This window comes from Amblyraja radiata, chromosome 1 (genome assembly GCF_010909765.2).
Source record: "Amblyraja radiata isolate CabotCenter1 chromosome 1, sAmbRad1.1.pri, whole genome shotgun sequence".
NCBI classification, from domain to species: domain Eukaryota; kingdom Metazoa; phylum Chordata; class Chondrichthyes; order Rajiformes; family Rajidae; genus Amblyraja; species Amblyraja radiata.
The window spans coordinates 130,438,176-130,509,218 of record NC_045956.1 but is presented as its reverse complement, the minus strand read 5'-3'; the positions used below and the strand labels follow the sequence as shown (position 1 = coordinate 130,509,218).

At 42.4% G+C, this 71,043-nt stretch overlaps 1 long non-coding RNA gene across 1 annotated transcript; it reads left to right on the top strand.

The window, feature by feature from the left end:
- Window positions 1–15,175: 15,175 nt before the first annotated feature.
- On the top strand, window positions 15,176–61,747 carry LOC116979369. Its single transcript, XR_004413687.1, has 3 exons — window positions 15,176–15,447; window positions 30,149–30,229; window positions 61,572–61,747. It is a non-coding gene; the product is annotated as an uncharacterized LOC116979369 (long non-coding RNA).
- The last annotated feature ends 9,296 nt before the right edge of the window (window positions 61,748–71,043 follow it).

Below are 71,043 nucleotides of genomic sequence, written 5' to 3'. Positions count from 1 at the left end.
TGCGCACGCGCGGTTTTTACAATTTTTAAACCTCGCTAACTTTTACAATATATCACTGATCTGAATGAAACTTGTTGCACTCGCAGCATAGGAGAATGGTGAGTGAGCTGGCAAAAAATCATAGCGCTGTCGAGTACCGTTTTTGCGCAAATAGAAAAATTGCACAAACCAGAAGAGCACAAGATCAGAGCTTTAGTTATGTACAGATAGGTGGATATGGATTAGTTTAGTTTAGACACATTGTCATGTATACCGAGGTACAGTGAAAAGCTTTGTCTGCGTGCTATCCAGTCAAAGAAAAATCTGTACATCAAGCCATCCACAGTGTACAGATAAAGGATAAAGGGTACAACCCTTAGTTGATGAAATATTACAGTATATTAAACTTTTTTTTTTAAAGTGATTGTCTACTGGGGGGGGGGGGGGGGGGGGGGGGGGTCGTATACTGGGGGGGGGGTAAAATATTGTCCTTATTTGACCATGTTAAAAGTGAATTACACTGGCAGCTGTGTTTTGTTCTCCATTTCCAAAATTTGACTCCACTGCATTTCAGAGGAAGGAAAACCATTGCAGCCACTATAATGTGTGTTTGGTGCAAGCAATGAAGCATTCATTTATTTTCATGCCTTGCATCTGCCAAGTAAACATGACTATATCCAAAACTGTTTATAAAATTGGTCCGATAAAGTAAAACTCACAGTTTTATTGAATGTTATGCAATAAGCATGGCTGCTCATGTTACCACTTAGCACTGAACATCTCATATTGCAACAAGAGGCTAGCATTGAATTTCCCGGCACCATCTGGTGCAATAGATCACAGAGCTTAAATATTTTGTTTGATTAGGTGGATACAACACAGGCAGAAGGCAGTTGTTGGATGGTTTCTTGCTGAACTGCCACGTGATTTATCACATGTGAAGAGGGGACGGATTGAGATCAGGATTTAGTTATCACTGTCACTTTGTTTTATCTTATAATCAGTCATGGAAGTTGCATGTTGAATCTGTGCCTATTAATGAGTCAGCACTAAAGGCGATTGTAGCATTCCTTTCTTTTAACAGTTGTATCAAATAAATAGATCCAAAGATTTACTAGTAATAGAAAACCCACAGACAGCAGGCACTTGAAACCTGAAATAAAGATTCTAAAGGAAAGATCATTCACATGAAAATGATTGAAAGATACAATATAGAAATAGGCCATTCGGACCATCAAGTCCACGCCGGTCATCGTTCAATCATTCACATTAGTTCAATGTGATTTCATTTTCACATCCACTTCCTACACACTAGGGGCAATATACAGAGGACGATTAACTTACTAACACGCCATCTTTGGGATGTGGGAGGAAATCGGAAACCCACGTGTTCACAGGGAGAACGTGCGAACTTCACATGGACAGCACCTGTCAGGATCGAACCGCGGTCTCTGACTCGGCAAGACTGCTGCTTTACCAGCTGCGCCACTGTTCTTCCTCAATGTTAATACTTTTGCACTCTCTTCATATTCTGCCTGACCAGTTATTTCTTTCATTATCTTGCTTCATTCCAATGTGTTAACATTTGTGACAGTGCATGTATTAGGGTTAAAGTACATTTCGCAGGGAAATAGATTTATGTTCAAAACAAGCTATGATTGTACAAAGCCTGCTTGCCATTCTTTATACTAATCTTAGCTGGGTTGTTATTTCATATGCTTGTTTAGTATATTTCAGATCACTTTACACATCCTTCTTTATCTTCCCAGCACTGTAAAAGCTCTTTAAAGTCCCAATGCCATTGTGCTTTAGGTCAGCCTATTTATAGGTATGGATACTATGGAGACATAATAAAAAGGACATGTAATTCACAATAATTGCTTGTCTCTATCATAGGGTTGGCTTATGTGCGAGATAATGGGAGCATCCAGCATGTACCTTACAACAGGGCCATTCTATCTGATTCGCATTATCCTTCGCGTGTGTTTTATTTTGCTCTAAGGTCTGCCTTTGAAATAGTTCAATCTCTACCTTTCCATTCTTGGCAAATATTATTTGTCAAAGGGATATTCTCTTTTGTTTGTCATCAATGCATAGCATAGAAATCGAGTTAAAATTCAATTTTATCTGTAACTGGATTCTTTTTTTTAAGAACCCAGTATTTTACGGTTTTTTTCTTTTAGATAAAGCACATGCAGACACTCAAGTATGAAAGGCATTTAGCTTGGATATTGCAATTTCCTGACCTTCTTGCACAATAGCAATAACTTTCACAAAGGACTGGTAGCATGAAATGTGGACATTACATTGGTTAAGAGACAGAAAGTAGAACGTAATAGTGCACTTGTATTATCAGACAATAGAAGCATAGACGGATATCTCTCAGTGATCAAAAATGGGACCACTATTATTTTTAATATTGATATATGCTTAGACCTCGTAAGAAAGTGAATAATGTTCATGATTACAGGTAAACAGTGAAGACATAAACAGTCCAGACATAAAAAGCAGTTAAACAACAGGTGTGGGACAGGAGTGTTCACTGGGATTCCTCTTCTTTGTATTGATAACCTGAACATGAAGAAGATAATTTTAAAGTTTGTAGGTGACACAAGGGTCAGGAACTTCACATAGCTCATGGTGTCTACCTATGTGCGTTAAACAACCTAATAGCTTGTTGGCTTGCTAGATACTTTTGAAACAAAACTTACATTACATTCTATTCATCATCCCATTATTTCTATAGACGATGAAGTAGTAACATTTAGTAAAATGTACTAAGATTTTAAAAGCAATGCACAGATTCATATGTTGATCACAAAAGTGGAGGTGCTAACTATACCATGGTTTGCATATATTGACAGAATGATTGTGGATGAATGTTGTGTTGGATCTTGTAGGTGGTTATGCATGCAACCAAATATGTAGCTGCCTCATTACCATTTGACACTCCCACCTTAGGTAGTATAACTGTAGTATCTGCATGCACCCTCCTTCTCTTGGTTCCAGTACGTGGTAGACCAGTTGTGGTCAGTGCTGGGACGTGTGGATGTAGTGTCTTAATAAAGACTTAGTGAAGGATTAAGGACCACGTCTAAATACATCTACAGATCTAATTCAACATGATTATAAATCAATCATTACAGTAATGCACATTTCATATCATAGACACCACACGGCAGGGAAGATATTAAGAATAGTAGTCAATGAACTCACACAATAATAAGAGAATAATAATTAGATAGAATCAGGGAACAGATAATTTGAAGCGGTTATAGGTTATTGGAATTTAAAATGGGAACCACTGATCATGGAAGGCAGAGAGGAATCTGGTCTTCCATGGGATTTTGCTAATCCTCATTACCTCACGCATTCTATCTGTAAAACTCGATAGTGAACATGAGTTGCTCCAACTTGGCTTTTTCCTTTTTAGCCTGTCAAAATAGTCTGTCAGATTCAGTTTAGTTTATTGTCAAGTGTACTGAGGTACAGTGAAAAGCTTTTGTTTCGTGCTAACCAGTCAGCAGAAAGCTAATACATGATTACCTTCACATCCACAAAATCAAACAGTGGTTGGATTTTATTTGGCTCTTCTCCCTATGTGAAGTCAGACTAACACCCTTTCAGCAATATTAGTCCATGTCCTCTGATATGGTCATATATCTGACCAGTAGCATGTTGTTTCCTGTTGAATTCATAGCTCTCATACAGGACATTCTTGAAAGAAAAAAGACACAAAGTGCTAGAGTAGCACAACAAGGTCAGGCAGCATCTCTGGAGACCATGGACAGGTGACATTGGGGGTCGGGATCCATAAAAAGCCAGAGGAAGGAATATAGAGGAAGGGGATGGTGGGAAAAGGGAGAAATTGGTGTGCATCTCAAGAGACAATAGACAATAGACAATAGGTGCAGGAGTAGGCCATTCAGCCCTTCGAGCCAGCACCGCCATTCAATGTGATCATGGCTGATCATCCCCAATCAGTACCATGTTTCTGCCTTCTCCCCATATCCCCTGATTCCACTATCTTTAAGACCCCTATCTAGCTCTCCCTTGAAAGTATCCAGAGAACCGGCCTCCACCGCCCTCTGAGGCAGAGAATTCCACAGACTCACAACTCTCTGTGAGAAAAAGTGTTTCCTCGTCTCCATTCTAAATGGCTTACCCCTTATTCTTAAACTGTGGCCTCTGGTTCTGGACTGTCCCAACATTGGGAACATGTTTCCTGCCTCTAGTGGGTCCAAACCCTTAACAATCTTATATGTTTCAATAAGAATCCCTCTCATCCTTCAAAACTCCAGAGTGTACAAGCACAGCTGCTCCATTCTCTCAGTATATGACAGTCCCGCCACCCCAGGAATTAACCTTCTAAACCTACGCTGCACTCTCTCAATAGCAAGAATGTCCTTCCACAAATTAGGGGACCAAAACTGCACACAATACTCCAGGTGTGGACTCACTAGGGCTCTGTACAACTGCAGAAGGACCTCTTTCCTCCTATAGGTAGACAAAAGTTCTGGAGAAACTCAGAGGGTGCCGCAGCATCTATGGAGCCAAGGAAATAGGCCAAAACCCTTCTTCAGACCAGCCTATACCAGACCAGACATTCTTTGCTCCTATACTTGACTCCTCTTGTTATAAAGGCCAACATGCCATTTGCTTTCTTCACTGCCTGCTGTACCTGCATGCTTACTTTCATAGACTGATGAACAAGGACCCCCCAGATCCTGTTGTACTTCCCCTTTTCCCAACTTGACACCATTTAGATAGTAATCTGCCTTCCGGTTTTTGCTACCAAAGTGGTTAACCTCACATTTATCCGCATTAAACTTCATCTGCCATGCATCTGCCCGCTCTCCCAAGCTGTCCAGGTCACCCTGCATTCTCATAGCATCCTCCTCACAGTTCACACTGCCACCCAGCTTTGTGTCATCTGCAAATTTGCTAATGTTACTTGAATCCCTTCATACAAATCATTGATGTATATTGTAAACAGCTGCTGTCCCAGCACCGAGCCTTGCGGTACCGCCCTAGTCACTGCCTGCCATTCTTAAAGGGAACCGTTAATCCCTACTCTCTGTTTCCTGTCTGCCAACCAATTTTCTATCCATGTCAGCACTCTACCCCCAATACCATGTGCCCTAATTTTGCCCACTAATCTCCTATGCGGGACCTTATCAAATGCTTTCTGAAAGTCCAGGTAAACTACATCCTCTGGCTCTCCCTTGTCCATTTTCCTAGTTACAAAAAATTCCAGAAGAGTAGTCAAGCATGATTTCCCCCTCGTAAATCCATGCTGACTCGGACTGATCCTGTTACTGCCACCCAAATGTGCGGCTATCTCATCTTTTATAATTGACTCCAGCATCTTCCCCACCACTGATGTCAGCCTAACTCTGTTTTCTCTCTCCCGCCTTTCTTAAAAAGTGGGATAACATTTGGCTGCCCTCCAATCCACAGGAACTGATCCTGAGTTTATAGAACATAGGAAAATTATCACCAATGCATCCACGATTTCTAGAGACACTTCCTTTAGTACCCTAGGATGCAGACCATCAGACCCTGGGGATTTATCAGCCTTCAGTCCCATCAGTCTATCCAACACCATTTCCTGCCTAATGTGGATTTCCTTCAGTTCCTCCATCACCCCAGATCCTCTGGCCACTACTATATCAGGAAGATTGTTTGTGTCCTCCTTAGTCAAGACGGATCAAAGTACCTGTTCAACTCATCTGCCATTTCCTTATTCCCCATAATAAATTCAAATTTTTCGGTCTTCAAGGGTCCAACTTACGTCTTAACTAATTTTTTCCTCTTCACATACCTAAAGAAGCTTTACTATCCTCCTTTATCTTCTTGGCTAGCTTATCTTCGTACCTCATCTTTTCTCCCCGTATTGGCTTTTTAGTTATCTTCTGCTGCTCTTTAAATATTACCCAATCCTCGTGCTTCCCGCTCATCTTTGCTATGTTGTACTTCTCTTTTATTTTTATACTGTCCCTGACGTCCCTTGTCAGCCACGGTCGCCCCTTACTCCCCTTGGAATCTTTCTTCTTCCTAGGAATGAACTGATCCTGCACCTTTTGTATTTTTCCTAGAAATACCTGCCATTGTTGTTCCACTGTCATCCCTGCTAGGGTATCTTTCCAGTCAACTTTGGCGAGTCCCTCCCTCATGGCCCCATAGCCCCCTTCATTCAACTGTAACACTGACACCCCCGATCTACCCTTCTCCCTCTACAATTGTACATTAAACCTGACCATGTTATGGTCACTGCCTCCAAATGACTCATTAACCTCAAGTTCCTTTATCAAATCCGGTTCACTAAATCCAGAATTGCCTTCTCCCTGGTAGGCTCCAATACAAGCTGCTCTAAGAATCCATCAGAAAGGCACTCTACAAAGTCCCTTTCTTAGGGTCCAGTACCAACCTGATTTCCAAGTCTACCTGCATGTTGAAATCTCCCATAACAACCACATCATTACCTTTGCTACATGCCAATTTGAATTCCTGATTCAACTGTTTGAAATGTCAAATAAAAAGGGAGAATGCTGGAAACATGCAGCAAGGCAGGCTGTGTATGCAAATAAATAATGTTTAGGTTTTGTGATCTTTCATCAAAACTGGAAAAGTGAGGAAACAGATGTGTTTTAAGTTGCAATGAAGTTGGAGTGGTGGATAGACCAGAACTCTATTCTGTTCTATCCAGAGACATTTAGTCTCTGTGACAGTGGGCCCAAGGGAGTCATTCTGAATGACATGGATAGTGTCATTGGAAAGAAATCAATAAGGGCGTGTTAACCATTGTAGATCTGTCTGCTGAAGATATAACTGAAAGAAGATAAATGATGACAGAAGATAAAAAAATAGTATTTGAAATTCAAACTCAACTGTTGTCAAAAATCTGAAATAAAAGAAAAAGCACTTAGATGGCAATAATATGACCATGAGGGCAGTGATTATGAACTATGCTAAACATTTCAAATTACGTATGACTTGAGTTAATGCAACATTAGCTTTTATCATATTATTAATTTTATTATTACAAATATTAATTACTGTTTTTATTGAAACTGCTTAAAGCGATAGCATATGAACATGCAAATTAGGAGCAGGAAAGGGCAAAAGGCCCACCATATTTGATAAGATTAAAGATAATCCTCAAACTCATTTCCACTTGTCTGCCTAGTCTGTAAATCCTTTGTTTCACACTCAATATCACATTATTCACAGCACCTTGAGCATGAAATCCCTTTGATTCACAACACCTTAAGTGAACAAATTACTCTTAGTTCAGTCCTACATTTGATCAAGAGGCCACATCCCCAGTCTGGACTCCCCAGCCTCAATCCAATTAAATAATTCCTTTTAGCATTTTGCCTGTTCACTGTTTTCACAGCTCGTTATTTTTTTTAAACTCTATGCTTTCTACCAATGTGAATAACCTTACATTCCTCAACGTCATTAATCTCCTAATTGCCATATTGTTGCCCAGTCGCTGAACCGGTCTATATCTGTTTGTAGCTAATTGAGGACCAATGCAACATTATACCAATAGAACATAGAACTATTATACTATTAGCATTGCAACATAGAACGGTATAAAACAGCAACAGGGACCTTCATCCCACAATGTCCATGGTGAACATAATGATAAATTAAACTAATCTCTCCTCTGCTTGGATACGGTATTGCATTGAATTTCATTATTAACTAATTATGAATTTCTCTAAACATTGAGTGTAATTCACATTCATTTTTCTTTTACTGATCATCTTTTTATTCTTATAAATCCAGATTTTGCGACAATCCTGTGTCCATATTCCACATGCAAAACCCTTGTCAACATTCTAACTAAAACAGCCAACTGATTACACTTCTCTTTTGACCAATCATACATTTGGGTTGTCATTGTTCAGAGGATTTAAAGAACAATCACACTTACATTACCCCTTTCATAATTCTTATCAAATGGAACATTACAGCACAGAAATAGGTCCTTTGGCCAAAATGTATGTTTTGAACATAATATCAAGACCAACTCTTATCTGCCTCCACATAATTCATATCCCTCCAATCCCTGCATGTCCATGTGCCAAAAGTCCCTTAAATGCCACTATGGTATTTCCCACTACCATCACACTGGCAGCACATTCCAGACACTCACCATCTTCTTTATCTTTCCTGTAATGGGGCAACCAGAACTGCACACAATATTCCAAATGCATCTGAACCAAAGTCCTGCAGTTGATGTACATTCAACCTCACAAAGTGCAACATCTCACACTTGCTCAGATTAAACTCCATCTGCCATTTCTCTACCCATTTCTGTATAGAGGTCCCCATTGGGTGGCACCATCGGGTATAGCAACTTTCATCCTTTCACCCTTTTTGTTATTTTTAGTGTGTCAAAAAGTATGCTCTAAAGGTTTCTTAGTCATTTTTATGTGGGGGGTGGTAGGGAGGGTGGAATAGGGGGAAACCATTTCCCAGTCACTTACCTGGATGGAGATGTATCTTTTCTCCGAGTCGCACCTTCACCCACCACCCTCGCAGCCTACCAACTGGATTGGCGCGGCCTTTCCTGCCGGAGACAGGCCAGAGCTTCAGCAGCGGTACTGAATTCCATCGCGGAGAAGGGGCGATGTCTTGCCGGGGATTGCCTGTGTTGAAGCTCCGGGGTGTTGAGCCTGCTGACTTTAACACCGTGGAGCTGTGGTTTGCGAAGCTTCAGGCTGCGAGCAGCGCTGACATTAACATCGCGGAGTCCTGGGATCCCTTGCCGGGGATCACCAGTGTTGGAGCTCTGCCCAGCGGGGCCTGTGGACTCGGAAGCGGCTGATTCGGAAACTCCAAGCCGCTGAGTGTGTTCTTGCATTCCGACGCCGGAGCCTCGATCATCCTGGCGAGAGGGCCTGAACATCGGGCCGTCCGTAGCAGTGACTGCGGAGGGCTCAAAGGCCCCGACCACGGGTGAACAAAGAGGAAGATGACTGAACTTTATTGCCTTCACTCACAGTGGGAAACGTTGATTCTGCTGTGGGGGATGTTCATATTTAATTCTATCGTGTATTGTGTTCTTTTTATTCGTATGGCTGTATGGTAACTCAAATCTCACTGTACCAATTGGTACATGTGACAATAAATGGAACTTGAACTTGAACTTGAACTTAACCGATCTATATCCCACTGTATACTTTGACAGCCTTCATCACAGTTTGTGACCCTAGCAATCTTGGTATCATCTGTAAACTTACTGACCAACACATCTATGTCTATGTCTAAAGCCCCTGTCCCACTTACGTGCCCTTGGCATGCTAATTACGCGACCTCATGGTCGCGTTGAGGCACGACGGTCCCGCGAAGGTCGCACGCGATTTCATGCTCCCGCAGAGCCGTCTGGAGCGCGTGACGTCATTTGAAGATGGACATGTCGTGTCGAGACTCTTCTTCAGTCTGAAAGAAGGGTCTTGACCTGAAACATCACTCCAGAGATGCTGCCGGTCCCACTGAGTTACTCCAGCATTTTGTGTCTATCTTCAATTTTCTTGGCCTCACTCTGGGAGTAGGAGTGAGGGCAGATCCGGACTGCACGGCCGGGAGCCCCAGGCCGAGTTCAGCGATCGTTTGCCTGCTTCTGCTGCTGTTGGAGGTGAGACGTTGCGTCCCGCCAGGGTCTTGGGCCTGTCCCACTCTGGCCGTCAGTTACGCGACAGGCCGTTGGCGCGCGAAGATTTTGTTCGCTACAAAAATTTTGGAACCTCGCGCGATGTCGCGCACAACTACATACCCCTCCGCGTTTCTCAGTGTGGCCAGCCCCGTGCGGCCATACGATGCCCGTGCGCCTCAACGCGACGACGAGGTTGCTTAATTTGCGTGCCAAGGACACACGTAAGTGGGACATGCCCTTAAATCTTTTATATATATCACAAACAACAGAGGTCATGGCACAGATCCCTGCAGAATTCCACCGGTCACAGATCTCCACCCTGAACATTGATCTTCCACCACTACCTTAAACTAGTTCTGAATCCATTTGACTAAGTTACTGTTAATCCCTTATATCTTAATCTTCTGGATCAGCCTACCATGGGGGTCTTATTAAAATCCACATAGACAACGTCCACCACCCTACCCTCATAGATCACCTTTGTTATCTCCTCAAAAAACTTGATCAAGTTAGCAAGACAACACCTACCATTTACAAAGCCTTGCTGACTGTCCCGACTTAACCTATTTTCTTTCAAACGGGAGTAATTCCTATCCCGAAGAATGCTCCCCAATAGCTTCCCTACCTATGACATGAGGCTCACCAGCCTATAATTCCCTGGATTCTCTCCATTTCTTAAATAAAATAACAATGTTAGCTACTCTCCAGTCCTCTGTGGCTAGAGAAGATGCAAAGATCCTCATCAAGGCTCCAACAATCATCTCTCTCCTGCTTACTATTGTTGAAATTTCTATTACTCCAACTTCATACAAGACATCCATTTTTAAAACAATCTTTAGAATTTATGGAGTTGTGATCTCTATCTGTAAAATGCTTTTCATCTGGAACACCAGTCACTTGGTCAGGCTCATTTCACAACATAACGTTCAGTATTGACTCCATTTATACCTCACACTGCCTCAGCATGGCCAGCAGTGTAATCAAGGGTGAGTCGCACCTTGGCCACTCCCTCTTCTCCCCTCTCCTATCAGGCAAATGTTATACGTGTGAAAATGCACACCACCAGATTCAGAGACAGTTTCTTCCCAGCTGTTATCAGGCAACTGAATCATCGTACCTCAACCAGAGAGCAGTGCTGGAATACTATCAACCTCTTTGATGACCCTTGGACTATCCTTGATCGGACTTTGCTGGATTTACCTTGCACTAAACGTTATTCCCTTATCCTGTATCGTACACTGTAAATTGATCGATTGTAATCATGTATTGTCTTTCTGCTGACTAGTTAGCACACAACAAAAGCTTTTCACTGTACTTTGGTACATGTGACAATAAACGTAACAGAACTTGTGCAAAGTCAGCATCCTAGCTTACTGTTGGGTTGCATTGCAGCTTTACCTTTTACCCTTATCATGTATCTATACACTGTAAATGGCTCGATTGTAATTATGTATTGCCTTTCCACTGACGGGATAGCACACAACAAAAGCTTTTCACTGTACCTCGGTACACGTACCAATAAACTAAACTGAAATCACTATATAAATCAGAATCAGACTGCATTTTGTGTGATCTTCCTATATTATTAGTCTTTGACCACCTATAGTAAGTGTTTTCATTGTCAGATTAAGTAAAGAATTTACTGTAGCAAAATCTACAGTGCTGGAGTAACTTAGCAGGTCAGGCAACATCTCTGCAAAACATTAATGGGTGGCATATCGAGTCCTGATCCAAAACATCACTTATTCCTGTTCCCTAGAAATACTGCCTGATCACTGAGTTACTCCCGCACTTTACGATTTTTCTTTGTATATATTGCCTGACCATCTGCAGTTCCCAGTGTCTCAAGTATTTATTGTCATAAGCACAACAGTCAGGAATAGGTGTAGCAACATCATAAGCACATGGATTCAGACAAAACACCAAAAATCAAAGACAGCTAAAAGAAAAAGACTGTAAAAAGTATTGCGAGAAAAAGGCCCATGATGCAACCTGTCAGAATACGTTACACGGTGCATCTGTTATCGTTTGTTAGAGTATTTGGTGACATGCAGAATCTCTTCAAACGTCTAAGGAAGTGGACCTTCTTAGAGATGACATCTATGTGCTGGACTTAGCACATGTGGAGATGTTAATGTGGCAGGAATTTGGAACTGCTAACTTTCCTTCACTGCCACTTAACGCACCAATGAATACAGACACATATTCTCCTGACATTCCCTTTCTGAAATTAGCAGTTAGTTCCTTGGTTTGTTGACATTGAGTGTACTTTTATAACCAATTTTTTATGTTGCTATGGTTCTTTGGTAATGAGAGAGAAAGTATTCAAATTTAAAGGTGGGAAGTCTAACATGTGTAGGACCTACACAGAGAATGGTAGGGCTTTGGGGAGCATTAAGGGCCTGTCCCACTTGGTGACTTTTTCAGCGACTGCTGGAGTCATATCAGTGTCGCCAAAAGATTTTGAGCATTTAAATATCCAGCGGCGACAAAAAAAATGTTGCGACACTTGAAAAAACACCGTGCGTCAAATGTCATCACACCGCGTCACCGCCGCATCACGCCGCAAATATTTTGGTGACCTATATGTCAGTCAATTATGCCGGCAGTCGCCGAAAATATCGCCAAGTGAGACAGGCCCTTTATAGAGCAGAGGGATCTAGGAGGGCAGGTACATAATTCCTTGCATGACTTGGGGACATGACTTGAGAATTAAGGGACTGAAGTTTAGGGGTAACATGAGGGGGAACTTCTTTACTCAGAGAGTGGTAGCTGTGTGGAATGAGCTTCCAGTGAAGGTGGTGGAGGCAGGTTCGTTTTTATCATTTAAAAATAAATTGGATAGTTATATGGATGGGAAAGGAATGGAGGGTTATGGTCTGAGCGCAGGTATATGGGACTAGGGGAGATTATGTGTTCGGCACGGACTAGAAGGGTCGAGATGGCCTGTTTCCGTGCTGTAATTGTTATATGGTTATATGGTTATATGGTTACAGATAAATAGGATGGTCAAAAATGCTTTTGGCTCATTGGCCTTCATCAGTCAGAGTATTGAGTATAGAAGTTGGGAGATCATGTTGCAGTTGTATAAGATGTTGGTGAGGCTGCATTTAGAGTATTGTGTTCAGTTCTGGGCACCATCTTATGGGAAAGATGTTTTCAAGCTGGAAAAAGTTCAGAGAAGATTTACGAGGATGTTGCCAGGACTCAAGGATCTGAGGTATAGGGAGAGGTTGAGCAGGCTGGGACTCCATTGCTTGAAGCGCAGGTGGATGAGGGGTGATCTTATAGAGGTGCATAAAATCATGAGAGGAATAGATTGGGTAGATGCACAGAGTGTCTTGCCTAGAGTAGAGGAGTCGAGGACCAGAGGTCATAGGTTCAAGGTGAAGGGGGAAAGATTTAATAGGAATCAGAAGGGTAACATTTTCACACAAAGGGTGGTGGGTGTATGGAACAAGCTGCCAGAGGAGGTAGTTGAGGCTGGGACTATCACAATGTTTACGAAGCAGTTGGACAAGTACATAGATAAGACAGGTTTGGAGGGATATGGGGGGCTCATGTTGTCGACCTCCCCGTGGTGAGCCCTGTCAACTGAGCTCAGTCAGGCGAACGACAACAAACAGATACAGCAGCAGCGCCGCAGCTTGGCGCCAACCTGGAGCATGCGCCCTTTTTAGGGCGGCACCTACGGATGTCAAACCGGATGGCTTCACCCTGCTGCAGACATTGGCTGCCTCAAAAGCAGGAAGAAGAGGGATATGGGCCAAATGCAGGCAGGTGGGACGAGTGTAGTTGGGACATGTTGGCCAGTGTGGGCAAGTTGGGCCAAAGGGCCTGTTTCCACACTGTATCACTCCATGACTCTATGATGGTGTTCTAGCTAGTAGGACCACTGCCCCGGAGCTCCAGCGAGCAGGATTAGATATTCACTTCAAGTGGTGTCCGTATACAGTTTGCTTGTTCTCCCTGTGATTGTGTGGGTTTCCTCTGTATCCTTGAGCTTCCTCCCATTTTTCATAGATATGTTGGTGCTTGGTAGGTCATGAGGCCACTTTAATTGTCCCTGGGGTGTATTTGAGTGGTTGAATTGGGGTGGGGATGTGAATGTGGGGACTGGGGAGAATAAGACGTGCGGGAATGAGTGCAAATAGATGTTTGATCGTCGTGCCGAGTTGGCGAGCTGAAGGATCTGTTTCTGTGCTGTATGTCTGCCTGAACTTTTAACTTAGCATTTTTACTTTAATAATTAAACATTTGGTTTATACGACAAACCATGTCGTTGCGAACTTTAAAGGTTTAGCAGGTATTTTATTTTACTGTTAGGTGCATCCGAAAGCTATAATTTCCTACCGTGTAAAAATGCTTTTACAGAGTCGTAATACCGAGCTTGTCCTGCAGAAGGAACTAAACCAATTAACCGACGACCCCAATCACAAGTTAAACTGTCAACGATGCTCATTTATAAATTGTTCTAAGTAACTGCAGAAAAAATTGAGGTGATATCGAAAATATAATGTAGAAATCGAAGACAAAGAAATGCTTGATAAATGAAAAGCAGTCGACTCGTGTGTAAAATACGTAGCACATTTGCTATGTTCAGAATGAATTCTTCAGAATGTATCAAATGCACAACACTATAAAGCTAGAAGATAGACACGAAATGCTGGAGTATCTCAGGGGGCCGGGCCAGGTAGCATCTCTGGAGAGAAGGAATGGGTGATGAATAGGAAACCGTTTTTCAGACCCGAAACGGCACCTCTTCCTTTTCTCTAGAGATGCTGCCTGATCCGCTTAGTTACTCCAGAATGTTGTGTCTATCTTCGGAGTAAACCAGCACCTGCAGTTCCTTCCTGCACACTATAAAGCTAGAGTTGTTATCAAGTTGTTATAGGGATTCGCAATGTATTGGCGTCACTAGTATTTTCGGAGCGCCTTCGATATGCAACCAAGGGGGATTCCTGTTTTTAAACAGGGCAGCATTAGGGGGCGTCATTAGACCGCAGAAAATCTCCTTTGGTTGAACACAAGTGTGCACCTTTTGTTTGGCTCACTAGATGGCGAGTTTGTTCCGGTGGAGAGACCGTTTCCGAGGATGCTTGTGTGCTGTTGAGGTAAAGTTAAATCCAGCAATGTTTTGGAACGAATTGCCTGTTCTAACTCTAACCCTCTGTCTGAAGGGAAATACAAGGCAAGGTTTAGTATGTTTAATATTAAACCATTAGAATATAGTGTTGTAAGAAAACAACTAAAGCGTCGCTGCAAAGATGAGTGAATGATGCTATAATACTCAGATTCGTCTGTCTTTCTACTAAAGATTCTGCAGTCTGGTTAGTAGAGGACGCGACTGTTTTCCTTTTAGAAGCGGCATTGACGGATATATTTTGTAGCTATTAAACATTTTTTTGTAATGTTAAATATAGTCTTACTAGCTCATGCACATTAACCTGAATGTTTATATTTTGGGATTAAAGCAATGTCCCTTGCAACTGTGCGACAACAAAAGACGAAAAGACTATATGCTAATCACTCCATTTTGACACTGCTTTTTGATTTTGATCTTAATAATACGGTGCGTAGAGTAACTTAAAATTAATTATATGGTACTTGACTATAAGGGAGGCCGCGCTTTTGAAAAGAATCAGTGTTGGTGCAGCCGGCCACCTGCACTGGGTCGTATTAGGCAGCAAAGAACAGAATAAATTGCCGAAGATTTCTTAATCAGGGGAAGTTCAACTCAAATGTTGGGCCTGAGGACGGTTTGGAACTATGAAGGAAATGTTTATTTTGCAGAGAAGGTATGCTGCATATCTGAATTAGTAACCGACAACTTTGCAACAAAATACCTTGATCATTTTTGTAACGTTAGGAACATAGTACACGGAAATAATGTAAATAGTGTTTTTATTCCGCTTTGAATGGGATGTAAATATTAGAAATGTAAATATATTGTGAGGTTATTTTTGCTTTAATTTCACGATATTTACTTTTCAAGTTGTGTCAATATCGGAATGGGGGAAAAAACAGTATATAGAATTGTATTATTTCATTACGTTGTTTTCGTGGTATAATATTGAAATACAATTAGACATCTATAAAATAACAACAGTTTGACATTCATAAATGAATGAATAGTATTATGTTTCTAATCTGTTTATTTATTTTCACTATACATTGTGAGAAACGTTTATGCATGTCATTGAATTAAAAAAAACTGAAATCAATGTTATTGTTTTATTTTTAATTGTGCTGTTGACGCGAGGTTGCTAGAATAGCGGGGACACCTCATATTTTCTGTTGCTGTTTTGTTTACAAATGATGGCTGAAACTTTTTCAGTGCCCGGTAATGGCAAAAGTCACTGAGCGGGGTGATTGTTTCGGTAACGACGACGGACGTTTCGTTGCATTTCGCTTGATGAAATTTCAATCGTGGTGTGCGACTCCAATCCGTGGTTACTGTAACTTGGTCCTCTTCATCTTCACAAAAATAGATTGACAGATGCCGCTCTGAATTCGAAAAACAAAACGAATGAGTCGCGTAGGAAATAAAATCAGTGAATGTAAAAATCGAGGAGAGGATTGAAGCTCCATCGCTTTGTCAGCAGTTAACAAACCACTCGGGGAGCTAGGACGAATTTCTATTCTTTATTTAATGCGCCATTGTAATTTGAAAATAAGAATGTAATTTTTAAAACAGTTTACACCTATAATATATGATTTAGAAGTAAATTTTAAGAATTGATACATTTCTGGCTTTTCCAATTTCAAAAAACTATTGCTCATCTATCTATCTATCTATCTATCTATCTATCTATCTATCTATCTATCTATCTATCTATCTATCTATCTATCTATCTATCTAAAATTTTAACTTCTCTCCAACGTTATCGTGTACAGTTAATCTGTTTTTTTAAGCTGAGGATTACATGATTTGTACACGACAACAGAATTGTAACAACTGCAGTTTAAGATAGTTGTTATGCAAAATGGAATGGAAGGATATACGAGTTCCAACATTTTGTCTGATTTATACCTGGACATATCTGTGATTAATGACACATAATTGGCTAATCTCAAAGCAATTTTTCAAGCCTGCGGCTATTGAGTTTTAAGGGAACTCTGAGTGAAGGCGAATCTGGAGCGGGTTGGAGAAGGGGTGGCCCGCTATTAATGCTGTGGTAAAAGTAAGGGGGTGGGGAGGAAGGATACCTGATTTGACCGCTATTTTACTAGCCTTTCGCGTAAGTAAAAAATTTAAAAAAATCAATAACGCGCTGAATTATTTATTTATTTATACTTATTTAGAATCTGTAAAACACGCTTACTTCAACCCAGAGAGAAGGTTATTATTTAATGCCGGGCAATTTTCTCTTTATTATACGGAATTTATCAATTGAATAATTCGCGTTGTTTTGTATTTCCCCTTTTTTTTTAATTCAAAAAGAGTCAGCTTCGATGCTTGTCAAGAAATGGGTTCTTTGTTCGATTTCGCCGCCTTAATGTTGTTGTTTTTTAAATTATGTATAGAAAAAAACTACTGGAGCTCGTGGGATGTATTTGATATCAAAGAACACATCTTCGTCAATAATAACAACAGCAAACAGCAACTTGTTCTCACTAAAGTAAGAACATTAAAATGCTAAATGAGACCACGTCCCTTAAATAAGTCAAGCCGCCAGTCCTCTTTGTGAAGGTACGATCGCTGCCGTCGTTTACAAATCGGCGAGTTCTCTATTAAAACACAAAAGCTCAGCCATACGCAGAATGTTTGGTTTGTTTTTGACAAAAACAATTAATTTTATGATGATGACAGCGACAAAATAATTTCCCATGTAAAATATTTCTGATTTATATGCATCAGCATTTCGTATTATTTGTGTGGGTAGGATTCTAAGCTTTGTCCATTTGCTCGGCAGTCGTCAGTTCCGATATTGTCAGTTCCTTCTCAATTATTAATGGACATCGGATTTTTGATTAGCTAATAATAAAAGCGTGGATTAGATTTATCACTGTACTTGGATTTCAGTTCTGGTGTCTTTAAAACATCGCGTTATGACAGGCGGGTGCACACGGGGTGCTGTGTTCGGCTGCCCTCCCCACCTTCAATGAAAAATATATATACATGTTGGAGTCACTTCTACCTTCTGACAAGCATTTTCAGAGTGTTCTATGCATTAAATATCGCCCAATATATACGAGAAGCCGGTAAACATGTTTATGGGCATCATGTTTACGGCACAATAGAAGAAGAATCAAAAATGCAAGGAGCTTTGTGTGGAGTTATTCAAAAGCGCGGAGATCATTATCTCCAATGACAATTTTTGTAAACAGACCAACTCAAATAACCATAATGAAAGAGATATGTGTATGATAGACCGTGCACAAACATTTCGTAATGAAAAGACATCAGAAGTTAATGTTGATTGCAGACTTAATGAGGGAAGAAATGGTTAGCAGGTATATGTAGCAGAAATATCCCTCTCACAAACATACACGTAACACGAACATATTCACACAGTCATAGATCAACACAAATGCGTTCATACACAGGCACACAATTCACGCTCGCATGAGCGATCCAAGAGACTACTTCTTTAACGATTGTTAGAAAAGACATTTGCGAAAACGGGTTGTATTCTGCTTTGACCTTTTCCTTTGCTAACATCTGCCAGTTCTCTACGACAAATACGCCGGGTCCATGATGGTTCGTCTTTGTATCGATGAAGATTAAAACGTACCTCTAATACCTCTACCTCTGTAATGTGGACGTAACATACAGCAGATTAGTGGTGGGATCTGATAGATTTCTTACTCGATTTTTCAGTGCGACTGGAAATAAACACATCTCTTGAGTAATGATTTCAGTTATAATTGCTGGGCGTACTTTATGTGGAAATCCGATGAGAAAGAAAACGCCATAATATTAATAATACAAATGATTGACAGTAGACGGTTGTAATGCCTGTTATTTTATATGAGATGGTGTTATTTATAATTCTAACCGGTCATTGCAAGGAATTTGTTTTACTTTACAATTAATGAACCTGTAAATACCCAAATCGGTTACAATGTGTTTGTCATATTTTCTGTTGTTTGAAAATAGTTTATTGATTGTAATAACAGACGCGATATTTTGATCTGTGCTGACATAATGGGTGATTTATGGATTCGTTTGATATTGATTTCGCCGCGTTAACTATTCACATGGAAATGACAGATGAAACCTTAATAACTTCTGTTCTGAACAAAAATGTAAAGAAACATAGAAACATAGTTGGTTTACCGAGTTTACCGTTCCCTGTATCAATTATTTGTTTAAATGTTTCATGCAATGCATGTTAAATAGCTCATTGCTTCTGAAATATTCACTGGAATTTAGAAGAATGAGAGGGGATCATAGGAACTTATAAAATTCTTGAAGGATTGGACAGGCTTGATGCAGGAAAAATGTTCCCGATGTTAGGGGAGTCCACAACCAGGGGGTCACAGTTGAAGAAGAAGAAGGGGTAGGCCATTTAGGACTGAGATGAGTAAAAATCGTTTTCACCCAGACAGCTGTGAATCTGTGGAATTCTCTGCCACAGAAGGCAGTGGAGGCCAATTCACTGGATGTTTTCAAGAGAGAGTTAGATTTAGCTCTTAGGGCTAAAGGAATGAAGGGATATGGGGAAAAGCATGAACGGGGTACTGATTTTAGATGATCAGCCATGATCATATTGAATGGTGGTGCTGGCTCGAAGGGCCAAATGGCCCACTGTCTATTTTTTCTATGTTTCTATGTAGTCGATTGAAGATAAAACTGAAAAAAAATGAAACAAATACGATAATATAATTTGAGTTTATTGTTAGCTCATTGTTGCATGTGGAAAGAGGGATTTACTAATGTGTTAAAATAGACGGAATATTCTCGTTTGGTTCACCACTCAAGTGATTAAGCGAGGATGTCCAGACAAGTAGTGCGCGGTTTGAGACCGGACACCACACAAAGAACCATTGTCCATGGAGGGGCCGCCGTGCGCCGGGGAACCGCACTGAGCGCAGTCTGTCATCATTCACATCATCCTCATATTTATATAATCCGAATTTGGAACAAATAACAACAGAAAAGGCGATTAAATAAAGAAAGTCGTGCTTGAAACATCTAGTATCTCATCTGCTAAAACTAAGACAATCCGTTCAGCATTAGCCGAATAAAATCAAACTGATTATCCAGCCCTCGTCTGCCCTTTTGGTCAACTCCGTGCATTTTGCATTTTGAAAATAGTATATACAGTATAACATTTGCTTTGTGTAAACATGATCTATATTTCCATAACATTAGGTTAAAGCTGGTTGACTTGAACAATTTTGACATATCGCATATTTAGACAATAAACTTTACCTATGAAATTTAATGCGGGATTATTGCCAGCGAAACTGTGTAATTTGCAGAGCGGGGAGACGGAATTAAGGAAAATAAAACGGACAGGATTGTGGAATAATTATGCTGTCAACAATGAACAGCGATTTTAAAAGAATCGCTACGTCCTGAAATGTTGCGGTTGATGTGAATGTTGTCCTATAAATTGTGAGTGAGTGGAAGTGGTCTCCGTGCTTTAGGAAACAAACAGCCAGGTTGTGGATGCTGCTGGGCCGGAGAGCAAAATGAGTTGTTTGCAATTAATACAAGTGAAAGTATTACTAGCAATCCGATTTAAGAGGAGGCATCTGTCTAATGCAGCCAATAAGAGCTATGCATTAGTGTTATTGGAGGCGAGAAGCGAGCGCGGCAAATCGCGGTGAGATTAAAGAATTCACAATCGGATCAGAGTATGGCAACGCAAACTCTTACATCCAAGACAACAGAATGGTTGACAGACTGCTCCAGATTCACTCCCGGCGTAATCCGATTAAAGTAAAACCAAGCAAGCTACTCTGGTTCGAGTTCACGTGCAATAGATCAATAATATTTCAGGCAAACTGCTGCAGTCGAACCAAAGCTACTAGAGGAGTATCCTCTATAGGAGAGGAGTATCCTCGAGTATCTTTGAGTCGGACTTCCTGTATAAGCATGTCAGTTTGAAAACAGGTAGATTAATTTAGATCGTTCCTGCCCCTATTCTCACCAGTCCAATAAATAGTCTTCCTCCCGACGGGCAAATCAGACTTCGTGTTCAGTAAAAAGGAACGGATTGTAAAAGAGGAAGTACAATTTCACTCCCTGCAAGTAAGCCGTCACTGAGTCCGGTAGCCTAGACCAAAGATACTGGCCAAGACCCTTCTAGCCTGCGCGCACCGGTTTCCAAATCCAACAGATTGCTATTAGCAACGCACAACTGTCGCTGTTTGAGTGACATGCTGTTAAAAGCCAGAGCAGCGTCTTTCAGGGTACTCCTCAACAAGGAAACGAGCGCTATGTTTCAGTCCTAACTATTTTCTTTGGAAACACCGTATTGTTGTTATTAACCTCTTCGAATCAATAAATCGCCGCAGAGAAATAGGCGGACTCGATTCCTGCCTATTAAGAGCGAAAAATACGGAACAAAACAAAAATACTTCAATTAGTCAGTCTGCTGAAGGCGGAATCGTCTTCTGTCAATTTCCCCCCACAATGCTGCTTGAGTCGCTGAGTTCCTCCAGCACTTTATGTTTGTTCAATTACATAGCGCCTTTTACGTAACCACCCGGAAAAAGCCCATGCCCCCTTTATATTATATATATTTTTAACATGGCAATTTAACATGTAATATGGCAAATTGGAGGAAATCTGGCGGAGTTCATACCATGGAAGATTCAATAAATTGCAGCACGCAGATAATGTTTCAGTATTGCTTGTGAGGGATGCGTATTGGCTTAGAAACATAGAAGGAACATAGAAAAATAGGTGCAGGAGTAGGCCATTCGGCCCTTCAAGCCAGCACTACCATTCAATATGATCATGGCTGATCATTTAAAATCAGTACCTTGTTCCTGCTTTCCCCCCACATCCATTGATTCATTTAGCCCTAAGAGTTAAATCTAACTCAGCGCCAGTGACCAATTCCAGTGCTCAACTTCAGAATAGACACAAAGTGCTGGAAGTGCTGAGTCTGAAGAAAGGTCTCGACCTGAAACGTCACCCAGTCCTTCTCTCCAGATAATCTGCCTGTCCCGCTGAGTTACTCCAGCATTTTGTGTCCATCATCGGTGCTGGAATAACTCATTCAGCTGGTCAAGCAGCGCCTTTGGAGAAAAAGGATGGGCCCTTCTATAGTCCCGACCCAACAAACGTCACCCATCACATACAGTGCTCCCCATAATGTTTGGGACAAAGTCTCATCATTTATTTATTTGCCTCTGTACTCCACAATTTGAGATTTGTAATATAATAAATCACATGTGGTTAAAGTGCACATTGTCAGATTTAAATAAAGGCCATTTTTATACATTTTGGTTTCACCATGTAGAAATTACAGCAGTGTTTATACATAGTCCCCCCATTTCAGGGCACCATAATGTTTGGGACACATGGCTTCACAGATGTTTGTAATTGCTCAGGTGTGTTTAATTGCCTCCTTCATGCAGGTATAAGAGAGCTCTCAGCACCTAGTCTTTCCTCCACTTTCCATCACCTTTTGAAACGTTTATTGCTGTTTATCAACACGGGGACCAAAGTTGTGCCAATGAAAGTCAAATGAACCATTATGAGACTGAGAAACAAGAATAAAACTGTTAGAGGCATGAGCCAAACATTAGGCTTACCAAAATCAACTGTTTGGAACATCATCAAGAAGAAAGAGAGCACTGGTGAGCTTACTAATCGCAAATGGACTGGCAGGCCAAGGAAGACCTCCACAACTGACGTCAGAAGAATTCTCTCTATAATAAAGAAAAATCCCCAAACACCTGTCCGACAGATCATAAACACTCTTTCAGGAGGCAGGTGTGGATTTGTCAATGACCACTGTCTGTAGAAGACTTCGTGAACTGAAATACAGACGCTATACTGCAAGATGCAAACCACTGGTTAACCGCAAACATAGGATGGTCAGAGTACAGTTGGCCAAGAAGTACTTAAAAGAGCAACCACAGTTCTGGATAAAGGTCTTGTGGACAGATGAGATGAAGATTAACTTATATCAGAATGACGGCTAGAGCAATGTATGGAGGAGAGAAGGAACTGCCCAAGATCCAAAGCATACCACCTCATCTGTGAAATATGGTGGTGAGGGCGTTATGGCCTGGGGTCTTCGTTGATGATACAACTGCTGATGGTAATAGCATAATGAATTCCGGTGTATAGACACATCCTAGCTGCTCAAGTTCAAACAAATGCCTCAAAACTCATTGGTCAGCGGTTAATTCTACAGCAAGACAACGATCCCAAACATACTGCCAAAGCAACAAAGGAGATTTTCAAAGCTAAAAAAATGGTAAATTCTTGAGTGACCAAGTTAATCACCCGATCTGAACCCAATTGAGAATGCCTTTTAGATGCTGAAGAGAAAACTGAAGGGGATTATCCTCCAAAACTAGCATAAACTAAAGATGGCTGCAATACAGGCCTGGCAGAGCATCACCAGAGAAGACACCGAGCAACTGGTGGTGTCCATGAATCGCAGACTTCAAGCAGTCATTGCATGCAAAGGATATGCAACAAAATAGTAAACATTACTACTTTCATTTACATCCTGACTACGGGTATTGTCTGTGCAGCATTTGTACGTGGGTTTCCTCCGGATGTCCCGGTTACAACACACACTCCAAAGACATATAGGTTTGTGACATATAGATTTGTATGTTAATTGGCTTCAGTAAAATTGTAAATTGTGTAAGTAGGATAGTGTTAGTGTTAGTGTGTGGCGATTGCTGCCCGGAATGGACTCGGTGGGCAGAAGGGCCTGTTTCTACATTGTATCTCCAAAACCAAAACTAAAAAGTAAACTGAAGTTGTATCACTGCCTGTTTGGCAATTCAAACACTGAAGAATGAAAGGGGTTGCAGAAAGTGGTGGAGATTGCCCAGTCCATCTCATAGGTACATAAGTGGTAGGAGCAGAATTAGGCCATTCGGCCCATCAAGTCTACTCCGCCATTCAATCATGGCTGATTTGTCTCCCCGTCCTAACCCAATTCTCCTGCTTTCTCCTCATAAATACTGCCACCCGCTGGTACTGACTTCCCCGACATTGAAGGAATCTACATGAAACGCTGCCTCAAGAAGTCTGCTGAGATGGTCAAAGACCCACAACGAGCCCAGCCATGCTCTCATCTCACTGCTGCAATTGGAATGGAAATACAGGAGCCTGAAAACCGTTATCGCTAGGTTCAAGAACAGCTTCTTCCATCAGTTTCTTGAACCACACTGCACAATACCTCAGCACTGGGCCGCTTTGGACTTTGCTTGACTATGGTCGCTCTACATACTATTTTTTCTCTTTCATGGTCTAGTTTGTGCGGAATAATTTATTGAGTATTATTATTCTGTCTAATGCGCGTGTAACGCTTCAACATGCAAGACATTCCTTGTTCAGGTTCACATACGGTGCATGTAAACAATGAATACTCCTGATTCTAATTTCTCTTTATAATACCGTCATTAATAATATAACTTCAATTCACTGCGTTTAATGGTCCCGACTGTTGAAATGCTCTTTGGATCTCTTCGGGTCAGGTACTAATCTGATTATGCACATTTCTCCAAGACAGTACGAGCAATTGGCCCACCATTCAGCTCTTTATTCTGCAACACTCTAGCAACATTAAAAAAAATGTTTTGTGAGATGAATGCTAATAGATGGTAAAGAAAAGTTGTTTTAAAGTTATCAAAAAGAAAAGGGATGCGTTTTGTATCTCGCACAATGTGAGATTAAAACAGTCATAAATCTGCTTTAAATTGTTTTTATACGCGGTTTATCCCTCATTGAAAAAAAAGAGAAAAATCCGTATTTTCCATCAGGATATCCCATGGATATCAGATTACCCACCCCCCCCCCCCCCATGTCAGATGGGCTTTAACTGTGCAATCTTCACCATTTTATTTTGCTGGATATCTCCCTTTAAACAAAGTGGGACAACGACTCACTCTGCTCTATGAGTAAGGGCTGGCTCAAAGCTCACATTATGATTTTCCTCCGAGTTTTATTTTCTTTCCTTTCAAACAGGCTTCCTGTTTAGAAGTCTTGGTGTTCAGCCCAGCTCCGGTCACCCACTTTCGCGGTCCAGGAAATGCCACAGTTAGATCGCTGGATTTACTAAAAAAAAAATCATATCTGCATTCTAAATACTTTGCGTCAACTCGGCCGTCGCCCAAAATGTCATGCTTTGCGGAGTTTACCGACTCCGTTGCGATAGTCAGTTGAATTGACGAGAATAAGGTGAAGGGAGAGAGAAAATTGGAAGCGGACGGTGTGTGTAATGGTCAGCTGGAGCAGAGCTGGGCTAAGAGGGATTTAATGAAGGCGGGGTGCAGCACTGGGGCTAGGAACACGGAGAGAGACACTGTGCCCACTGAAGGCAGGAGCGTATAGCACCGAGACAAAAGGAACTGCAGATGCTGGAACCTCGAACAAAACACCAGGTGCTAGAAAAACTCAACGTGCCATCCGTGGAGGGATAGTATTCAATAGTGTTATCACCTATCTTTAAACGGTTAAACAAAACACCCTTGCCACATATGCCCCCCTGGGTGATATTTATTCCCACGTTTGAGGGATGTCCCCACTAGACCAAGCCTCTCAATGCCCAGCAGACCCTAGACTGTGCTCCTCTCCCACAGAGCCTTGGCGTTGGCTGCACCAAGCTTCAGTTCACCCCACGGAATTTGCCATCCCAGTCTGCAATGGGCAACATTCCCTGATGGACATCTCGCTGTGCGGGCAGATCATCTGTGGAGGGAATGGACAGACACGTTTCTGGATGGGACTCTTCTTCAGACTGTACTATATATTCAGGGACTGAATGTGGAGAAAGATGAAGCCACTGCATAGGTGAGAAGAGTCAGGATGGCAAAAGAGATATGATTCTGCACATAGTCATAGATTCATAGATACTGAACAGGGCTTTCAACCTCTCGAGTCTTTGCTGCCAAAACAACATCCAATTACACTATTTCTATATTTGTTTCGTTTTTTATTCTCCCCAGATTCTTCCCATATTCTACCATATCTCCAATCACCAATCAAGCTGCTAACTGACACAATCTTGGAAACTGCCAGGAAAGCAGCTAAACCCAGAGGCACCCCACATGTTCACAGGGAGAACCTGCAAATGCCACAAAGAAAGCACCCAAGTTCGGGAATGAACCTTGGTCTCTGGCAATAGACAATAGACACTAGGTGCAGGAGTAGGCCATTCGGACCCTCGAGCCAGCACCCGCCATTCAATGTGATCATGGCTGATCATCCACAATCAGTACCCTGTTCCTGCCTTCTCCCCACATCCTCTGACTCCGCTTTCTTTAAGAACCCTATCTAGCTCTCTCTTGAAATTATCCAAAGAACCGGCCTCCACAGAGGCAGATAATTCCACAGAATCACAATTCTCTGTGAAAAAGTGTTTCCTCATCTCCGTTCTAAATGGCTGACCCCTTATTATTAAACTGTGGCCCCTGGTTCTGGACTCCCCCAACATCGGGAACATGTTTCCTGCCTTTAGCGTGTCCAAACCCTTAATAATCTTATATGTTTCAATAAGATACCCTCTCATCCTTCTAAATTCCAGAGTATACAAGCCCAGCCACTCCATTCTCTCAAAATATGACGGTCCCGCCATCCCTGGAATTAACTTTGTGAACCACTTCCACAATAGCAAGAATGTCCTTCCTCAAATTTGGAGACCAAAACTGCACACAATACTCCAGGTGTGTTCTCACTAGGGCACTGTACAACTGCAGAAGGACTTCTTTGCTCCTATACTCAACTCCTCTTGTTATGAAGGCCAACATGCCATTCGCTTTACTGTATTATGATACACCCACATTATTGTTAAGAAGAAAATTTCAGGAAGATGCTCCAGCATCAAAGAAGGAATATAAAAGTAATTCTAAGTCAGAAATAGACACAAAGTGCTGGAGTAACTCAACGTGTCAGGCAGCATCTCTGGTGAAGGAGGATAGCTGGTGTTTTGGATCAGGACACTTCTTCAGACCGACCTGATCCGAATGGTCATCCATCCTATTTCTCCAGAGATGCTGTCTGACCCACTGAGTAACTCCAGCACTTTGTGTCTATCTTTGGTATAAATCAACATCTGCAGTTCTTTGTTTCGACATAATTCCAAATCATTATCCCGTATAGCCTGAGTTGGTGTTCCTACATGCCTGCTGCCTTTGTTCTTCTAGTGGGGGAAGATCATGGATTGTGGGGTAGAGGGGAGTGTGGGGGGTTAAGAAGCCTAGGCAAGAGGTTTTTGTGCATTTTGTAGATGGTTCACATGGCAACCAAGATGCATTGACAATGGGGAAGTGAAAGGGAGCCTTCCAAAGATTTACAGATTTAGTAGTAAAAACATTTCTGCTCATTTCTTTTTTTAAAGATTCAGGAGCCAAACTCACTAATGTTAAATCACCCAGACTGACAAAACATCTTTACTTGTTAATTGAGCAATGGCATGGAGGCACAAGAGACATCGGATGCAGAAAACTTAACAAAAAATACAAACACGTGAATAAAAGATTAATGGGCAGGAATAGGCCACTCACAGCTTGAGCCTTCTTTGCCATTTAATAGGATCATGATTTAACTAACTATAACCTCAATTTCTCTTCCTAACCTACCTGTGGTAACCTTATGTCTTCTTGTTTTTAAGAATTTAACTATTCCGCCTTGCAAAATATTCAAGAGCTCTTGCATATTAGCATGGATAAAGGATTAGGCAACAAACAGAAAAGAGAGAGGGGTTAAAGAGGTCATTTTATGCTGGCAATGTGTCCAAGCATCAGATCTGGGGCCTCAAATATTTTCCAACTATATTAACAATATAGATGAAGGGACAAAATGTTTAAATTATGTTTTCTAAGAGAATAGAGAGGTGGGAAAGTGAGTTATATGGAGGACACAGTGGACAATAAAATGATAGATCGGATAAAATGTGGGGAAATACGGAGTTGTTCAGTTTGCTAGGAAGAACAGAAGGGTGAGATACTTTTAAGTGGAGAGAGACTACTGAATTCTATTACACGGAGAGACCTATGTTTCCTTATTTATTTAACAGAAGGTTAGTATGGAGGTTCAGCAAGTATTTTGGAAGGCAAGCATAATATTGGTCTTTTTGCAAGAAGGGATCGAGTACTAAAATAAGGACATCTTGGTACAATTGTACAGGATATTGGTGGGATACAATCTGTGCACAGCTCATCCTGAAAATGATGCATTTGTATTGGAGGCATTTTAGAAATGACTACATGGATGATTGCGGGGGTGGCTAATGAGAAACAAAGGAGATTGACTCATAACATTCCCATAACAAGAATGAGAAGTGATCTCATTCATGGTTTCTTGGTTTCCTTGTCCTCCAAAAATATTCCAAATGGAATCGAAACCTTTAAGGTTCTGAAGGGGTTTAGTAGGATAAATCCTGTGATGGCGTTCCTCTTTGTGGAATCTGGAACAAGGTTCTAGAATAACTGCCAACTTAAGATAGAGTTTAACTTTTCTGAACCCTTGGAATTCTCTACCCCAGAGAGTGATCCTGGCTGATTGAATATAGTAATGACATTGATGGATAGATTCTCACACTTGAAAGGAGATATTTGTTTTGGGGAACTGGCAAGAAAATATTTAAGCTACTTCTGAGTGGCAATGATCTTATTGAATACTGAGGCACGCTCAAGGTCCATGTGGCCTACCCCCGTTCCTACTTTTTATGTTCTTATCTTCTTATTTGGGCCTTCTTGAAATGACATTAATTGATTTAATTGGCTTTATCAAAAATCCATTCTTTCACTGCAATTCCTTAATTGAGGTTATTATCTTTTATTTTTCCTAAATTAATAACTACAGCTCACTGTGCACAAGCCTACTGTGCCTTTATGTCTGATTGTTACCAGCTCCACTTGAGTTAATTATTTCAATCCCTGATAAATTAATGTGTTACAACAATTTCTGGTAGTTAGAATATAGAACAAACACAGGCAGCTTTTTGAGTCTGAAACAAAGCAGACCCATCATTTATTACACTAGACCATTGTGAAGTTGATCCCACTTTCAGAAATATCTCGTATGTGGAAAAAAACACAAAATGTCATCGTTTTAAGGTGAGGAGACACCAATGTGATAAATAGTCCCTCTTTTGGACATTGAAAAATAAATCAAGGGAAGCTGTGAAGAAAATATTTGGGAGGTTTCCATAGACTTGTAACATTGCATTGGGTTAGGTTTATAAATGAAACACAATGATGACAGCTTTGAAATCACTCAACAGATAATTACCATAGCAACCAAAAACTTTAACCATCTACTCACAAAAGTACATCAATATTAAGTTGTTCCATATGACAAGGCCAGATGATCTATCTTTTCTAACTTAATACATCAAAGTTAATATTTTTAGTTGCATAAGAAAAATCCCAATAGATATTTCCAAAATAATTGGATTGTATGTTGTGGGATATACATTATTTAAAAAAACCTGTGCGAGCAAATGGTAGTCTGCAAGGGAAGAGTTAAACCTTGATGAACTACTAGTTTCTGGACACTGTGAGTTTCACCTGCACCTGCCAGACACTAGCTGATAAATTCACACAGGCTCAGGCGCACCACCAGCGGGCCAGGAGGTTAGATAAATACTACATGACATCCTAAGCACTGAAAGTTATTTGATTCACAGCCTTGCCTTCTGAAGCTTTTTCACTGTCTTTGCATAAGAGCAAACAGGACTCGAATTAGGCAAAATACCTACCCCTCTCCTTTTATATATCTATTTAAATTAAATAAATCCAGTATTTGCAACCTAGAGGAGAAATGCAACTGTGTCTGTGTTTGCACCATTCAAGAAAGCAGTTTAAATAGTTTAATAGTTTTTCAAAATGTAATTGCATATCTTTTCCACTGTTTTGATAAATCCTGCTTTAATTACATAAATAGCTAATTTTATTTTTCTGGATCATACACAAATATGCAGATATTTTCCTGCAAGATTTCTCAGAAATATTCCGAAGTGAACAGACTTAGAATTACAGACATTACAAATAGATACATTCCACAGCAGCATATACAAACATTGTAAGCAAAATGGGTTTTCTTTGTTGGTTTGTTTTGCTTATTATATCAGAAAGCACAAAAAGTTACGAAAATTACATTTAATGTTAGATAATATGCTTGTTAAAGTGGTGCACATAATAATATGTAATTTGGGAATTCCACTCTCAAAATTGATTAACAATATATGTCCACAAATTCTCAGCATTTTGGTCTTAGATTAATCTTCATTATTTCCTCAGAGTAAAATGTACAAGTATTCAAAATCATGTATGTGCTTACTTTGCAGGATTGCTTCTTTTTGCGGTGTTCTTTATTCTGCCAAGTTTTTTTCTTTCTTCCAGATTCCAAATATCATATAGATAATATCATCTAAGAAGTATCACCTAAGGAGTTTGCAGTGCTTTCCTCAGTTTTCTGTTAAGGTATGTTTATGAATCAGATATTAAGACATTGAGGAGTGAGAATTAGAAATCAGTCACATCTGCAAAGCATGGAATATATTAATTTGGTTCCACTGGAGCAGCAGTTACAAGATTGTAACTAAAATGCTGGTGGCCACCAACAAGGTTTAGGTTTATTGTTGTCACATGTACTGAGGTACCATGAAAAGCTTTATTTTACATGCTATAAAATCAGATCAGATAATACTATGCAGAAATACATTGAAGCCAAATTCAAGTACAATTGGTGGAACAAAGGGAAAGATACAGAGTGCAGAATATAGTTCTCAACAATTACTATCCCATACGTTTCCATATTCCTTGTGAGAGCAGAACAATTATGTTATTTTTTCACTCCAAAGTGCCTATCTTCCCTATCTCCTATTTTATGCTGCAAACAAGATGGGGATCTGCAAGGGTGAGATATTTAACTGATGGTGATTGAACTGGAACATAGTATATTATATTTCCAGAATCTATTGGGACATAATTGAATTTATACACATGAACAGTTCTCAATAATGTTCATTCTATTCATTTTGTCGATTGTCATATGTCTGTACCAGTACTTAGACGGTTTGGTGGCCACTTCCTATAATAAAGCGAAATAGTCACATGATATAATTTAAATATCCTATCATTCCTCAATATTTGCCCTAGACATCTTCAAAACTTAGCCACCTGTTCACATGAAAAGGGTCTCAAGGAATGCAAATCTTTAAAAACATGTAGAAACTCCATGGCCTTTTCTTGAAGGTTCTCTTTCCACAGATGCTATCTGACCTAAATAGTTTTCCAGCATTTTCTCTTTTTATTGTAGTTCCATAGATTGGTTTGGCTCATATCTCAACGTTGTTTACCTCATTATGAACCATATTATCTGATATCAAATACAATTTTATTCATATGAACAAACACACATTGTATCTTAAAGGAGGAATTTCCAGAATTTTATACATGTGAAAATGTACTGCATTATTTAACCTTAATTGTAACATAACGCAAAGTTGTTTTAAATCCCCCTACTGAAAGTTATGTTTCTGCATATCGACCTTACACAAACTGAATGAATGAATGAATGAATGAACACTATATTGTCACATGTGACAAGTCACAGTGAAATTCTTTGCTTACATATCAAAGGTATGCAAATAGTCACCCATAAAGGGCGCTTACAAAGTTACAAAGTATCCCCCCGTGCCAGGCACCCCTTTGTTCTCCCCCCCTTCCCTCTCCCTCATGGTGGTCCCCCCCATGCCAGGTTCTCCATTGTCCCTTTTACTTTCCCCTCCCTCACGGCGGTCCCTGCAAGCCGGGTCCCTCTTTGTTCCTTCTCTCGGCAGCCGTGTCCTCACTTCCACGTTCACGTCTTTATCCGTCGGTCGGCGCCATCAATGGCCACCACAACGACCTCTCCACTATCGCTGCCAGGGCATCTCCGGATGCCTCAGTGGCGCCAAGCCAGGCCTCAGCCGCGGGCTCCACAGAGTCAGGGACCGTCGGCCGCAGGCTTCGTCGACCCACAAAGCTCAACTGACCTGCGATGCTCTGACTCGATGGACTCTGGCCCGCGATGCTCCAGGTTCCAACCTGTGAGGCTCCGGCCTCGGTTTGTCAGCGGTACCTCCAGAAGCCGTCTGCTGTAGCAGCCCTCCGGAAGACGTAATCTATTAATTATTTTAATGGATTCAATACAGTGGATGTAGCAAAATGTATATAATCATTCTCTTTTATAAGCAAGTCTTTTATATACACGTCAGATATATACAACCTGGCACCTACCTTTAATTCGGAGAATCTGCCTCTCCATTGAAATTCAACACCACAGTTTATAATATTACATGTTTAGCCTACGCCATTGAGGATGAATTTCATCTCACCATACTGTTTAAATTAAAGCTAATGGATTTTTTTGAAGTATATAAGCATCCATTTTTCCTATCAACTCATCACTGAATGCGATAAAAGCTGTTAGGCCCTGCTGTTTACTGATCCTATAAGTAGCCTTTGAGACCCTACCAATCCCCACATCCTTTGTAACATTTCACCCCCCCCCCCCCGCCATCCCCCCCCCCCCCCCCCCCCCACACCTCCCACCAACATCCCAACACCCTATGTCTCCCTTGCCCTTGCAGTTTTTGGAAACTTAAAAAATAAATTCTTCTTTCCGTTTAGATGGTTGGGAAGTTTGGGTCACAGAGTGATGGAGCTCTATAGCATGGAAATAGGCCCTGTGGCTTTATTTGTCAAGGATGTCCAGGATATCCAAGTTGCCAAGCCCATATCCCTTCAAACCTTTCCTGTTCATTAACCTGTCCATGTTCTTTGATGATTACCATAATGATGTACTCAGGGTGTGCTAGAGTGACTATTTTCACTCGCATTCCCATTCTGCACCATCTTCACTTCATCAGTCAGCAAACAGGTGGAATGATGCATCATTCCACTAATTGATGGCTGACTTGTATGCCTCTGCATTTATATATCGACAATGTTAAATATATATTTACAACATTGTAAAGACTGAGTGGTCAAGGTGATAGCAGCAGAAAGGGGTAGTTTGGCCCATGGTTAAGATTAAGCAATAAAAAGCTGATGTTCTAATGCTCTAGTCTGAAATGTCTCTACCAAAGTCCACATTTTACAAATAATTACCATTTGGCATGATTTGATGGTATCCGCAAACCAGAACGTACAGCTTTAGCATTCTAGTTTTGATGAGATGTAATTTTCAAATTACATGTTGATTTCTCAAATTACATTCTCAAATTACATAGTATGTGCAGAGAGCTGTGCTCATACACAACAGTGTACTGCAAGATGCTTCAGGGACTGCGGGAGAAGGGATAGGGCAGTTCTGAGGACGAGATCCAGAGAACAAAAGGATGTTGTCTACCCTCAGTGCACTGGGTGTGGAAGACAAGCAATCGGTCTTTCTCTTCTCTTTGATTGGTGTTAATTGTCTTGGACTCCTGACCCCTTCTCATTCCTTTTCTGGGTCATTCTATGTTCAGCATGCTACCCACTCCTGGCCATTCAAAAAGCTTTTGGAAATGTGCAGTGATACTGACTTACTCAAAATAGATGGAGTTCTCAGAGAATTTCCAACATAAATGATGCTGAAGTCAGAGTCGTAGAGCCATAGGGCCTTACAGAGTGGAAACACTCTGCCCAAACTTCTGCCCAACTTTCCCATGATGCCCAACATGTCCCATCTACACTAGTCCTATCTGCCTGCATTTGACCCATATCCTTCATAACCTATCCTATCCATGTCCAAATATTTTATAGTATTGTAAAGTTTTGATAAGCATCCTTGAAAATCTTCCTGCGTATTTCTGAGATATATTTTACTGACCAAGAAGCAATGGGTATGAAATGGTAAGCATCCCCTCAAGGGTCGAGAATCTATTTATGTAGAGCTTGAAATTGACAACAATGTCATGACTACTTCCAAGTGCCTCATCTATGTTTGTTGAAGGCATTAATTAATGACCTGGCTACTAAAATATTGTGACACCTTTTGAATGGGCATTACAGACATCTTAAGAGTAAATCATCTGATTAACAAAACTAGATGGCCATTTCTAACACTAGCTCCAGCTCCTTAAATAAGCCAGTATCTTCTGCTAATTGCAAAAGTAACCAACATTGTAGTTTCTGACACCAATGTGGTTTTAAAAAACAACTTCCAATATTGTTATGCTCCATAAGCAACAATTTAACCATTATCCAGCTTGTTTCTACCTTGTTTCTACTATTATCCAGCAATGTCGCTTTGAAATTACACGCAGGCAGTTTTTCATCGCACTCTGGAGATTTTCCCACATCAGGCCTAACATGGATTGGAAGTTCACTCACGTTGTGCATATGGAGCAATTGCCACTGAATGAGGCAAGATATGGGCAGGTCCAAATGGAGAAAATTAGTCATCAGAATCTCATGTAAAATATGACTGAAAAATCATCACAATATCAATCATGACCCAGAATCCCACACAGTCACAATGATAACATGCAAACTTCACACAGACAGCACCTATGGTTAGGATCCCAAGCTAAACTAATTGCTTCTGACTGCTCCATTCCCTTCACATCCATGTTCTCATCCAAAAGCCTCTTAAATGTCACTGTCGTATTTGGCTCCACCATCACCACCGCTGCAGACAATTCCAGTCACCCACCAGCCTCTGTGTAAAATACATACCCCACATCTTCATTAATCCTTCTTTAAAGTGAAAAGTATGAACTCTAGTCTTTGACATTTCCTCCCTGGGAAAAAGGTTATGACAGTCTACCCTATATATGCCTCACATGTTATATACTTCTATCAGGTCTATCCTCATCCTCCAATGCTCCAAAGAAAACAATCCAAGTTTGGTCAAACTTTCCTTAAAGCTAATTCTGTAGCCTCTAATCCACAGAGCTTTTTGGTAAATATTTTTTTGGTGCAAACATTTTTTTGGCCTGTAGCATCACTCACACACTAACCACCCCCCACACACACAACACGCACACATACTAACCACCCCACACACACTAACCACCCCACACACACTAACCACTCCCCTTGATATTATGTTAATATTATTCATTTTCTCCTTTTACCCCATCCTCGCCCTATACACTCACGCATAGCCCCCAACTCGCAGGCACATCCAGAGAGGGAGAAGGAGGGGTGGGGGTGGTAGAGAGAGGCTGAGACTGAGAGAGAGGGGCTGAGAAAGAGAGGCAGAGAGAGAGAGGGGCAGAGACAGAGGGACAGAGACAGATGGGGAGAGAGAGGGGGGAGAGAAGGGGGGAGGGAGGGGGGAGAGAGAGGGGGAGAGGGGGGAGAGGGGTGGAGTGAGAAGGGGAGAGATAGAGGGTGTGAGAGAGAGGGGTAGAAAGGGGGAGAGAGAGGGGGAGAAAGAGGGGGAGGGGGGCAAGAGAGGGGAGAGAGGGGGGAGAGAAGGGGATGGGGAGGAGGGGGGGAGGAGAGGGGAGAGAGGGGGAAGAGGGGGGGAGAGGGGGCAGAGGGGGGAGAGAGGAGGGGGAGAGAGGGGTGAGATAGGGGGGGAGAGAGGGGGGGAGAGAGAGTGGGGGGGAGGGAGGGAGGGGGGGAGAGGGAGGGGGGAGAGAGGGAGGGAGGGGGAGAGAGGGGGAGAGAGGGGGACAGAGGGGGACAGAGGGGGGGAGAGCGAGATAGAATGAGAGAGAGGGGAGCTTGGGATCTCTCGGGTACAGGGCCTGACTCGTTCTTTCTGCATCTTCTGCTCCCGCGAGCGTGCGTCGACCAAAGCTCTCGGGACCTCTCGGGTACAGGCCCGAGCCGAGCCGAGGCGCGAATGGGCGAACGTCTTCAGTCGACAGGGTGACTTTTGAACAATGGTGGGAGGAGGGAGGGGTGGGAGATGATGTCAGTCGCAGCACAAGCAGACGGCAGGCAGATCCATTGTCATGTCATCAGCGAGAAAAAACAGGCGTTTTGAATTCAAAGTTGGATCGGATTTGTGAAGATTTTTATTAATAACAAGAAATAAAGCACAACATTTTGAGGTAAGCCAATTTCGGACCCCAGGGGGTAAATCTCTACCAGAATATGTAAAAATGTTCCCGTTCGCACGTCGTTATTTCAAGAAAATGTGAAAACACATAAATAAATACACACGCACACGCACACGCACATGCACATGCACACACACACGCACACGCACACGCACACGCACACGCACACGCACACGCACACGCACACGCACACGCACACGCACACGCACACGCACACGCACACATCCACATCCACATCCACATCCAAGATCAGAGTTTTATAGTTATAATAAGGATTGTTGTTAATGGTGAAAACTGGACTGGGTTTTAGTTTCACCAGATGGCATTAATGTAAAGCTTAGAGTTACATAATGCCAATTATTTCTTCTTTATTTTGAAAAATATTATTTTCCCCTCTTCTGAAAATGTCAGCACATTGTTGATACATGTTTAAATTAAATTGTTAGATGTTGTATCATGTAAAACGCATTGATATTTGTGAACTGAAACAATAGTTTAAAGTTTCCAGCCCAGCAATAAATATATGGAGTTAATCAGGTGGATGGGAGCAGAAAATGGGACAATTGAAAGAACACCGAGAAAATTCAACCCAGATTTTGAAACAAAAATTAAAATAATACATGACTTTTTTCAAAAATACATTTTACACATAAATTTTTTAGAAATACCCAAATAACATTATTTAAATCTACCCCAAATTTCAACATTAAAAGTTGCCATACCATAAGACCAAAAATAGACGCAAAATGCCTGAGTAACTCAATGGGACAGGCATTCAGCATCTCTGGAGAGAGGAAATGGGTGACGTTTCGGGTCGAGACCGATCTTCAGTCTGAAGAAGGATCATGACCTGAAATGCCACCCATTTCTACTCTCCAGAGATACTGCCTGTCCCGCTGAGTTAAGGGGCTGCCCCACTGTGGCGACCTAATCCGCGAGTTAAAAAGAGTGCCTTCGACCTTCAAGCTCGAGGGCACTCGCCTGGAAAACCTCGAGCTGGATCGACCGTCTGCGTTGAAACCGCGAGCTGGATCGGCCGACCGCACACACACACACGCACACACACGCACAAACACATCACAAAGGTGGGGGCAAGGGAAAGTGGGGGAGCGCTGTCTGAAATTCACACCCGCAATGAACAGGAAGGTAAAATACGGCTGCACAATGTACGGTAAGTCCTTTAGAGAGTGCGGAGGGGGGGCGGGGGGAGCGAGAGAAGGGGAGAGAAGGGGAGAGAGGGGGAGAGAGGGAGAGAGAAGGGGAGGGAAGGGGGGGAGGAGTGGAGTCACTTTTAAGAAGTATAATAATGTTTAGCGGGCATTTAAAGTCGATGGAGTCATAGGTTGGAGTCTGGTCTGTGTGATGGATGGGGAATTGGACAGATTATCACAATTCTCTGATCAATTGTTTCCCTCTATAATTAATCTCGTTTGCTATTTGTAGATATTGATATGTTCAAGAAGGAACTGCAGATGCTGGAAAATTGAAGGTAGACAAAAATGCTAGAGAAACTCAGCGGGTGCGGCAGCATCTATGGAGCGAAGGAAATAGGCAACATTTCGGGCCGAAACCCTTCTTCAGACTGATGCAGGGTGGCGGGGGCAGGAAGAAGAAAGGAAGAGGAGGAGCCAGAGGGCTGAGGGAGAGCTGAGAAGGGGAGGAGACAGCAAGGACTACCGGAAATTGGAGAAGTCAATGTTCAAGCGACTGGGATGCAGACTGCCCAAGCGGAATATGAGGTGCTGCTCCTCCAGTTTCTGGTGGTGCTCACTCTGGCAATGGAGGAGGCCCAGGACAGAAAGGTTGGATTTGGAATGGGAGGGGGAGTTGAAGTGCAGAGCCACAGGGAGATAAGGTTGGTTAATGTGGACCGAGCGGAGTAGTTCGGCGAAACGATCGGCAAGCCTACGCTTGGTCTCACTGATGTAGATCAGCTGACATCTAGAGCAGCGGATGCAATAGATGAGGTTGGAGGAGGTGCAGGTGAACCTCTGTCGCACCTGGAATGATTGCTCATGTCCTTGAATGGAGTCGAGGGGGGAGGTAAAATGACACGTGTAGCATCTCTTGCGGTTGCAAGGGAAAGTGCCCGGAGAGGGGGTGGGAAGGGACGAGTGGTGGGGTTACGTTGCAAGTAGTGAAAATGACGGAGGACTATTTGTTGTATGTGACGGCTAGTGGGATGGAAGGTGAGGACTAGGGGTACTCTGCCCTTGTTCCGAGTGGGGGGATGGGGAGAGAGAGCAGTGTTGCGTGGTATTGAAGAGACCCTGGTGAGAGCCTCATCTATGGTAGGGGAGCGGAAGAATGAAGAATGAGGGCACGAAGAATGAAGAATGAAGAATGAAGAATTAGGACATTTCCGAAGCCCTGGTGTGAAACTCCTCATCCTGTGAGCAGATGCAGCGTAGACAGAGCAATTGGGAGTCGGGGATGGAGTCCTTACAGGAAGCAGGGTGGGAAGAAGTGTAGTCTAGATAGCCATGGGAGTCAGTGGGTTTATAGTGGATGTCGGTCAATAGTCCATCACCTGCGATGGAGATAGTGAGGTCAAGAAATGGTAGGGAAGTGTTGGAAATGGTCCAAGTGTATTTGAGTGCCGGATGGAAGTTAGTGGCAAAGTTGATGAAGTTAGTGAGTTGTGTGTGGGTGCAGGAGGTGGCACCAATGAAATCGATATCTATCTGTCTGTCTGTCTGTCTGTCTGTCTGTCTGTCTGTCTGTCTGTCTGTCTGTCTGTCTGTCTATCTATCTATCTATCTATCTATCTATCTATCTATCTATCTATCTATCTATCTATCTATCTATCTATCTATCTATCTATCTATCTATCTATCTATCTCTAAAACTCGTCTCTTGTTTTGTGTGTATGTATATGTGTGTGTGTTATCTGGGCTCAATCTGCTTAATTTCTATTTTCTTCCAAATGCTAGGCCACAGCTTTCCCATTTTCACATATTCTCCTCACATTTTTCCCGTTGAGGCGATAAACATCTTCCTGTCGCATTCCCACCAATATTTCCGCACTTTTTAATCATTTAATGTTTTAAAAACAGCCCGAAAACTCACCCATTTTGGAAAAAAAAACCTCGAGTGACATCACAATGGACTCGCTGGGCAGGACGGGATACTCCGGGAGGGAGGGTCACTCCAGCGCTCATGCGGCGGCTGCCGACGCCCGACACCTGGTGGCGAGGGTAGTGCCGAGGCCCCTGGCTGGAGCCGAGCCTGGTGCCCGAGCTGGAGTGAGAGCCGAACGCAGTTCTTGCGATGGGGCCGCGACCAGGGCCGAGAAAGAAGCCGCCGCTGGAACAAAGGAACCCTCCCTCTCCCCAACTCTACCTCCCTCCCTCTGCCTCTACCCCTCCCTCTCTCTCTCTCTATCCCCCTCCCTCTCTGCCCCTCTCTCTCTTTACCCCCCTCCCCTCCCTCTCTACTTCTCTCCCCTCCCCTCCCCTCCCTCTCCCTCTCTACCCCCTCATTCTCCACCCCTCCTTTCCTCTCTAACCCCCTCCCTCTCCCTCTCTACCCCATCCCCCTACCCCCCTCTCTGCCCCCCTCCATCTCTATCCCCTTCCTCTCTACCACCCCTCCCTCTCTACCCCCCTCCCTCTCTAGGGATTGAAGAGGGAGGGTGAAGAGGAAGAGGAGGGAGATCTGGGGGATGAGGAGAACTGAACCACGCCTGCGCAGTTGGTGGCTATGTGTGAGTGGTGCACTATTGTGTTGAGGGAATGGCTTGAGTTGGGGGAACGGGTGAGTGGTGGAATCTTGCTTGGGGAGCAGACCCAACGGGTCTGCACTTGGTCTAGTTAACTTCTAAAAATGTAATAATTTGTTCTATAATTGATAGACCATCTTTAATCCTTTTCATTGTGTGAGGAAGGTCTAGAAATAAATTATAACATAACTGTCATTTCTAAAATGCCTTTTGCATCCTGATGACTGTGTGAAACACTGTCGGAGTGAGGTTCTAGAGCGCTTTTGGCTCACTGTGATGATCAGAGAGCCAAGATAGGTAACATGCAGGAATAAACAAGCATGGGCTTTATTAAATAACAATCAAGCAACTGCTCTATCTCAAAAACTCTGGGCGGCAAATAGCAAGGCATAGTTGTCCTATACTTGTGAAATTCAATCTGTGGACAAATTTACATCTTTTGGAATTCGAGGCATACATTAAAATTGTTAACAGGTGAATTTCTAAATAACCGTGATTTTATTAAAGAAATTATTGAATTGAAACTGTACACCCCTCAAAAGAAAAGTTGTATTCCATGAGAAGTTATGATATCTGAACATATTTCTAAAGATCTTATCATTTGTTACAAGCACGGAGAAACCTCTAGAGTTTTTCTGATTAGTTCCTGTAGGGTGTGATTTCTCCATTACAAGTTTCAAATCTCTGAATTTGTCCTTTTCCTTTTCTATACAACATCTAAACATAATTACTGGCTTCCTTCCAAATGTTTACATTTTTCCATGATGATTGTGGCCCAGTGCCATTAGGACAGGATGCAGCCAATGATAGGAACAGAAGAATTGTGAAAGATGCTGATATAATTAGTTGGGAATACTATTTCAGGCTTTTGCTTCACTACTCACAATTTGGACGTCACTCCTTTGACATAAATGAACACAATTTTACAGAGTTGTCTGGTCTGGAGTTATCACTGCGGGTTAATAAGGAGCAGGTGAAAATTTCACAAACAAAAGTATTTTCTGCATAGTTTGCCTGGTGCCCACCCCATAATTTCCCTGATATATTGAAAACAATTCCATTATTTGCCATATAGAATGTCATTCTCTGACTTCAGGGTGAATTAGCCTTGTATTATAACCCATGATTGCAACATTGATGTTTTACTTCAAAGAATGAACAGTGAATAATGTAGTTGACTTTCTGCTGTCCTCTGAAATGACCTACCAAGTCATTCAGTTCAAGTAGCATTTAGGGATGGATAATAAATGCCTGCACCATCTACATAAAATCAGTGAATGACATAGATTTTGACTCTTCTATTGCAGCTCAAGTGCTCAGCTAAGTGGTCTGGAATTACATTGTCACCTTTGCCTCAGATCACATGTGAAACTACCTGTGCAGCTAAATATAAAATGAAAGCTTATTTTCTCTATCGCTCAGAGAAAGGCTCAACATGCCACATGCCACATTGTCATTATCTCCAAAGGTCTAGCTTTTTCAATGAACTTTGCACCAATCATTCCTTTGCCACAGGCATCAATGATGGGTCCCGAGTAGCACAGGTTTTTTCACCAAGATAATTTCACTATGGGATTCTTTCCTGACTGCGGGTGGCCACCATCTTACTCTTCATCCCTCTCGCTGAGAACTCAGTTTACTCATGGGACTTGGGGACAGCACTCATCTCTGCAACTGGATTCTTGAGTTCCTGACCAATAGACCTCAATCAGTGAGGATAGGTTTACTAGAATGTTGCCTGGGTTTCAGCAACTAAGTTACAGAGAAAGGTTGAACAAGTTAGGTCTTTATTCTTTGGAGCGCAGAAGGTTAAGTGGTGACTTGATAGATGTCTTTAAAATGATGAGAGGGATAGACAGAGTTGACGTGGATAAGCTTTTTCCATTGAGAGTAGGGAAGGTTCAAACAAGAGGACACGATTTGAGAATTAAGGGATAGAAGTTTAGGGGTAACATGAGGGGGAACTTCTTTACTCAGAGAGTGGTAGCTGTGTGGAATGAGCTTCCAGTGGAAGTTGTGGAGGCAGGTTCGATTTTACCATTAAAAAAAAAATTGGATAGGTATATGGACGGGAAAGGAATGGAGGGTTATGGTCTGAGTGCAGGTAGATGGGACTAGGGGAGAATAAGTGTTCGGCACGGACTAGAAGGGCCGAGATGGCCTGTTTCCGTGCTGGAATTGTTATATGGTTATATGGTTACTTGTTATATGAATTATCCTCTACGATAATCCTCAACACTGGTGCTCAGCAAGGATGCATTCTCAGCCCCCTACTTTGTTCCTTGTACATCGACGACAGTGCAGCCATGCGCATATCTAACTCAATCTAAAAATTCGCAGATGACACCACCATTGTGGGCCGGTTATCAAATAATGATATGGAGTACAGGAAGGAGATTGAGAACCTCGTGCCCTGGTGTCGAGACAACAATCGTTCTCTCAAAGGTAGACACAAAATGCTGGAGTAACTCAACGGGACAGGCAGCATCTCTGGAGAGAAGGAATGGATGGCGTTTCGGGTTGAGACCCTTCTTCAGACTTTCTCTCAATTTCAACAAGACAAAGGAGATAGTGATGGACATCAGGAAGCAAAGTGGTTGGTACACACAACTCAGTTTGCACTGATGGCGTCAAAGTAGAGATGGTTGAAAACGTCAAATTCCTAGGAGTCAATATCACCAACAACTTCTCCTGGACCACCCATATTGAAGCAACGACCAAGAAAGCCTCTACTTCCTTAGAAAGCTTAGGAAGTTTGGCATGTTCCCAACAACTCTCACCATCTTCTGCAGATGCACCATTGATAGCATTTTATAGGGATGGACCACTGTCCTTTCACCTATATCCCTTGCTCGGCATGACATTTCGCACATCTTCTTTCCTTATCTCACAAACTTTTGTCTTCTCCCATCTCAGACCTCTATCCATCCATTGCCAATCTAACCCACCCTCTCCCCCTCCTCCATCCCTCTTGTGTTCATTTGTCACTTGCCTGGCTTTGTCCTGCCCCCAACCCTCTTCCTGATTCCCCCCGCACTACAATCAGTCTGAAGAAGGGTCTCCATCTGAAATATCGCCTATCCATGTGCTTCAGAGAAGCTGCCTGACCCATTGAGTTTCACCAACCCTTTTGTGTCTTTTTTCGTAAACCAGCATCTGCAGTTCCTTGTGTCTGCTCAGTTGGTCAAGCAGCTTCAGTGACGAGAAAGACTGAGATAAATTCTCAGGTTGATGACTTTTCACCAGGATTCGAATAGCAAGAATACCTACCCCAACACTGTGGCCGGCTAGATTGTAATCATGTATAGTTTTTCTGCTGACTGGATAGCATGCAACAACAAATACAAAACAAAATAAAGCTTTTCACTGTACCTCAATGGGGAAAGGCTTTGATGAAGCATAATTGAAATGAAGCTTTAATTCAGATTTGTTTCTCTAAGTCAACAATTAAGCGAGTTTAATTGTTATATGTACTCAAAATGGAACAATAACATTTTACTGAACACAGTTTAACAGACCTATAAATACAATAACACACATATTGTAACCATAATAATGCAAAAATGAAGTTTGTAGTGCAATCAAAAATACGATCCATAGAAAAGCGTAGTCACTGAATTAGTGTTGTGTAGTGTTAAAGAGCCAGATAGTTGCTAGGGAGGAACTGTTCTTGAACCTGGTGGTCACGATTTTCAAGCTCCTGTACCTTCTTCCCAAAGGTAGTAGCAAAATGAGAGTGTGACCAGGGTGGTACGTGTTTTTGATGATATTGGCCATCTTTTTGAGTCAGCGCCTTTTTGACATTATCTCTATAGGGTATCAACAGATGTGTCGAACTAAAGACTCTAAACCAATGTTTTGTACAACAATCTTTTTGAGCACTTGAGTTACTTGCATACAGGTTACTAACTTCACAAGATAAACACTTAAGCACAAGATTCATGATTTTGACTCTTATGCATGAAATGGCCAGATTCACTCTATTGGTGGAAAGTAGTCTTCTGAGCTTCAAATTCAGGCCCTCCTTCTTGCGGTGGTCATTCCCAGGTTATCGCTCAGACTGCCCTTCTTTTATATTATCTTTTCCTTCAAATCTAAAGGAAGCCTTTGTTCTAACCTAAGGCTTTCACGACTGAAAGTCAATCATTTCAAGTCTTCACTCAACCAAGGGCTGAATAAACAAAACATATCTTGATTCCTTATCAGGCTAGAGAATTCTTAATTATGTTGCTTGTTCATATTTTCATTCTCATCATATGGTCCCTTTGTAAAATAGCCGTTCCCAAGGACCTTATCATCTCCAGGCCACACTACAAAGCCGTGAAGTTATCTTCAACCATGCTCTCACCAGATGTCAATCATGTGACTGTTTTCAGTGTGCCTCTATGTTTTTGTCGTCCCTGTATTTCTCTCTCTCTCTCTCTCTCTAGCAAGCAGTATCCTCCCAAAGTCTGTTGGGATACTTGACATCAAGTCTCCGGCAACTGCCTCCTATAGATCTATTCAATGGTGGGGAGGCTCGTACTCATGATGGACCAGGCAGTGTTCACCACTTTTTGTAATCTCTTTCCTTCCTGGACATTCGATTTGCCAAACCAGGCAGTGATGCAACCAATCAATACTGTATGCTCTCTACCTGTAGACGTTCAAGAGAGTATTCGTTTACAAACTAAATCACATCAAATTTATAGAGTCATAGAGTCATACAGTGATACAGTGTGGAAACAGGCCTTATGGCCAAACTCACCCACACCAGCCAACAATGTCCCAGCTACCCTAGTCCCACTTGCCTGTGCTTGGTCCAGAACTCTCCAAACCTGTCCTAATCAAGTACCTGTCCAACTGTTTCTTTAACAATGGGATAGTCCCAGCATCAACTACTTCCTCTGGCAGCTTGTTCCATACACCCACCACCCTTTGTGTGAAAAAGTTACCCCTCGGATTCCTATTAAATCTTTTCCCCTTCACCTTGAACATATGTCCTCTGGTCCTTGATTTCCCTACTTGGGGTAAAACACTCTGTGCATCTACCCGATCTATTCCTCTCATGATTTTGTATACCTCTATAAGATCTCCCCTCATCCTCCTACACTCCATGGAATAGAGACCCAGCCTACTCAAGCTCTCCCTATCTCACACTAGTCCTGGCAACATCCTCGTAAATCTTTTCTGAGCCCTTTCAAGTTTAACAATATCTTTCCTATAACGGTGCCCAGAACTGAACACAATATTCTAAATGTGGTCTCACCAACGTCTTACACAACTGCAACATGACCTCCCAACTTCTATACTCAATACTCTGACTGATGAAGGCCAATGTGCCTAAAGCATTTTTGACCACTGTATCTACCTGTGACTCGACCTTCAAGGAACCATGCACTTGTACTCCTAGATCCCTCTGCTCCACAACATTACCCAGAGGCCTACCATTTACTGTGTAGGTCCTGCCCATAACCAAATGGTGCCAACATTTCCTGGGTGTGCATATTCCCAAAGATCTTTCCTGGGCCCAGCACACTGATGCAATTATAAAGAAAGCACATCAGCGCCTCTACTTCCTGAGAAGATTATGGAGATTCGGTATGTCAGAGAGGATTCACTTGAACTTCTACAGGGGTACAGTAGAGAGCACATTGACTGGTTGCATCATGGCCTGGTTCGGCAACTTGAACGTCTAGGAGCGGAAAAAAATGCAAAAAGTTGTGACCACTGCCCAGTCCATCACCGGCTCTGACCTCCCCACCATCGAAGGGATCTATCGGATTCACTGCCTCAAAAAGGCAGCCAACATCATCAGAGACCCAGACCATCCTGGCCACACACTCATCTCACCACTGCCATTGGGAAGAAGGTACAGGAGTCTGAAAACTGTAACGTCCAGGAACAGCTTCTTCCCTTCAGTCATCAGGCTATTAAACACAACAACAAATAAGCTCTGTACTACGACTATTATTATTATTCCACTATAATTGTTTGTTTTTTGAGTATGTGTGTACATGTATATATACACACTGAATTTTTTTGTTCTATCGTTTATGTACTATGTTCACATATTCTGTTGCGCTGCAGCAAGTAAGAATTAAATGTTTCTATCTGGGACACATGACAATAAGACACACTTGACTCTTGATGTCCCAAAATGCAACACCTCACACTTCTCTGTATTAAATTCCATCAACCATTCCTCTGCCCACTTGGTAATAGAGGCATTGATGAGCTTTCTTTGTGATTGCATCAATGTGCTGGTCGCAGGACAAATCTTCACAGATATACACACCCAGGAACTTGAAGATGTTGACTCTCGCCACCGTTGTTCCATTGATAAAGACAGGATCAAGCTTCCTTGGCTTTCAAAGGTTTCAAAGCTTTCAAAGGTTTGAAATGAATGAATGAATGATGAATGTTTATGAACCAAGTATTCACATACAAGGAATTTGCCTTGGTGCTCCACCTGCAGGTGATAACATGACATACAGTGACAGTTAGAAATGACACATAAAACATTAAGCATTAATAATAAAACATTATCGATTAAACATGCGAATTAAATAAAATACCAGAGCAAAAGGTGGGTACAGATTTTTGGTTATTGAGAAGAGCTACTACTCGTGAAAAAAAGCTGTTTTTATGTCTGGCTGTGGCAGCTTTGACAGTCCGGAGTCACCTTCCAGAGGGAAGTGATTCAAAGAGCTTGTGGCCAGTGTGAGAGGGGTCAGAGATGATCTTACCCGCTCGCTTCCTGGCCCTTGCAGTGTACAGTTCGTCAATGGAGGGAAGGTTGCAGCCAATAACCTTCTCAGATGATCGGACGATTCGCTGCAGCCTCCGGATGTCGTGCTTGCTGGCTGAGCCAAACCAGACCATGATGGAGAAGGTGACAGATTGTGCTTCCTCAGCTGCCGCAGGAAGTACATCCTCTGTTGTGCCTTTTTGAATGTGGAGTCGATGGTAGAGCGGGAAACATTGTCCGGTCCTGGAGATTTTCAGCTTCTCTGTCTTCTGAACAGCCTCTCCACCTCTATTTTTATTGTTGATGATGGAGAAGTGATGTTGTGCAGCGCGGACGGGGTGGGTAGTGGAATGGGCCACAGTCTTTTGCAGTCAGGCTGTAATTGGGTGTTAAATGGTGATTGGAAGACAAAGGCGGAATCAGCTAATCTAATTTCGTACTTATATAATATCATTTTAAACATAGAAATACCCACAACAGATGGAATTAGAAGAGACTGGGAACAAGAATTAGCTATAAAAATTTCAAAAGAGAGCTGGGATAATCATTTACTACAGATGCATAAATGCTCGATCAATGTACGACATACGCTTATCCAATTCAAAACATTACATAGACTATATTATTCAAAAACTAAATTAAATAAAATCTTTCCTAATGTTTCACCAATCTGTGATAAATGTCTGTGTCAAGAAGCTACCATAGCGCATTCTTTTGTTTTTTGTACAAAAATCCAAAAATTCTGGCATGGAATATTTGATATTTTTTCAAAATTAATTAAAATATAACTGGTACCAAAACCAGAATGGATCATTTTTGGGATATCGGAAGGTATCCCTGAATTAAACGTGTATCAGAAGAATTTACTCAATTACGGGCTAATAATGGGAAAAAAGCTCATACTTAAATTCTGGAAAAATGCGCCCACACCAACAATAAAAATGTGGACATCAAATATGTTTGAAACATTACATCTGGAAGAGATGAGATTCCTCTTAGCAGGTAAAGCAAACCAATTCCAAAAGACGTGGTCTACGTTTATGGACCTATTACAAGCATGAGGTGCAATAGTAATTTAAAAAATAAATAAATAAATAAATGGTATCAGGACCTGGCAATGGGAGGTAAAACAACAAAAACAGACTTGGTTGGTAGTCTTTCTGCGGAGTTCAATGTTATAATAGAGCGATTGTCCTTACTTTCTTTTTCTTTCTTTTCTAGGGTCTACTTTCTTACTTCACTTCCTTCTCTAACTTCTTTTCTAAGGGGCTTTCTTTTCCCAACACTCTCTTGCACTTCACGACTCTTGCGCACTTTCTTTACTTTCCTTACTTCTATCTTTTCCTTAAAGCTTAAAAAAAATGAAGAGGTACAAAAAATGTATTAAGATATATGTGTTGTGTATTATTGTAATTTACCGTACTTCTAATAAAAATAATAAAAAAAAAAAATTTTAAAAAAATGGTGATTGGAGAGGGGTGGGTGGAAAGGGCTTGTCACGTCTACCAATTAAAGTACAATGATATGTGAATTACCATTCAGCCAGACTAAAAAAAAGCAACACGAAACACTATATAAATTTAACATAACCATCCACCACAGCGGATTCGCCACATTCCTCACTGTGATGGAAGGCAATGAAGTCCAATCTTCTTCTACATTTTTCTCCCGCGGTTGGGGCGGTCGAACCATCCATCAGGGTGATCGAAGCTCCACAGCCAGCGGTCGAAGCGATCGCATCGGGCGATCGAAGCTCCCGCGTCGGGTGATCGAAGCTCCCACATCGGGGCGGTCAAAACTCCTGCAGCTTGGAGCTCCCGAAGTCGGTCTCTAACTAGAGACGGCGAGCTCCACAATGTTAAAGTCCGCAGGCTCCCGTGGTTGGAGCTCCGAGGTCGATCCCTGGCAAAGGGATCGCGAGCTCCATGATGGTAAGTCTGCAGGCTCCCACGCTTGGAGCTCCCAAAGTTGGTCTCCAGCAAAGGCCACCAACTCCTCGATGTTAGGCCGCTGTGCCAGCGGAGATACGATACAGAAAAAAATAGCATCTCCGTCGAGGTAAGAGATTAAATAAAGCTTCACCCAACCTCCTTCCGCCACCCCCCACATAAAACAAGGTAAAGAACACTAAGAAACGTTCATTTAACACATACTATTAAAACATCAAAGAAGGAAAGGACAGACAGACTGTTGGCGAGGCAGCCATTGCTTCCCCTCCTGAAGTCAAAAATCAGCTCCTTGATCTTGCTGATGTTCAAAGCAAAGTTGTTGTCCTGGTACCATGCATTCGGATTTTCAATCTCCCTCCTGTACTATGACTCATCATTACTTGTTACTCATCCAACATTGGTGGTATTGATGGCAAATTTAAAGATGGAGGCTGGAGCTGTATCTGGCTACACAGTCAAGGATATAGGGAGAGTTGAGCAAGGGACTGAGTACATAGCCGTGAGGTGCTCCTGTGTTGATGGTTATCAATGAGGAAGTGTTTTTGTCAATTCATACTGATTGTGGTCTGCCGCTAAGGAAGCTGAGGATCAAACTACATAGGGATGAGCAGAGACCCCTTCTCTACGTTTGATGATAAGTTTGGCAGATATAATGGTGTTGAATGGTGAGCTGGAGTAGATGAACCACAGCCTGATGTATATGTTCTCATTGTCCAAGTGAAGAGGTAGAGAGATCGCTGTTGATGTACTGTGAAAGTAAGCAAGTTATCTACTCATTTAGCTACTATATTCCCTGTTATTTGATCAGGGAACTATGTAGATATAAATGCTAACAAACAAACTGAAGTTTTTAAGTGTAGATCAGGTACATTTTATATTTTGAGGCTATTTTGCATCCGTAACGAATTGGCCATATGCTGACGCACCATTTAAAATTTATTGCGAGTGTATTTTCCTTGGCATTGATAAGAGTTTCTATCCCTGATTGTTACTTGCTGTTCTGTACATTTCCTTCCTGTTCAGTTGTAATTCTGCAGTATTTTATGAATATGAAATTTGAGCCAAACAGGTGCGAGTGTGACTCAGAAATTTCAAGTATAACAATATATTGCTGGTCTGACAGATGAAGTGCACTTTTGACACAACGTACCTGAATATTTTCATGACCTGGGGGAACACTATTAAAAGCAATCAGGTGGGAGAGTAGCAGGGATTGTGGAAACATAGAAAAGTGCTCAGAAATGCTTGTTCCTCTCCCCGAAAAGCAATGAACGGTGAGTTTCATCTGAAGTTTGGACACATGAGCTTAAATTCATGAGTGCTGGAGCTGATGTTAAATCTTAGCTCAGCACCTGCTGACTTTTGATTTATAAATTCTTGGGATGTAGGTATCATTGGCAAGCTGGCAGTTAACATCCATTCCCAGTTACCCAGAGAAATATGTGCTGCATCTTCACCTGAGATATAGCTGGATACACCTGAATGGGTTTCCTGACCATTTTGAAGGGCCGTTAAGAATCAACCACATTGTTGAGGAATCGGCTACTTAGGTAATGTGGGTTTCCTTTCATACAGATGAAGTGAAGATCAGATCCGTTTTTACAATCCTTTAAAATTTTGCTCAAAGCAATTACGAATTTGTCAACAATTTACATGCAAAGGTTTAGAGGGACGTGAGCATATGGGACCAGCTAAGGTGGGGCATCTTAGTGGGCCGAAGGGCCTATAGCTGCGCTGTAATGGGTCAATGATTCTGTGTACTCTAAAAGACAATTCTGCAATTGGAACATATATTTGAGAGTTATCAGTCTGACAGCCCATTCCCAGCTGCCTTGTGATTTGGAAAAGGTGATGCCTAATTGAGTTTCTAGACCAGGATTGTGGCTTGTTTCAGTTCTCTTTTTAAAATCTGACCTCCCAAAACAGACCTCTCACCTGCGAGACTGTATGAGGGCAGTGTGCAGCCTTGCAGCCATCATCTGCTGTAGCCTTTTGGTAAGCGTAGAATCTCAGACACTCGTGACAAAATAAAATGACCAGTTGGCGATCATGTCCATGCTGGTCAAAAAAAGGTGTTTCATTTAGTTTAGCTTAGTTTAGAGATACAGTACAGGCCCTTCGGCCCAACAGGTCCATGCTGACCAGCGATCCCCTGCACATTAACACTATCTTACACACACTAGGGACAATTTTTACATTTACCAACCCAATTAACCTACAAACCTTTACGTCTTTGGAATGTGGGAGGAAACCGAAGATCTCGGTGAAAACCCATGCAGGTCACGGGGAGAACGTACAAACTCCATACAGACAGCACCTGTAGTCAGGATGGAACCCGGGTCTCCGGCGTTGCAAGTGCTGTAAGGCAACAACTATACTGTTGCACCACTGTGCCACGCCACTTTAATCCAATTTAATCCCACTTCGCAGCTCTTGATATTTTTTGGTGTAGCTCTTGGAGTACGGAGATTGCGACTTTTCAGGAACATATCCAGGTATTTAAAAAAAATATGATGATATCTTTTCCCCTCTGTCATCCAACCAGGAAATGACTTTCAGTCATCATCATTCCTTTAGATAAGTGTTCTCTCAACTCCTCTCTTATCCTTTCTCTGGTGAATAATGTCCTCTGGTTACTGATCATTCTGCCAAGTGAAAAATGTCTTCCTGTTTACTCTGTCAGGGTCTCTTGTAATTTCAGATATCAAATCTTCACTAACCACTCTACCAAACAGTATAACTAGGCCAACTCTTCTCACCTCATTAGCAAGTACCAAAAATATATCACGTGCTGCCCTGTGTGTCCATCTAAAGTGTGCAGGTCTGCTGCAGTTTCAAGGCAATGTCAAGTGTATTTGCTCCAGCATCTTTGCTCATTTGCTACGGAGCACCAACATAACGAAGCATTAATGACTGAAACATAGTTCAGAATTACTACCCATAGAAATGTTACTGATACGGGCTTCCTCTCTTCGCACCATACTATGTTTACCTGCAATGTCCCAAGATGGCTTATAAATGTCAAATAGATCAATGAATCCGTCTGTACAAACTACATTTTTGTCCGGGTTCGAATAAAAAGCAAAACCCATTAAAAAAAAAGACTATTATAACTAGCCCATCATGGATAGAACAGTGTGTTCTTTGTAAGAAATATATTTTTACCAGCTGTTGTTTTATTGTCATCACATCCTGTGCAGTTTCTTGATGCAATCTAATTTACCCTGTGAACAATTATGTTCATAAATTAGGTCAAACAAGCTGAGAGGGTGAATTTCCAAGAGAGCTCTACTACTTGCTATAACTTTAGAGGGAGAGCCACAGAAAAGAAATTTACATAGTACATGTTCTCTATTATTTTGGTGTTTTTGTAGGTCTTTTGCTGATATTAAAGTAGATGTATAGGAGAACTTCCCAGCCACCGATATAAATTCAGATTCAGATTCAGATTCAGATTCAATTTTAATTGTCATTGTCAGTGTACAGTACAGAGACAACGAAATGCATTTAGCATCTCCCTGGAAGAGCGACATAGCAAATGATTTAAATAAATATAATAAGTGATAATAAGTGTCCGGGGGGTGGGGGGGTGATTGGCAGTCACCGAGGTACGTTGTTGAGTAGAGTGACAGCCGCCGGGAAGAAGCTGTTCCTGGACCTGCTGGTTCGGCAACGGAGAGACCTGTAGCGCCTCCCGGATGGTAGGAGGGTAAACAGTCCATGGTTGGGGTGAGAGCAGTCCTTGGCGATGCTGAGCGCCCTCTGCAGATAACGCTTGCTTTGGACAGACTCAATGGAGGGGAGCGAGGAACCGGTGATGCGTTGGGCAATTTTCACCACCCTCTGCAATGCCTTCCGGTCGGAGACAGAGCAGTTGCCATACCATACTGTGATGCAGTTGGTAAGGATGCTCTCAATGGTGCAGCGGTAGAAGTTCACCAGGATCTGAGGAGACAGATGGACCTTCTTCAGTCTCCTCAGGAAGAAGAGACGCTGGTGAGCCTTCTTGATCAGAGTTGAGGTATTGTGGGTCCAAGAGAGGTCATCGGAGATGTTGACTCCCAGGAACCTGAAGCTAGAAACACGTTCCACCTCCGTCCCGTTAATGTGGATGGGGGTGTGCGTGCCGCCCCTGGACTTCCTGAAGTCTACAATGAGCTCCTTGGTCTTCTTGGAGTTAAGGGCCAGGTTGTTGTCAGCGCACCATGCTGCTAAGTGCTGGACCTCCTCCCTGTAGGCCGACTCATCGTTGTTGCTGATGAGGCCAATCACCGTTGTATCATCTGCATACTTGATGATGGTGTTAGTACCATGTACAGGTGTGCATGGTACTCTAATGTATCTAATTTCTCTAATTTTATACCAATGATGTACACATAGTTTATGCCTATCTTTTTATGTCATCTGATGGAAGTGGGTTTATATGCTGTGACAGTGCCCCCTCCCTCGGATGCCATTCTGAGCCCTATCACTGGCGGACAGGCCAGAAGAGGCCAGTCCGCAGCATTATTTGGGGTGGCACAATGGTGCAGTAGTAGATTTCCTGTCTTACAGCGCCAGAGGTCGAGGTTCGATTCTGACTATGGGTGCCGTCTGTTTGGAGTTTGTACGTACTCCCTATGACCACGTGGATTTTGTTTGGATGCTCCGGTTTCCTCCCACACTCCAAAGACTCCAAAGGGTTTGTAGGTTAATTGGCTTATGTAAAGTGTAAATTGTCCTTGGTTTGATAGTGCAGGGTATGTGGTGATCGCTGGTCATTGCGGACTTGATGGGCCAAAGGTCCTGTTTCCATGCTGTAGTCTAAAGTTATTTGGTAACAACTAGGTTCAATTAGCTGATATTGGTTGGCCACTTGAACCTTGTCAGCCTACTGCCTATAAAACCCAGGCATTCTAGCCAGAGGGTAAGTAAGGTTAAGAAGGAAGAGTGGGAAGAAGGGAGGGAAGAAGGAAGAGAAGAAGGAAGAGAGGGAAGAAGGAAGAAGGAAGAAGAAAGAGGAAGAAGGAATAAGGAAGAGAGAGAAGAAAGAACAGAGAGAAGGAAGAGAGGGAAGAAGGGAGAGAAAGTTGTGCGCCTCCCTGCTAGCTGTGTTCTCCTGTTTTAGGAAGACTAAGCCTCAGGGACAAACCTGAGACCACCAGCGCCACCATGTGACCAAGACTAGACTGCCAGGAAGATACCTCCGACAGCCAATGCCTCTACTGAGGCAAAGGCTGAGTGGCTGGGGAAAACCTGAGATGCTAGTGCCTCTTCCTGCCTATGGACAATGAGGGACTGCGCCCACACGCAGAGACAAAGACTGAGCCATATGTATGTATAATCATTGCTTATGTGTATCATTGTAAAAATGCACGCAGATTCTTACGGTGTGAAATGGGATTATGTTGGCAAATGTGTCAAAGTATCATAAATGCATCATCTATTTATGCATCATCTATGCATCATTTATTACCTGAGTGTACATTTGGGAGATATTCGCACAGTTGAAGCTAACTTATTGAACAAAGCAATTCTCTGCCACAGAATGTAGTTGAGGCCAGTTCATTGGCTATATTTAAGAGGGAGTTAGATGTGGCCCTTGTGGCTAAAGGGATCAGGGGGTATGGAGAGAAAGCAGGTACAGGATACTGAGTTGGATGATCAGCCATGATCATATTAAATGGCGGTGCAGGCTCGAAGGGCCGAATGGCCTACTCCTTCGAGCCAGCACCGCCATTCAATGTGATCATGGCTGATCATCCCCAATCAGTACCCCGTTCCTGCCCTCTCCTCATATCCCCTGACTCCGCTATTTTTAAGAGCCCTATCTAGCTCTCTCTTGAAAGTATCCAGAGAACCGACCTCATGGCCTACGCACCTAGTTTCTATGTTTCTATGTCTGCACCTCCTATGACTCAAAGTGTTGAGGAATTACTTGGGTAAAGGTTTCTTAAATATAGTGCAATGAGAAAGGTTAAAGTAATAATCTTGTTGCAAAAAGGTCTCTGATAAAGAATGAGCATAATATAATAGATTGAGTTTGAGTATGATGTAATTCTATCAGAAAGTAAGATCTTTAAACAAAGGAATCCATCAGTTATGAAGGTGATGTGGATGCAAGGAACTGCAGATGCTGGTGCACAAAAAAAGACACAAAGTTCTGGAGCAACTCAACGGGTCAGGCAGCATCTCGGGAGAACATGGATAGGCAAAGGTTTGGTTCGGGACATTTCTTCAGACTGCTAAAAATAATCCTAACCCAAAACATCAACTATCCGTGTTCTCCAGATATACTGCCTGACCTTTTGAGTTTCTCCAGCACTTTATATCTCTTTGGGTATTAAGGTGAGTTGGCTATGTTTGACTGGGAAAGTATATTGAAAGATACAATATTGGACTGCAATGGCCATGGTTTAAATGAAAGTAAGCATGCAGGTACAGCAGACAGTGAAGAAAGTGAATGTCATGTTGGCCTTTATAACAAGGGGAATCGAATATAGGAGCAAAGAGATCCTTCTGCAGTTGTACAGAGCCCTAGTGAGACCACACCTGGAGAATTGTGTGCAGTTTTGGTCCCCTAATTTGAGCAAGAACATTCTTGCTATTGAGGGAGTGCAGAAGGTTTACAAGGTTAATTCCCGGGTTGGCGGGGCTGTCATGTGCTGAGAGAATGGAGCAGCTGGGCTTGTACACTCTGGAGTTTAGAAGGATGAGAGGGTATCTCATTGAAACATATAAGATTGTTAAGGGTTTGGACACGCTAGAGGCAGGAAACATGTTCCCGATGTTGGGGGAGTCCTGAACCAGAGGCCACAGTTTAAGAATAAGGAGTAAGCCATTTAGAACGGAGATGAGGAAACACTTTTTCTCACAGAGAGTGGTGAGTCTGTGGAATTCTCTGCCTCAGAGGGCGGTGGAAGTTGGTTCTCTGGATACTTTCAAGAGAGAGCTAGATAGGGCTCTTAAAAATAGCGGAGTCAGGGGATATGAGGAGAAGGCAGGAACGGGGTACTGATTGGGGATGATCAGCCATGATCACATTGAATGGCGGTGCTGGCTCAAAGGGCCGAATGTCCTACTCCTGCACCTATTGTCTATTGTCTATTGTCTAAATACATGTAATAACACGTAATTTCCTGGACAAAAAAAAACTTTTTATTTAAGGCAAAAATAAAACTAAAAGGGAAAGTAATACATTTATGGTTGGCAGGAAACATAGAAGTATTATTAAATTCAAGGAAGAGGCTTTTAAAGTTGCGGAAGAAAGGCAAGTTAAAGTATGAGGAATAAACTGGCAAAGAATGTTAAAATGGACTGTAAGAACTTCCATGGATATCCAAAAAGAAAAAGAATGGGGGCTAAATGTATTTGTCCTACAGACAGACAGGGGAATCTGTAATGGGGTATAAAGAAATATTAGATCAATTAAATAATTACTTTGAGTCTGCCTTCAAGGAGAAAGTCCCAAGAAATCTGCCAGACCTACTAAAGAACCAAAGAGTAGTCCTAAACCAAACCAGTGAAAATGAAGAAATCATATGTGTGTAGAGATATGATATAAATAAAATAAAGAAATGAGACTACAAAGTGATAATCCTCCTTCCAACGTGACCACCAGGCTCAAGAATAGTAACCCCCAGGCTCTTAAACACTGCACATCACAAGTCCACTATGAATTTCAATGGATTTTGGTTTCATGATGGCCTATGGTTTTGCACTATTCTGGCTACCTAATGTCATGGTTATTAATATATTGTATTTTTTTATTATTATATGTCTTTATGTATTGTGTTTACAGACTGTCAAGCTGCTGCAAGTTAGAATTGTGTTGTTCCATTGTCAGTACCTCCATAATACTATAACTCACCGTCTTGTGTGTGTGTGTGTGTGTGTGTGTGTGTGTGTGTGTGTGTGTGTGTGTGTGTGTGTGTGTGTGTGTGTGTGTGTGTGTGTGTGTGTGTGTGTGTGTGTGTGTGTGTGTGTGTATATGTGTGTATATGTATATATATATATATATATATCTGGTTAATTCCTATTTTTTTCCAAACGCTAGGTCACAGCCCTCCAATTTTCACACATTCTACTCACATTTTCACCATCGAGGCAATACACATCTTCCCGTCGCATTCCCACCTATATTTCCGTTGTTAATCATTTGAAGTGTTAAACCAGTCCTCTCTACACCCTCCCTGTCCCTCTCTACCCCATCACCTTCCCCCCCTCTCTGCCCCCCTCCATCTCTACCCCCTCCCTCTCTACCCCCCCTCCCTCCCTACCCCACCCTCCCTCTGTACCACCCCTCCCTCTCTACCACCCCTCCCTCTATACCCCCCTCCCATTCTTCTCTACCCCTCTCCCTCCCTCTCTACCCCCCTCCCTCTTTCGAGATTGAAGGGGGAGGGTGAAGAGGAGGAGGAGGGTGTGCTGGGGGATGAAGAGAAATGAGCCGCACCTGCACAGTTGGGGGCTATGTGTGAGTGGTGCAATATTGCGTTGGGGGAATGGCTAGCATTGGGGGAATGGGTGAGTGGTGGAATCTGGCATTGGGGAGCAGACCAAATGGGTCTGCACTTGGTCTAGTATGATAATTAAACACTTTGGACTTTTGACATCAGAGTTTTGAAAGTAGTGAAGAGAAGATGGCGATCAGACAAATCATTAGCTTTGAAGATTCTATAGAATCTGTATTTTCTGTAGATTGGCAAATATGACCCCCACTGTTTCAGAAGGGAGAGAGAATGAAAATAGGGAAGTGTTAACCAGCCCTCAGTAGTGATGAAGATGTTGGAATCCATAACAAAGAATGCAACAACAGAAACCCTTGACTAATAGGATTGAGCAGTCAGCATGGATTAACTAAATCGACATTGCCAGTATCTACAGTATCTATCATCATGATAAAACTCTGATCTTGTACGTGTAGATATGTGTGTGTATATGTGTGTGTGTATATGTGTTTGGATATGTGGTTGTCTTTACATCTTCACGAAAACACTACGCGGTAACAATTACATTTTTACATATTCCGATGGACATTTTCCCCCTCTCGGCAGAGACCATCTTCACTGAACATTTTATGCTTTATATCATACTTTATTTCTTGACTCATTACTGATTAAACTTTAAAGTCCAAAGACTTTGAATTTAAAACGACCAGCTTCAACTGATGACGCCACAATGGCTTGGCTAGCAGTGATCAGCTTCACTGAAGATTTCATCCTATATTTCATGTTATTCATGATTAAAGTTTAAAAATGCCAACTTTCACAAGATTTTTACATATTCTGATTCATATTTTCCCCCTCGAGGCAGAGAACAACTTCACTAAACATTTTATACTTTATTTCTCGAATTATTCTCTACTCATTACTGATTAAAAGTCTAAAAAGGTCAAAAGACTTTGAAACTAAAACAGCTTCAACTGATGATGTCAGAATGATGCGGATAGCAGTGATCAGCATCACTGAAGATTTCATCCTATATTTGACACATTATTCACGATTACAGCTTTAAAAATGCCAACTTTCACAAGATCTTTACATATTTTGATTCACATTTCCCCCCTCTTGGGAGAGAACACCTTCATTGAACATTTTATGTTTTATTTCTCGAATTATTACTGATCAAAGTTTAAAAAAATCAAAGGATTTTGAATTTAAAACAACCAGCTATAACTGATGACATCACAATGGCTCGGCTAGCAGTGATCAGCTTCACTGAAGACCAACTTCAACTGATGATGTCACAATGGCTCAGCTTGCAGTGATCAAGAGAGCCACATCTCCAGTGAGGGCTACTGGTAGGGAACGGGTGCATTGGGGGAGCAGGCCCAATGTCTCTGCACTTGGTCTAGTCTATCTCTATACTTATAAAACTCTGACCTTAGGTGTGTGTGTATTTGTGTGTGTGTGTGTGTGTGTGTGTGTGTGTGTGTGTGTGTGTGTGTGTGTGTGTGTGTGTGTGTGTGTGTGTGTGTGTGTGTGTGTGTGTGTGTGTGTGTGATGTTCGTGTGCGTTTCACATCTCCTCGAAAACCCGACGCGGTAACGGTGAAATTTTTGCATATTCCGATAGAGATTTACGCTGTAATGTCAAAAATCGCCGTGTCTGAAAATTTCATGCATTAATTCTCGAGTTATTTATGAAAATGTTCAAAAATTCAAATTGGAAAATTAACAGGATGGTCTCGCGGATGATGTCACAATGGCTCTGCTCCCCGCGGCCTGCTGCCCTATGTTCCACGCACAGTGAGTGACATCACCCACCTCCCCCTCCTTCCCCCTCCTTCCCCCTCCCTCCCCCTCCTTTTCCCCTCCCCCCCCTCCCCCCTCCCTCCCCCCCCCCCCCCCCCCCCCCCCCCCCCCGGTTCTTCAAAAGACACAGAAAGCACAAACAAGTGGGCTCAGAACTGCAGCTTCCGAGGGCTTCCAAGTGCTTCCGAGGGCTTCCGAGGTCACGAGCACTTACGAGCACTCACGAGCACTCATGAGATTCCCGGCTTGTTATTCCAGAACTTTCTCAAGGGTCATTATATCACTTTGATGAACGAGGCTTAATGCTGATTTTCACAACTCTAAAGATAAGAGTCCGATTGAACTTTATTGTTTTGGTTTAACTTCGAAAACTTTGCATTTTTTGTTCTTTAAAGACTTTCCAGTGTCTCACTTAACTGTACTAATTCTTAAAGTTAACATTTAATTTCAAAGAAAGCGCTTTAAAATTTTTAAATATATTTCTAACGTTGCTTTTCCCCCTTTGTTATTTCCTGGTTTTTTTCCGGTACCAATTTCTTTACAATTTTAAAACTTACTTACTTACTGCCTATTATGCCTCCTGGCATGTAGGGCAGCAACGAAGGTCCACCACTCCTCTCTGTTCTGGGCTAGCTTCTGGACACTACTCCAGGTCAGGTCCATTGTTTTCATTTCCTCCTCTACAGTTCAACGCCAGGTGGTTTTGGGTCTCCCTCTTTTCCTTTTCTCTTCTGGTGTCCAGTGCAGTTCGCAGTTATTTACTCGGCAAATGTTGACAGATTTTTGACCGCTTTCAAAAAAATTCACTATTGATTGGGAAAGACTCCATTTTGAACAAATTGATCTGTTTTCATTGACAACTGAGATTTTAAAAAATTCATTGTGATTGATTCACCCCCACTCGACTCGCAGTCCTTTTATCGCTCCCTGCCCGCCATGGCCCCGCTGCTCGCCGTGGTCCCGCCCGCTCACCGTGGCCCCGCCCGCACGCTGTGGGCCCCGCAACCCATTCGCTCGCAGCTCGTTTGCCCGCAGCCCGCTTGCCTGCCCGGCTCCTCCTCCCCCCCCACCTCCTCTCCCCCACCCTCCTCCTCACCCCATCTCCCCCTCACCCTCTCTCCCCCTCCTCTCTATCCCCCTCCTCTATCCATTCTCCTCTCTCCCCCCCATCTATCTCCTCATCCTCTCTTCCCCTCCTCTCTTCCCTCTACTCTCTCTCCCCCATCCCCATCCCTCCCCCCTCTCCCCCTCCGCTCCCCTCTACCTCCCCTCTACCACCCCTCTCTCCTTCCTCTCTCCCCCTCCTCTCTCTCCCCCCTCCCCCTCTCTCCCCCTCTCTCCCCCTCCTCTCTCTCCCCCCTCTCCCCCCTCTCCCCTGCTCACCCTGCCTCCCCCCCCTCTCTTTGTGTGTGGGGGGTGGTTAGTGTGTGTGTGACGCCACAGCCACCCCCTCCCCCCCCCCCCCACTGCAACCGTGCATTGAGAGGACGGGACCCAATGGGTTCCACAGGTCTAGTATACTTATAAAACTCCCACCTTGTCCTCTTCCGGTTTGCATTGTTTGTGCAAAAATGGTACCCGATAGCGCTACGATTTTTCGCCAACTTACTCGCCATTCTCCTGTGCTGCAAGTGCATCAAGTTTTATTCAGATCAGTGAAATATTACAATACTTATTGGTCTGTTATACGACGGATGGCGACACCCCTTCCGGTACCCGCTGTCAATCACCGGCGGCGAGAATGAAGCTGAAGGAGCGTAGTGTGAGCGGTGGCTGTGTTCGCAGGCGGGGGCTGTGTTCGCGGGCGAAGCAATGTTTGCGAAATGGCTGTGTTTGCGGGCGGGGGCTGTGTTCGCGGGCAGGGGCGATGGCCACCACGACGAGCTGGGAGTTGTGGTGTGCAGTTGGGTCTGGGAGCCACTGAGTGCGACAGGTGCCGGGGACAGGAGTTGCTGAGTGAGTCCGGAGCCCGGTCCAGGAGCCGGTGAGTGCGGTCGGTGCCGGGGCCGGGAGTCGCTGAGCCCACACCTCCCTCTCCCACACCCCCCTCCCACACACCCCCCTTCCAACACACCCCCTCCCACACCCTCCGTTCCCCCCACACCCCGTCCCATTTGTTTCTCTGCTCTACAACACTTCCAGGACTCTACGATTCACTGTAATTGGTTTGAGTTCCCAAAATGCAAAACACCTCACACTTATTTGCAATACACCCCATTAGCTATTGCTCAGCCCACTTGCCCAACTGTACAAGATCCTGCTGTAATTTCTCACAGTCTAGGATTCCACCTCCTTCTGAAAACTTACTGAACATACCTTGTGCATTCTTATCAAAATCGTATATATATATGCAATACATTCTCATCTAAATTGTTTATATGCAAGAGAAAATGTCTTATCGTCCAGTCCCGCTGCAACCCATTATCCCCACCCCCTCCAACTCTACCCGACATATCCTCAAAAGCAATAGGTTGGTGGAGATCAAGGTGTCTCCTCTGGTTCAGTAATCCAGTAGTCAAACATATGGCATGAAATTGAGGCCATTGAGGCCAAATCCCGTGTTACATTTAAAAGGTAATAGAATAGGTACTTGAACTGTTGTAATTTAGAAACCTGTGAACTGGGATTAGCTGTGATCCTTGTCTAAAATGTATATGGATGCTCGAATGGCAAGAAATAAAGCCTTGAAGGGCTCAATGGGAGAACCAGCATCTGTAGATGCAAAGGGATAGTCAAATATTCGGGTTGAGGCCCTGCAGCAGTACTGAGAGTATGGTGGGAGTATAAAGTGAAGGGGGGTGTGACTCAGGGACAGGCAGGTGGCAGGTGAAAGCAGTGAGGAAGGAGATGATAAGCGGATGTTGCCAGGTAGTTCCACCCATCATTTTCCAGCCCCTGCCGCACCCCTCCCTTTCAGTCCTTTATTCTGGCTATCTCCTCTGCACATTCTCAGTCTTCATGCAGGGTCTCAACCCAAAGCACAGCTTCTTCTTTTATCTCCACAAATGCTGCTTAGCTTGCTGAGTTCCTCCTGCAGTTTGTATTTTTCTATTTCTCTCCAGTCCACAGTTTCTGCAGTCTCTTGTGTATCTGTCTGAAGAAGGGTCTTGACCTGAAATGTAATCTATCTGTTTCCTACCACAGATGCTGCTTGACCTGTCATGTACCTCCAAGGGTACAATTCAGCCATCAGGAAACTGAACCATCCTACCAACATCTGGAGTGCAGTCCTGGGCCAATATCTACCTCACTGGAGACCCTCATACCATCTTTGATCAGACTTTACTAGGCTTTATTTTGCACTAAACGTTATTCTCTTTATCATGTATCTGTACACTGTGGATGTGTACACTGTGTACACTGTTCGATTGCAATCATGTATAGCTTTCCACTGGCTGGTTAGCATGCAACAATAAGCTTTTCACTGTACTTTGGTACATATGACAATAAACTCAACTAAACTAAAACTAAACATTGTGCTTTGTACTTAAGATTCCAACTTTTGCAATCTTTTGTGTCTCTGGCCTCTTTCGTTGCCTCATGTGACTACGATTCTATGAAAATGAGGTTTAGTTTCATTTGGTTTAGAGTTGCAGCGCAGAAACAGGCCCTTTGGCCCTCCGCGTCTGCACCGACCAGCGATCCCAGCAAATTAACACTATCCTACACCTACTAGGAACAATTTTTACATTTACCAGGCCAATTTACCTACAAACCTGTACATCTTTAGAGTGTGGGAGGAAACTGAAGATAACGGAGAAAACCCATGCAGGTCACGGGGAGAACGTTCAAACTCCATACAGACAGCACCCGTAGTCGGGATCGAATCCGGGTCTCCGGCGCTACATTTGCTGTAAAGCAGCAAGTCTATTGCTGCACCACCATGCTACTCTGTCTGTCTATCATAATCATCTAGGCTTTCCTTGGTTCTGTTGGGAAGTAATTGCATTTGTTTTGCTAACTCCATAGTCGAGGAGGTACATATAGTAATTTTGTTTATTTATTAACATGCCTATTTAGATATATAACTTACTTATCAAACAGTTCACAGAAGTCCTAGATTATACCAACATTTTAGGGTCAAATTGTTGTGGTTTGGCTGTTTGCCAGCATCTTTGCGCTTTGTTTACAGAAGCAAATCAAGAGTCTTCTGTGGCAATGATACAAAATACTGGAGTATCTCAACGGATCCGGCAGCATCTCTGGAGAAAAGGAGTAGGTGACGTTTCGAATCGGAACTTTTCTTCCTTCGACCCGAAACGTCACCTATTCCTTTTCTCCAGAGATGCTGCCTGACCCATTGAGTTACTCCAGCATTTTGTGTCTATCTTCAATGTAAACCAGCATCTGCAGTTCCTTCTTGCACAGTCTCATGTGGCACTTTTGTTGAAAATCTGCTGCAAATAATTCACCAGAAATCATGGGGAATGAACATTGTTTTCTCCTGTTTCTTCAAAAGCTGTATTGTAAACTGCTTTAAAGGAAAAATTGCCACATGGATGTCTTCAAAATACCACATAAAACTGTTAAACCATTCGCCAACATTTTGCATAAGTTGCAAGCAGATCTTTCTCCTTTTGACACCATTAATATCAGATGTTTAGTTTTAATTAATCTTCCGGATGTAGGCGTTAATGACATGGCCAGCATTTATTATCGATTTCTAATTGCCCTGGGTGGCACTGTGGTGCAACGATAGAGTTGCCTCCTTATAAAACTTATAGCGCCAGAGGCCTGGGTGCTGTCTGCGTGGAGTATGTACGTTCTCCCCGTGACCACGTGGGTTTTCACCGCGATCTTTGGTTTCTTCCCACACACCAAAGACGTACGGGTTTGTAGATTAATTGGCTTGGTAGAAATGTAAATTTCCCCAGTGTATGTTGGATAGTGATAATATGCGGGGGTCGCTGGTTGGCATGGACTCGGCGGGCCAAAGGGCTTGTTTCAGCACTGTATCTCTAAACTAAACTAAAAAAGAAGGCAGTGAGTTGTCTTCACCAACTGAATGTTTCCAGTGATTCCAATAAGCACGTTTTGTGCCTCTAAATAACACTTAGGCCAGACTAGACAGAGAAACACGGATGCAGGAGAAGGCCATTTGGTGCTTCGAGCCAGCACCACCATTCAATATGATCATGGCTGATCATCTAAAATCAGTACCCTGTTCCTGCTTTTTCCCCATATCCCTTGGTTTCGTTAGCCCGAAGAACTAAATCTAACTCTCTTTTGAAGAGATCATCAAGAGGCAAGAGTGTTTAATTGGCATATGAACCAAAACAGAAGAATGACATTTTTATTCGCAGCAGCATAACAGGTTTCTCGGTAGATAACATAAAAAAAATCAAAAGTAAAGAAGTTCAGGAAAAAAAAAAGGCCTCTACATTGCAAAGCAAAACAGTCCAAAAGTCCGAAGTCTGTAATGCAACCAAGACTGTTTGTAGTTCAACGTTTAGTTGGAATGCATTGTGGCAATGTTCAATAACCACTATTGGCACTCTTCAAAACCACTAGCACATCATTAGAATATTCTAATCCATTGTATAATCCTATTGGTGGATAAAGCAGTGATAGACAAACAGGTGTAACCCCCTTGCCATAATGCATCGCTATTTATTCAGAAAATGTTTTAAGAGTGAACTTTAGATTATTTTGAGATTGATGCTTCAAACTGAGCTGATACAATTGATCTTTTATGATATTGTCATTGGTTTGTGATTATTAAATGTATTGTGACACCATGAAAGATGTTGTTTTGTGTGCGCCATTACCGGAGGAGGCGCTGTCCTGAACGGCTGCCTGTCCTGCAGCTGTCCTTTTTTTTTTCCCTTCTTTTTTATTATTTTTAGTACGTTGAGTGTACAGTCAGGGGGCCTAAGCTTTTTATGTGTGGGGGGTGGTGGGGGGGAAGGGGGAAACTGCTTTTCGAGTCCCTACCTGGTCGGAGGGGTTGCCTTCCTCCGAGCAGCGACTTCGACCTGTCCTTGCGGCCTACCAGCGGGTCCTGGAGCGACGTTTCCCTGAGGGGACCTGGCCAGAACATTGGCTTTGGCGGCGGCGCAGAACATCGGCTTTGGCGGCGGCGCAGCGCTGGAGCGCTATTGCGGAGCGGGCGATGCCTTTCCTGGGTCGCCGCGCTGGAACTCCAGTATGCTGGGACCGCAGATGAGAACATCGTGGAGCCGCGATTCTATGGAGCGGCCAGCTGCGGCGCTGAATTTTACATCCCGGAGCCTGGGATCTCTTGCCGAGATCGCCAGTTTGCGGAGCTCCGTTCGGCGCGGTCTGTTGGCTTGGAAGCCGCGGTCTCCGGTGGGAAGGCGGCCGTTCCTGGCACCCCAAGCCGCTGAGGGTTCTCCCGACGCCGGAGCACCATCACCCGGTGAGAACATCGGGCGCCGTGGCGGCGACTGTGGAGGCCTCAATAGGCCCGACTTTGGGTGGACAAGAGGATGGGGACTGGACTTTGTGCCTTCCCCCACAGTGGGAATCACTGTGGGGGGATGTTTTTGTGTTGAACTTCTTTTTGAATGCTATGTTGTATTTTTATTAGTGTGCTGCAAGGACATCAGAATTTCCCCTGAATAAGGGGATTAATAAAGTTTAATCTAATCTAATCTATCTCGGCAAATCAAACCATATATGAGTGCAACAGGTAGTGCATAAAAAAGGAAGAATACAGTGGCAGAATGGTCAATAGGATGCTTCCAATAGTGCTTCTGTACAAATTATTAAGAACCAGTGGAGACATGCCATATTTCCTTAAATCTGTTTCTAAATGTGTTTAATTTGCATGGTCATATGAGTGGATAACGAATGACCCATGAGAATGAAAAGTAATAATGTTTGAAAATCACCATACAACTAATCTCTAAACCCAAAAAAGGTCTGAAATAACTTTATGTTAATATGAAGATCATCACTGAGGCAGGGTTAATCAAATACAAAATGTTCATACATAGGCTTGTCATTTAACACCTCTCACTCAGATATTTAAACCATGGTGACAATTATAAAACCTTCAGGGAGGGGAATTACAGCAATTATCAGAGTGATTGCACGTGTGTTGAACAAGAACCAGCTGTGTTTATACCACACATGTGTTGTATAGAGCAACAGCAGATTATTTTCAGAGGTTTATCAGTAGTTTAGAACTATTTTTAAACAATTGATAGTGTCATATGTAAAGAACTTCATCTCAGATGTGACAATGGGGCATTACTCAAAAATGTATTAAATATATTGCATCTGTGTTAATAGAGGATTAAAATTCTTCAGCATCAACTTTAAAATCATAATAAAGGTGACAAGGTCACGCTCACCTACCAGCTTCAATAGGTTGCCCAGTCATGCAAAATAAAGTATATTTTAAATATACATAAAATATCCTTGTAATGGATCAACTGATCTATAGTTGGTGGAAGATCTGTACGTTAATTTTTTACATATACCGTTTCTTCAGATCAGTCTCAGGGTATCAGAAGTGAAACTGAAATTGCTTTCTGAGTGATTATAAATGGGAAGGTGCTGTATACAGAGGTGGAGGAACACAGACATTGCCATTGACTAAAACGGTCTCACTCTATCATCTGCAAAAGGAAATAGTTTGCTCCATACATATTTTGATAAACATTCTCAAGTTGCATCAGACTTCATGAAAATGTTGTAAAAATATATATCTGGCTATTGGCTAATAGAAAAACAGGATTTAGTGGTGTAGTGGCCATTTGGCTTGTTTTGTGTGTCATTAATTATGGCATGTGTCTTTAAATTTTAGACTGCGTATTGTGGGTGGGATTTATGATGTATTCTTGGGCGTGTTTGGAGCTAAGTTTCTAGCACAGAAGCATATATTTTTAGTTTAGTTTTAGACCAGCATGGGGAAGGTATACCCTTTGAAGTGTAACGGAGACACGAGGAGTTTTCTAACCTTTAAAGTGATAAGCTGTAGTTCGATGAAGGTTATAGTGTATGTCGAAGGACGTGTACCTTATTGTTTTTCATCAACAATAAAGAATTTATTAATCAAAAGACTGTGTTATGAAGATTTATCTGTGACGAAGCTCTGAAGGTCCCCGACAGAGAGCTCGCATTCGTATAACGACATTCCCCTTAACCATGTAGTCCACTTAGCGGCTAGAGGGAGTAATCTCTTGAACAATATAAACATCTGCCGCTACATTAAGTCAAAGGATACCTCAGACTACCTGAATGCTAGTCCCAGAGAGTGGAACAGAAGATTTGGCTAAGATCTCGAAAGATGTTTTGGCCAGAAGACCGGTTCTAGCCGAGGAACTGAAAACAATAGATCTCGGCCAGAGATGGACTTGAGGTCTATCGACAGCAAAGAGACTTATCTGAAGATCTCAAGACATTATCAAGATATTGTGAGTAGAAATCGACTATTATTTCTTTGAATTTTGAAGCTGCAAAGCTTTAATTTTAAACCGCTTCTGTAAAACGAGCCAGATAATAAATGCGAGCCACTAGCTTGGAAGATAGCCAATAAAAGTGTTTTTCCAATCTGTCAGGAAAAACAGAAAAGTTCAACCTTGGAAATTGTTTTGAAGTCTTGATAACACACATTCCATCTGAATTAACATCATCTTTAAGCCCAATGGATGTTGATGAGATGTTGTCTACCTTTGACTACCTTTTGCACAGAAAACCTGACGAGAAGGCTGAACATCACAGGAAAAGAGACTAAGATTAGATTGCCTACCATGACTAAAGATAAAGAGAGCAGGAGTCGTTACAATACAAGTATGGGGATATCCAGTTTGGATGAAGATAATTTTATACCAATATCTGAAGTGTTTACACATGGAACCATGCCTGTTGGTCATCAAAATATACCAAGGCATGAAGACTTGAAACAATGGCCTTAACTGAAGGATGTCAAGATATCTGAAATAAATTCTAGTGTTGATCTACTTATGTTTTGAAGGCATTTGAACCTATACAGGTTGTTAGGAGCCAAGGTGATGGACAGTATGCTACAAAAACCTGACTTGGATGGGTTATCTGTGGCTCTTTGAAAAGGAATAGCGAAAACAGGAATCAGAAGAACTATCCTACCATTGCTGCTAATCAAATATCTACCGATAAATTAGAAAAGCCGGTGATGAAGCCATACAATCTTGACTTCAATGAAAGTACCAGCAAGGAATCCGAAGAGATATCGAATGAAGAGTTGAAGTTCATGGATATTATGAGCTACTCAGTAAAGATTGACAGACACTATTGTCTAGACTTACCTTTCAAACAAGAAAGTGTTAATCTGCCGAATAATCATCGTATGGCAGAGCAACGTACCCAGAATTTGAAATGCAAGTTTGACGAGAATACTAAATATCATGAAGTAAGAATCTCTTTGAAGAATAATAACAACATCGATGATTGCTTAAAATCCATGTTTACTGAGCAGGAAGCAATTCAACCAGTAGAACATCTGACTTCCCTTTGCAATAAGGGAGGATTCACACTTTCCAAGTGGATAAGCAACAATTGTGAAAGCATTCCACTAGATAATAGAGCCAAAGAAACCAGAGAGTTGGATTTGGACAGAGATAATCTGCCAATGGAAAGAGCATTGGGAGTTACTAATGTTACTGACATGGATAGAAAATTGGTTGGCAGTTTCCAGAGAACTGACAGCAAACCGCTTCTTAAGCGATAAGAGATGGACCAATGAACTAAAGTCTCTCTGTAAGCCAGACAGAGAATGGCCAAAGCTTGAGCTGGGATTTGAAATCTTCCCTAATGATCCGGAAATTAAATCAAACCTAACGGTGAACTTTATTGCTAAAAATCCTGTTATTCTTGTGAAGGATTTTCATACTTCAACATTACTGTTACAACACATCCATGAGTTGATATGACATGGAGGAAGACGTTTCATGCTATCAAAGCTTTGGACTGTTATGTTTTGGACTATATACTGGGTATCATGCCTGATTTTAAGGGTTTGGTGCGCACGGTACGACTTTAAACTAAAAAGCAGTGTTTTTTACATTTTTTTATTTTATTTATTTTTGTTAGAAGTAAGTACAATAATGTGGTACCTCAGTACCTAATACTTGTTGACATATTACATTTCATATACAACTTCTTATTTTTTAATTTAATAGCAAAACAGGAATAAGGAAGAAAAGAGTAGAAAAGAAGAGATTGACATAAGTGGTGCGTGAGATAGAAAGATAATCCGAAAGAAGGAAGAAGTAAGAAGAAAGAGGTGAAAAAGAGAAAAGATTAAAAAATGAAAAAAAGGAAAAAGGAGATTGAAAGCTATATACCTATTTTATGTTCCAGGCCACTCGCCAGCTGATTCCAAAACATTTTATTTCTATGGTGTTGCACCATATGCCTATAAGAAGTCGATAAAAGGAGACCAAATCAATAAGAATTGGTCTGCTTTACCTGCTAGAAGGAGTGCTATTAAAAGCAGTGTTTTAATAAGATTAATAATCAAATTATGCTTGCTTCGAGAAGACGAAAGTGAAGATGGAAGAGTCGATGAAGAATTTTGATTGCGGATATATAGTGCATGCTATTTTTCCTCGTTAGAATAGTGGTTACTATCCCCGCCTGTCACGCGGGGGGCCGGGGTTCAATACCCCGACGAGGAGCCACGGCGTTCAAATTCCCTGACGTTTTGCTTTTGATATATGTTAAGCCTTCATGACTACTTTTTTTAATGTTTATTAATAATTGCCTCGTTATATACTCGGAACAATTAGGGGCCATTTGGCTTGTTTTGTGTGTCATTAATTATGGCATGTGTCTTTAAATTTTAGACTGCCCGTTATATTGTGGGTGGGATTTATGACGTATTCTTGGCCGTGTTTAGAGCTAGGTTTCTTGCACAAAAGCTTAGTTTTTTAGTTTAGTTTTGGACCAGCATGGGGAATGTATACCCTTTGACCATGCGAAGTTTAATGGATACACAAGGAGTTTTCTAACCTTTAAAGCGATAAGCTGGAGTTCGATGAAGGTTATAGTGTATGAGTCGGAAGAAGTTTGGATGTACCTTATTGTTTTTCATTAACAATAAAGAATTTATTAATCAAAAGAGTGTGTTGTGAAGATTTATCTGTGAAGAAGCTCTGAAGGTCCCCGACGGAGAGCTCGCATGGGTATAACGACATTCCCCTTAACCATGTGGTCCATTTAGCGGCTAGAGGGAGTAGTCTCTTGAACGATATAAACATCTGCCGCTACAAGTGTGATAGAAAGAGATAAACTATTCTGCAGGGGAGGATGAGAATGGAGTGCATTGGGGGTTGAGGTTTGTAGAGACTTCTAAATTAGGGGCAGGTGGTATAGGGTAATATTGGGAAGTACTTATTCACAAAAAGGACCATGGGTGGCACAGAGGGCTGGGTAGTAGAGCTCAAGGTTCACATCTCCAGTAACGGGGATTCAATGATGACAAGAACGGAACTCACTATCAAAACATGGAGGGGACGGGGGACACTATTTTTTGGCGGCCGCGCGCGCATGCACACACTCACACACGCGCGCGAGGCTTCGGAGGCTCAATCCAGCGCAAAATGCAGCTTAACTGCCTGTCTCACCAGGTTAACTACAGCCCTGTCTGGACTGACGGGATACCAGCGCTGCTTCTCCGCGCTGGTCATATTTCCCGCAAGCCCAGGCAGGTTAACCTTGCGGGGATGTCGCCCACCTCTCAAAACATGGGGGGGACGTGTCCCCTCTAGCCCCCCCGGGTTTTCCGCCCCTGAATGCTGATCTTCAGTACTTATATGGTTATATGGTCTGTGTGGAGTATGCATGTGCTGCTTCTGTATGTGCCCTGGATGGTCTGAAGAAAGGTCTCGACCCGAAATGTCACCTATTCCTTCTCTCTAGAGATGCTGCCTGTCCCGCTGAGTTACTGCAGCATTTTGTGTCTATCCCCGTTCCCTGGATGGTACAGTTTCCTCACATATTTCAAACGATGTGGATGTTGAGTGGGGAGATGTTGAGAATGTCAGAAAATAATTTACAGGAAAGATTAATGGAAGAACAAGATTTCTCTTTGAGCCAGCAATAGCTTGATAGGCCAAAATGACCTCCTTGATGTAATATAGAACTCCATACAAGTAGTAAACCCCCCAATGCACAATAAGTATGGCATAACTTCATTTAACATCCACTTACTGTTATTTATTAGCATGCTTGTGGCTAAAGTCAAGCTGTATTCAAGTTGTTTTGGTAAGTAAGCATGCAGGTACAGAAGGCAGTGAAGAAACCTAATGGCATGTTGGCCTTCATTGCGAGAGGATTTGAGTTTCGAAGCAAGGAGGAATGCTGCAGTTGTACAGGGCCCTGGTGAGACCACACCTGGGGTATTGTGTGCAACTTTGGTCTCCTAATTTGAGGAAGGACATTATTGCTATTGAGGGAGTGCAGCGTAGGATCACCAGGTTAATTCCCATGATGGCGGGACTGACATATGATGAAACAATGGGTCGACTGGACTTGTGTTCACTGGAATTTAGAAGGGTGAGAGGGGAAAAGATAGTGGTGGCCAATTCACTGGATGTTTTCACGAGAGAGTTAGATTTAGCTCTTTGGGCTAAAGGAATCAATGGATATGGAGAAAAAGCATGAACGG